The following is a 72,089-nucleotide window of genomic DNA, read 5'->3' as shown; positions in this document are numbered from 1 at the left end:
CTCAGTTAATTTTATTGAGCTGATTTCAGAGACTAGAGTTTTGGGCTATTTCTACAAATTAGATCTCAGAAAAGATAGTTTTCTTCCTATGCATTATATATAAAACAAGAGTTCAAGGGTTCTAATAGACATATTTTTCAGGTTGTTTTTCATATATTACATTGCAGATAGAAACTGGGATTTACAAATCAGGCTAGGACCAATTTGTATTTCTACTACCACCTAATCTTTTTATATTACATTTTAAATTATATTGTTTTTAATTAATTTAGATTACATAGCAGTTTGAACTCAATAAATTATATTTACCCACCTCAAGAAATAATATTTGTCCTGGTGTTTTCACTTTAGAATTTTATTTTTATTTATTGCTGAAAATACATTTTGAATTTATAACATTTAAATTAAAATGTTTCATTTTCACTTGTTAAATACGTAATTTACTGTCACAATTAAGTGTAACGTTTTATAATATAATTTCATAAACTGAAAACTATGCATATGTCAATATAGAAGATTTAGCATTCTATGTATTAACATATGCATAATAATATTCAACATACATTATCATGTGATAATACTTATTTTAAAAATACTTTTTTCCATGGCTCAGTTATTTTCAAAAAAATTAAATACCTACAGTTAGTCAATATGTTGCTTTATTTAAGTCTATTTGCTTTCATTATAAATGCATATGTTGATTAAAATCCAGTTATTTATGTACATTTAGAATCAAGAAGATAAAGATGAGTTACAATAACTAGGAAGCATAGATTTTTTTCCAATTTTAATTTATGAAAATATTCTGTTTTTAGATTTTAATTATATTTAGATTGTAACAATATTTTCCAAAATTGTTTTATTTTAAATTCATCGTTTTATTTTAAAATTAAATTGACTATCATAATGGGATATAATTGTTGAAGTAAATTTTAAATAAAAAACCACTCATTTGTCACTAAAAAGTTCAGTTTACTGAAAACTAAAAACTTGTTTGTTTTTATACATAATTTCAGAAGTTACTTAAAATAACCAACATTTACTGAGGAATATTTGACAGCCTATTAAATTAGAAGATAATTTATACTTATAGAGTGGGGAGAATAAAGTACTTCATTCTAAAATAATTGTGCACTTATTGAGTCTTTTTTTTATTAATGCAGATAGTCTTCTATACTTGAACATAAATTTTTTTTAATATTTTGTTAGAAAAATATATAATAAAATATTTACAGATTCAGGAACATAATTCTAAATTGTCATATTATATATATGAAGCCATATTTAATTGGGCTGCATTTATGTGTGTAAGTAAGTTAACATTTTTTTCAAACAAATTTATGTTTTTTTCAAACAAATGCATGTTACCAGAAAGAAAATGAATACATGAACAAAGTTGTCATATCAAACTTCTAAATATTAAGCTTAAAAATGACAGCTTTCCAAAGAAGAGACAATTTGCCTTTCCTTACTGGGCTTAAAGGAAGATATTTGACACATTTTCATGGCAAACTTAGTCAATGTTGGAAAATGCTTTGTAGTGGTCAAAAGATTTGCATTTCCTTCTGTTGACTTGCCTTTTTTTCTTCCAATAAAGTTAATTAATAAAAGATGCATCCCACAGGATTCTTGCAGATGTGCAGCATAACTGCAGTGCTAATTGCTCTTCTTTTTACAACCCTGTCCCTCACATGCTTTAATTTATATTTGCCTGAGTTAGCTTTTTCGTAAATTAGCGGCACTCTGCCACACACTGAATAGTAATACGCTTGCATCATTTGATTATCTCAGATGCATTATTGTCTAGAATCCATGCTCCTAATTTTCTTACCACCCACACCCATCTCTTCCCTTCATTTGGGAAGGCTGATTTGTGTTAAGAAGAGACCACCAAGCTATTAACTTGAGTACATAACTCGCATTGTTCATCGAGAGCCAGACTTATGATCATATCGCATTTTTAACTCTTCCACCAGCATTATCCTTGTTTCCCCCGATGCTTTCAAGAGGCAATAACTCCAAATGCCTCGCATGGAAATGATAAACTGCCTGTTGTGCCTTCGCTTTGAAGGAGTTCTCCTGCAGCGTATCAGATTTAAATAAATTGCCATTGAGTTTAGCAAGCAGCACAATCATGCCCATTGAGGTAGAATCTTTTGATCACATTTTGTAATGCAATCAAGGATCACATGAGGATTCTTGAGCAAAGCAGCCTTGCTGTGTGCTAAGAAGGCGACAGGAGAAAGAAAACATTAATGGCTCTGAATCCCACTGACATAACAAAGCACACCTGTGTCCCAAAAATGCAGGCCCCTAAGGCCCAGAGTTATTTAGACCTCCAGAGCAACTCAGTTGATTGATCAGTCATTGCAATCAAACTACTAGATGAAAAATAAATAGCGGCTATAGTCAAAATATAAAATGTCTGCTCATGTGTGCACTTCCGCACATTATTTATGTGCTTTGATAGAATGAAATGTGCTCGATGGCGAGCAACAGAGCTGGGTGCTAGGTCCACCATTTATGGACTCAAGTGAACATCTTTGCTGTTAAGCCTCACAACTTCTGAGAGGTCAATAAGACAAGGACAGTAGTGAGTACTTATTCAGACTGTATGTAGTATTCCATTCTTACTGACTTTGCAAGATTGTTTACAGTGCTAGTCTCTCCGACGAGAATAACTTGAGGTTCTTCCATCTACCCAAAATAGAGGGTTGGGTTAAAGGACTGCTAAATGACAGATTAATTGAGGAAACTTGGGTACACTGTTGAACTTCACTTGATTGATTTAAAAAGAGGCGGCAGATGTGGAAGTGGGGGTTTGTAAGGAATTTCCTGTTCTGCTGGTCCAGCATTCCAACTTTCTGTTAAATTTTGAGATATCAATGAAAAAGCATTAGCCAATACTATTTCAAATCAGGTCCTGCTGATGTTTATTTAAATACCAGTTAAATTGATATCCTTTTTGCCTGTTTGTTTAGATACAGGGGTGAGAAAAGCGAAATAAAAGAATTAATCAATGTGTACTTGGATTAAAAAAAATCCTCTCATAAAGAACTGTATTGTAGCTCAGGATTGCCGTTCCTTTCAAGAAGAAGATATATGTCACATTTTAATACACTCTCCCAAACAAAATAGAAATGTTTGTTCTTTAGAATGATTCACATGAAAATAGAGAATTAAATAGTAGTATGTTCTTTTTTCATAAAGAAAATATACAAAATCATGGGGCTGGAGAGATAGCATGGAGGTGGACCGTTTGCCTTGCATATGGAAGGACGGTGGTTTGTATCCCAGCATCCCATATGGTCCCCCAAATCTGCCAGGAGCAATTTCTGAGCATAGAGCCAGGAGTAACCCTTGAGTACTGCTGGGGCTGGGTGTGACCCAAAAACCAATATATATATATATATATATATTTTTTTTTCTTACTGTCAAAAAGGAAAAAAAATAATTGTTGGAAGTCTAGAGGGTGAAGGCAGAGACTTTTTGATAAATGATAAACAACAATTCTTATTCTATATCCTCATCATTAACAAAGAAATAACCTAAAAAAGGAATGTCTGTGAAGGTCAACAGATTAAACTTGAACCTTGGACCCTTTATTAGTTTGGTTGCCGTAATAACAGATCACAGACAGGACTTAATTTTTTTTTTCTTACCACTAGGCTGAAAATACAAGAACCAGGTCTAGCAAATTGGATTCTTCTATGATCTCTCTTTGTCTTGCATTTGGCAGTCTTATCGTATGTCTTCAAATGGTCTCTCCTCTGGGTTTCAGCATCTTCTTATACACAGCCACTTTGTACCAAGGGCCCATTTTGTGACCTATGCAACCTTAAAATTTAAATATTCCTAGTTCCAAATGTAAACATGTTCTGAGTTACTAGAAGAGTAGACTTCAAATTAGGAAATTTGAGGACATACAATTTAGTCTATTAAAAAATTCCCCATTTTATTTTAGGGGGATTCACACCTAATGGTGCATAGTTTACTTTTGTATTTTAGGCTCTGTGCTTAGGGATCACTCCTAAAGTGTTTAGAGGATTATATGCAGGTTGTCATGCCAGGGATTGAAACTGGGTCAGTCAACTGCAAGACAAATACCTTAACCCTTCTGGACAGTCCAGAGTAATAGTACAGTGGTAGAGCATTTGCCTTGCACACTGATGACCCTAAACGAACCAACCCAAGTTTGATCCCCATCTTCCCCTATGTTTTCCCCAGCCTTCCAGGAACTATTTCTGAGTAAAGAGCCAGGAGTGACCCCTGAGTGTTGCCGTGTGTGGCCCAATCCCTTCAGAAAAGCACCTGTATTATCTCTAATTTGAGCATCTCCTCTTTGTTTTTTAAGGAGAATTAAAAAATTCTATATTAAATACATTCAGGAAGATGTCTCATCCCCTTAATGCCTACTGACATTACACATATATGAATATATTTATTTTATGATCCTAATAATTCTAGACAAGATTCTTAGGGAATATTTGATTAATAAATTGGGATTTAAAAAAGTAGCTAGGGTTATCAAACAGAAAACTTAGTTAAAATTTGAAGAGACCATCTAGGATATAATAGTTCAAATAATCTAAAATTGCCTTTCCTTTGTATAGGAAAAGATCTACTTAAAACATCTGTTCTGTTTTAAACCCAGTTCACATAAATAATCCACAACCCCATCTCTAACTCTGACTAATATTTCCCCATAGCCGATGTTTCTTGCCTTTCTAACCTGTTGAAGCTGCCCTTCTTCCCCCATTGCCTGTTCTGCAAATGTAAATTTTCTAGCACAATATTTAGTCATAATTGTAATTCTAATGTTAACTGCTCAATGAAAGATAAGTAAAGTAACAAGGCTGTTAGACATAAGGGACTCCAAATTTGAAGTTCTAAGTCACTCTCTATTGCAATAATTTAAATATTGCAGAAATAACAAAAACACTGTGTCTCCACTGGGTCTAACTGTTTCATTGGAGCAGATCTTATAAAGACCAAAAAACTCTGATGTCAATCTCAGTTAAGTCAAGAAATATCTTTGAATAATAGGCATACCAGTAATCATCAGCTCAGAAAAACTTCTTTAAACAAATTAGCTTCTATATCAGACATTGCATTGTAGATCAGCAAGAATTTGATACAAATATTTCCCATTTTACGGTAAGATAATTAGCCAGACAAGTTGAATAACTTCTTCAGAACTTCCAACCTATGAACTGGCAGAGCCAGGATTTCAATTTACATTTGTCAGATATTAAGACCTTAATCCTACCCAACCTTGTTTCTAGCCAGTGGTATGGGGAATTCCATAGCTAATTGCAACCTAAAATTATTTTAAGTTTATTAAATTAGAATTTTTGGCCACACCCAGGTGTGCTCAGGTTTTCTCTTTGCCATGCATTGGGTAGAACTCTGGGTAGAACTATGTTGTGCTAGATTTCAATCTTGGTGAACTATATGCAAAATAAGTATTTGAACTGTTATTATACTGATGATAATTTAAACTATTATGATTTTGGAGGGGGTCACATCCGGCAGTACTCAGGGTTTACTCCTGGCTCTATGCTCAGAAATCACTCCTGGCAGGCTCAGGGGACCATATGGGATGCCGGGATTCGAACCACTGACCTTCTGCATGAAAGGCAAAGGCCTTACCTTCATGCTATCTCTCCAGCCCCAACTATTATGATTTTTAAGGGATAAAAAAAGGTTAACATTCTACTGTTCTCAGTGAATCAGAACATTGCCTTGTTGTTGCAAACTCAGCATACAAAATTGAATTTGGGTGGCATTTTCAGAAAAGAAAAAAATCATTCATTTTTCTCATGACTTGACTTCAACTAGCATTATTAATCAGAACAATGAAGAGAAAATTCACAAGGCCTCTGAGTCAGCCCATTTTAAATTTTCAGTGTCAGCCTCAGAGCCCAAGTACAGTATTTTCACACGATGGGCCTTTAGCTGTTTATTACATAGGAGGTGGGAGAAGAGAAAAGCAGTTTGTTTTGTTTCACGTCCAGGAACACACTTAAGTGTCTTTATCCCCAAAGGCAACTTGGCAGTTTTGGGCTTGATGCCTACATTGTTAAAGCTGAATTTGATTTTAGTCTTAGATGGATTTTTAATATTTTAAATATTCCTGTTTCTTCATATTCCCTTCTCATTCTCCAGAGGAATTTTTAAGATTGTATGATTGATCTAAGTGTAGGCAGCAACTCTGCTACGACACTTTAGGAAAGATCCTTGTTTTCTTTTAACCTTATGATACCATACATGAGAAACTTTAGCTATTTTAATAGAATTTCAATACATATAAAATTCTAACATCTCATGTTTTAAAAAATGCTTTGTAAGTCAGCAATGTAAACCACACACATAATAAATTAAAAAATAATTAAGGTTATTTTGGGGGAGTTGTTTTGGGGCCACACCTGGCAGTATTCAGAGCTCACTCCTGGTTATAAGCTCTTGGATCACTTCTGGAGAATTTCTTGGGGGTGCCTGGGATAAAACCTGGGTTGGCTGCATATAAGGCAAGTTCTGTAATAGCACTCAGGATCAATTAAGTAAATTTCTTTCCCCCTTCATATTTAATTCTAATGATTAGATCTAAATATGAGATTTTAGTAGATTCATTTTATATACAAGAATTTATAAAAATGTTAAATTGGATGATATAATGGTCAGATGTCTTGTTTAATTCCTCCAGCAGCCATTGAATACAATAAAGGATTTTAAAAGAAGTTCAATATTTATACACCCAGTTTCACATATTTTGTGGGTCCTTAATGTTATATGTCAAGAACACTCCTGACTACTCTTTTTCTGTTTGTTTTGGGGTTTTTTTGGAGACACACCTGGAGATGCTGAGAATTTACTACTGTTTATGCACTCAGGAATTACTCCTGGCAGTGCTAATGGAGCCATATTTGATTAAATTGAATTGATGTGGATTGGTTGTGTGCAAGTGAAATGTCCCACTGGGGTACCTTCTCTCCAGTTTCCTATTCCTGACTGCTCTTGTCCTCTTGATAATTAGCCATAGCAGAGGGAGACTGTGTTAAATAAAGTCAGCAGACACATTTACCATTATTACCCTCCTTGTCTCTCCAGACAATATCTTGGTGAAAGATCTCTTCACATCCCTCAACCTCCATTCCCAGCAACAAGAATAAGAACAAGCACCAAACATGTTCTTGGGCGCTATTTACTACTTTGCATATGACTAAAAATTCTAGGCATTTGAACTTGCTATCTTGCTCATCAGTGTCAAATGCAATCGCTTCATCATTCAAATCAGAGGAAATGACTTGTTCTGCATTTTTGCAAAATGTAGGACTCCTTTGCAATTCCTGAGATCTAAGTACCGAACTGGTAATGAACCTTTCCAGAACTAAGTTAAAACCAATGTTGTCAAGCATAACATCATGGTTCAGAGAGAAAAAAAGAAAAACCTCTAATCAAAATTCAGCAAAAAGATTTATCCGTGTCTTTAGTGATCAGACCTTCTTAGATACCACATTGATGAATTACACGTAAATGAACCTGCAACATCATGAGTACAAGACTTCAAAGGGCATGTTTGGCCATATGTTATTTTGAATGTTCTAAATATTTGTCAATTATACATCTACTTTTGACATGTACATTTTTTTTTTTTTTTTTTGGTTTTTGGGCCACACCCTGTGACGCTCAGAGGTTACTCCTGGCTATGCGCTCAGAAGTTGCTCCTGGCTTCTTGGGGGACCATATGGGACGCCGGGGGATCGAACCGCGGTCCGTCCTAGGCTAGCGCAGGCAAGGCAGGCACCTTACCTCCAGCGCCACCGCCCGGCCCCGACATGTACATTTTTTATAACTCTACTGAGCTATAGTTCATAGACAATAAAGTTTTCCTGTTAAAAGTGTACTGTTAGTAATTTAGATATAGTACAGTGGCTAGGGCACTTGCCTTGAACATGGTTGACCCAGATTTGATCCTTGGTACTCCATATCCAAAGAGTCCTCGAAGCCCTGACAGGAGGGATTTCTGGGTGGAGAGCCAGGAGTAACCACCTATCACTGCCAGGTGTGGCCCTAAGATCAAATGAATAAATGAGTAAGGTGTACATATTTAAGTATATTTTGTTTTTGTCTTTGGGTCACACCCAGCAGTGCTCAGGGGTTACTCCTGGCTCTACACTCTGAAATCGCTCCTGGCAGGCTCGAGGGACCATATAAGATGCCGGGATTTGAACCATCGTCCTTCTGCATGCAAGGCAAATGCACTACCTTTATGCTATCTCTCTGGCTTCTATTTAAGTATATTTTGAATATGTTTTTTTAATATATTCACAAATATGTGCAAAGATCTCCACAGTTCATTTCAGAGTATTTTTTATCACTTCAGAAAACAATAACTATTATCTCTCAGATGTGCCTCTGGTCTCTAGTTTTAGTAGGTGATTTTTTTTTTTTTTGGTCGGGGAGAGGGCACACTCAATGACGCTCAAGGGGTTACTCCTGCCTATGCTCTCAAAAATGGCTCCTGGCTTAGGGGTCCATATGGGACACTGGGGGATCAAACTGTGGTCCATTCTAGACCAGCCATGTGCAAGGTAAATGCCCTTCCACTTGTGCCACCACTCCAGTCCCAAGCAGGTGATATTTTATTTTCTGTACTTATTGTTTATCCTGGACAATTTTGTATAAAAGGAATCATGTCATATTGAATTGGTTTATTTTGTTTGGTGTAGCAATTTAAAGGTTTATCAATGTTGTAGAATATATCAGTCTTTCATTCACTTTTATGGTCAACTATTTTCACAGTAGGTTTAGGCCATATTGATCTTTGTTGTTGTTTTTGTTCTGTTTTATTTTTGTTAATTTTGGGGTCACACCGGTGACGCTCAGGGATTACTCCTGGCCATGTACTCAGAAATTGTTCCTGGCTTGGGATCCCATATGGGATCCCAAGGGATCGAACAACGGTCCATCCTAGGTCAGTGCATGCAAGGCAAACACCCTATCGCTTGTGCCACAGCTTCAGACCCAAGACCATATTGATTGTATCAATAATCAACTGATCAAAATTTGAGTTCATTTTACATTTTAGTTAAAAGTAACACTGCTATAAATTCATTTACAGGTCATAGTTTTCATAGTTTATAGATACATTTTTAAGTTTCTTGGCTGTGTAACTAGGAATGGGATCATTAAATCATATAATAACTATGCTTGAGTGTTTGATGAACTGCCAAGTGCTTTTCAAAATGCCTTCAGCATTTTACATTTCCATCTTCAATGAAAGAGGGATTCGAACCACCATCCATCTGAATGCAAGGCAAACACCCTACCTTCATTCTATCTATCTCTCTGGCCCTTTTCTGCCATTCTTTTTTTTTTTTTTTTTTTTTTTTGGGCCACACCTGTTTGACGCTCAGGGGTTACTTCTGACTATGCATTCAGAAATCGCCCCTGGCTTGGGGGGACCATATGGGACTCCAGGGAATCAAACTACGGTCCGCCCTACGCTAGCACTTGCAAGGCAGACACCTTACCTCTACTGCCACCTTCCTGGCCTCCTTTTCTGCCATTCTTGCCAACTCTGGTTATTATATGATTTTAGCCATTCTAAAATTCAGTATGAAGCAGTAGAAAATCACTGTGGTTTTCATTTGTATCTCTCTGATTGCTAGTGTTTTCAATCATCTTTTTTGTTTGTTGTTTTGTGGCCATACTCATCAGTGCTCAGAGGTTACTACTGGCTCTACACTCTGGAATCACTCCTGGTGGCACTCAGGGGACTATATGGGATTTCCTGGATCGAAACCTTAGTCTCTGTCATGTACTTTTTCATATGCTTAATGCCCAATCATGGGATAATTTCTCCAGAAAAAAATGTATATTCAGATCCTTTGCTTGCTTGAAAATTGTATTATTTTTGTATGCTTGAGAAATATGACTTCTTTGTTGTTGATGCTAGTTCTTTGGCACACATAAAACTTATAGATATCCCCCACCCTATAAATCATTTTTACTCTTGGTAGTCTCTCCCGAAGCAATTTTATTTCTGTGAAGTCTAATCTGTTCATTTGTTTTGTTGCTCACATTCAAGAAATTATTACCAAATCAACATTATGAAGATTTATCCCAATGTTTCTTCTAGGCGTTTTATAGTTTTTGCTCTTATATTTAGGATTTTGATCCTTTGCCAGTTAGTGTGTGTGCCATTAGAGCTTGAACCTAAGCTAAGTCTTTCACAGTTGTATTTAAGGTACATGGTGACAGTGAATTAGGGACATTCCCACCACCATTGTTGACCTCCCTCCACCGAAGTTCCCAGCATGCATCCATTCACCAATCCTTTTCCCCTTGGACAGCTAGTGTAACAAGTCCATTTTGTATATAGCTCGTTGTAGTTTTGGTCTCTTGATTCTACAGTTCTTGAATTTGGGTTGGGTATTTAAATTTAACCATTTTTTATTTCCACTCAATGCTCCTGAGCATTACCATTGCATTTTATCAAATTAAATCCACTTTTTATATATTTTGTGAAATAAGGGCTGATTTAATTCATTTACTTGTGACTATCAAGTTCCTAGTGCTATTTCTGAAAAATAACTATTAATTACTACCCACTGAATGATTTTTAAAGTTCTTGCTGAACATTTATTGACTATATGCACATGACTTTCCAAATGCACTCTCATTTATATTTGTTTAATTTATACCTTAATTCTTATATTAATTCTTTTATTTATTTATTTATTTTTGCCTTTTGGGTCACACCCTGCAGCGCTCAGGGGTTACTCCTGACTCTATGCTTAGAAGTTGCTCCTGGCAGGCTTGGGGGACCATATGGGATGCTGGGAATCGAACCACCAACCTTCTGCATGCAAGGCAAATGTCTTACCTCCATGCTATCTCTCCAGTCCCTAATTCTTATATTAATTCTTATAAGAATATCTTATATTATTATTCCAATATCAGATACAGCCTAGACTAATATTACTTTGTATTCTGCGTTAAAATTGAGAAACGTGAGTTCTAATAGCCGGATCTTGTTTTCCAGGTTCTTTTGTCTATTGTGAATTTCTTTATTTTTATACAGATTTTAGAATCAACTAGTCAATTTCTATTGAGACATTATTTAGGATTCTAATAGGAAGTGCATTGATTAAAACTATATATTATTTAGGGAGTTATTGTCACTTTAACAACATCGAATTTTAATCTATAAATATAGGATATTTTTATTTGTATAGATACTTCATTTGTTTAAAATAGTTTTGTAATTTTTAGAATAAGTTCCGTAAGTAGAATTAATTTCTAAATATTTTATTATTTTTTGATTCTGTGAGTTTAATTTTGTTTCTTTTTTTGGTTTGGGGTTTCATCCAGCAAGGCTCAGGACTCATTTCTGGACCTATTCTCAGATATCATGACTGCCAAGAGTTGGGGACTGTATGCAGTGCTGGAAAAGAACTAAATGGAACACATGCATGGCATGACTACTCCTTGCTATACCATCTCTGTGGCCTGCATTTAATATTTTTCTTAATTTTATTTTCAGGTTGTTAGTAATATATATGTAGTATAGTTTTTTAAAATGTTGATCCTTTTTTATACTTGATAAACTCTTATTTTATTAGCTGCCTTTTAAGTATATTTCTTATATTTTTCCACAGAGAAGAGCTGGATAGCTTTTATTTATTGTAAATTCTTACTCTCTGTAGTTTTGAGAAGAAGTGATAGAAGTAATGAGTTTAATGTCTCATTTTATTCCTCATCTTTTAGAGAAAAGTTATCTAGATTTTTACCATAGAATTTAGTTGGTGTGTATTTTTTTTTATAAATGATCTTTATCAGGTGAGAAGATTCCCTTTTTCTTTTATTTTATTGAGTGGTTTTTATTAAGAATTGATAATAGATTTTTGTCAATTGCTTTCTCTGAGTCAATATACATGTTAATATGTTTATTTTTCTCTTACTGGTGTAATGTTACAGGATTTATTTTTATAAATGGAACTTAATAATATTTTATTTTATTTATAAGATACACTCTAATAACTCAGTTTTCCAGTTTTGATATATAGATATATCTCCCTTTGTCTTAGTGTATAATTCTTAGTGTATAAATAGATGACTAGTATTTTTATTGAAGACTTTTTTTTTTTTTTAGTTTTTGGGTCACACCCGGCAGCACTCAGGGGTTACTACTTGTTCTACACTCAGAAATAGCTCCTGGCAGGCTCGGGGGACAATATGGGATGCCGGGATTAGAACTATCATCCTTCTGAATGTAAGGCAAGCACCCTACCTCCATGCTATCACTCCAGCCCTTTCATTGAAGACTTTTATGTTTAAATTCAAAATAGGTATTATCTAGATATTTCTTATGTTCTCATTTTGGTATCAGAATAGTTTTAGTCTCCTTGGAGTTGTTAACTGTTACCTCCCATTTTGGGGAAGCAGTTGTGAAATAAAAATCTTAATTTTTTTGAAATATTTAGAGAATTCAGCAGTGAAACAGCTGAACCCGGACTTTTTAAATTGTGCATACATTTTTTATACTACTTTTATCTATTGATTTACTAGAAGTAAATAGATTAGTTTCATTTAATTTCAGTTCAAGGAATTATATTTATTATTTCTTGCTATGGAGATAAGATAGGAGTAAATTTTATCAGTTTTGTTGGTCTAAAATGTATTTATTTCAAGATAATTTTTAGTCAATATACTTGCTGGATTTAATTTTTTGTTTTTGGTGGTGGTGAATTTTTTCCCTCTTCCTGCTTTCATGAGTACTTAGAATATTATCCCACTACTTTGTTGCCTCCACTGATATAATCAACAAGCCAGCTGTTGGTCCTGTTGGATTTTCCTTGTAAAGGATATATAAGTTTAATTTTCATATGTCTTTTAGCACATATCTTTAATTCCATGATTCCTTTTTTATTATAAAATGTGGTTGTTTTTGTTTTGGGAGCACAGCCTATGATGCTCAGGAATCACTCATGGTATGCACTCAGAAATGGCTCCTGGCTCGGGGGATCATATGGAATGCCAGGAGATCGAACCACAGTCCTTCCTAGTTCAGCTTTGTGCAAGGCAAAAGCCCTACCACTGTGCCATCACACAGGACCCTAAAATGTGTTTTTTTTTTAAAGTTATTTTTATGTTTTTCTTTTTAATCTCCAGAAAAAGGCATCTACCAATGTTATTGAATTGTGTCTAATGCATTAGAGTACCCATTTGGAGGAGGGTAAAATAGTTTGTATTTGTGAATATTCCCCACATTCTTAATATGGGCAGTGTAAGTTGCAGATGTCTTAAGCATTTTGTTCTTATAGAGGACATCTGAACAGAATGGAAAACTGTAAACTAATGCTATTCCCAAGTAGCATCATTGGAAAGCTCTCATGGGAAGAATTATCAAAATTAAGTGTGGAAATTATTATACCACTAATGAAATCACTAATAGAATGGCAAAATATTTGGTAAGCTCTTGTTGTAGTATGTATGGTTTGTTAAGTTGGGGTGTTCCTTTAGAGATAATAGAATTAAAAAAAATGAAGTTGCCCAGAAATTCAATGTTATGATATTAAGAAGTTTAGGGCTATATACTCAGCTCCATGGTTCTCCTGGAAGAAGGTCTGGTTTGAACATGGGTAACTGCACCTATGGCATGGTTACAGCTGCCAGCTTTTCCAGAAGTAGGAAGACATGGGGAGGGTGACCACATTCATTCCAAGAAAAGCCCTGGTGATATCAGCCTAACAACTAGTGTACCTTAAGTGTGATCGGATAAGCATCCCCACAGGAATGGGGATGTTCTCTATTCCCCACAGGAATAGAGAGTCAGTGAGGAGGCAGCCAATTAGGAAAAGGTGATTCTGGCTAGTGGAGGCAGCAAAAATGGGTTCAGCAAAGTGGGGCTTGGCCTACCTTCTCCTCCTGAGATGGGCAGCTTCATGCTGCATAGGAGTGAGACCATCATCTTTCACGGCTCTGTTTACATCTCATTCAAGAAAAGAATGAATGTATGGAGCTGGTACAGTTTGAACATGGTGACTGCATTTGTGGGCATGGTTACAGTCTATGTAGACTATGATGTGTTTACCTATATAAAAGCATTTGGGGGGGATTCACTAAATCTATCAGATTGTCAATTCAGGAAGTCTACTAATTCTCTACATTTGAATATGCGTTACTCATGATTCAACTTTTGAGATTAGAAACCAAATTAAAATGCTTTAAAGTAAAATTTATAATATCACATACTCAAATTATAGCTAATAGTTCTATATAAGAATATCAGGGGCTGTAGAGATAGCAGAGCAATAGGGCTTTTGCTTTGCATGCAGCTGACCCAGAACAGATGATGGTTTGAATCCTAGCATCCTATATGGTCTCCAGAGCCTGCAAGGAGCAATTTCTGAGCACAGAGCCAGGAGTAACCCCAGAGTGCAGCTGAGTGTGATGCCTCCAAAATATATGTTATATTATTTGTTATAATTTCTTATATAATACTATATGTAAAACAATACATAACAGAATACATAATATATTATAGTTTAATTGATATTGTACTTAAATACTATTTTATTTTAAGGGCAGACTTTTAGGCATTGCTCAGAGAGTCCAGCTTCAGTCAATATTAATTAGGCCCAGCTATGTGGATCAGAAATTTCAACATGGGCTGGAGAGATAGCACAGTAAATAAGGTACTTGCCATGCATGTGTCCTAAACAAATTCAATCTCTCACACTTCATATTGTCTCCTGATCCCTTTAGAAGCAAAAAGCCAGTAGCTTGCTCCAAGAATCATTGAATATCACCAAACAAACAATCAAACACAAACAAAAATTTTTCAATGCTTAGGTCCAGCCATGTAGTGCTATTCACACAGAATTCTGAGTCCCTAATACCATATTTAACAGTATTAAGGGTCACCAATATATACCTGATAATGTTCAGAGGCCATAATTTGCTGAGACTGACCTTGTCATCTCTTACAAGAATATACTCCAGTGCCTTAATCTATCTCCTCAGTCCCTTGCATACCATTTTCTTTAACAACACTACCAAGTTTCAATCTAAATATTATACTAATTAAAGATCCAAATAATTTTTCTAATTTTAATGTATATAATTTATTTAAAATGAAAATCCAAAAGATTTATTTTGTACATTCTTATACTGGTTTATATAGTCCTATACTGATAAGGACATAGGAAAAAATACTATTGTCCTTTTATAATGTATTCCTTTTCTTAAAAACTGGCAAAGTTACTTTTTTGTTAGTTTTTGGGCCATATGTGCAGGATTTATTCCTGGCTCTGTGCTCAGGGATCACTTTTCTAGACTTTCAAAGACTATAAAGGGTGCTGGACATCTAACCAGAATTAGGCATGTACAAGGAAAGCACTCTACCAGTTGTATTACCTTTCAGTCCCTTCAATTACTTAAATTTTTTAAATTGAGTCATGGTGAATTACAAATCTATAAAGTTAATTCTCATTGATTTTCAGATTCAGTGTTTGAGCACTAATCCCTTAACTAGTGTGTACTTCTTTCCACCAATGTCCTGGGTTTCCTTCCCACCAACAACCTTCCTTCTATGGCAGAGACTTTTTCTTTTATTCCTTCTCCCTTGCATTATAGGAACTGTGGTTTATAGTACTGTTAGAGATAGGGTATCATGTATATAAGTTTTTTCTCCTTTTAGCACATATTCCTGCTTCATTGTTGTTACTTCTATCTATCAATGTCCTAGTGCTCCCTTCCTTGCTCTATTACCTTCTCCCCCCACTCCACATTGGGAAGCTTACAACTAAGATAAGGACCAATTTCCCTGCACATTTTGGGGGGATCCACACCCATCGGCGCACAGGAGATACTCTTAGTTCTGCGCTCAGAAATCACTCCTGGCTGGTTCGGGGGACCATATGGAATGCTGGGATTCAAACCACCATCTGCCCTGGGTCGCTGCATACAAGGCAAATGCTTTGTGCCTTTGTGCTATCTCTCTGGCCCCTCTCCTGCACATTTTATTTAAGCATTTACTTCACAGCTTTTATTAATCCTACCCATGTCATTACTAAGTAATTACTGTGACCATAAAGGAGTCAAATGTGCCTCCTCTGAATTGGTTCTATTTGAATTTGGTGTTCATTCCTGATAAGAAGGGGTCAGAAAAATAGTAATAGCACATAGCACATAAGGTGTTTAATTTTTGTGCAGCAAGCCATGGTTTTGTCCACTGCTCTGCATCAGGTTCTCTGAGCACTGTCAGGATTGGTTCTTGAGTGCAGAGCCAGGAATAAGTCTTGAGCATAGCAGAATGTTACTCCCACTACCCCAACTAGTACCAACATGATCAGATATGCCTGCAGACATAGGCTTTACATTAGAAAAAAATAATATCACAGGTGAATTAGTAGAATAGTCAACCCGGGGTGTTCTGCAGTATTATAGTCAGGGTAGGGAGTGGGATAGAACGGTTAAAATCTGTAGTTGGGAAGAGTAATGTAGATAATGACGAGATACACAGAAATAGAAGAGTTCAAGACATACAGGACTGAGAGTAATGAGAGGTGGAAAGTCTGTGAAACAGGCTGAGCAAGTGCTTTAATATAAAGACCATGAAGAGATGAAATTATCAGATACAGGATTTGTTCAATATGTAGATTGTGTTTTGAAGACATCAATGGGATGGTGAGGACACAGTTTTCATCATAACTTAAAATTTTTTTTGCAGGCCCGGAGAGATAGCACAGCGGCGTTTGCCTTGCAAGCAGCTGATCCAGGATCAAAGGTGGTTGGTTCGAATCCTGGTGCCCCATATGGTCCCCCATGCCTGCCAGGAGCTATTTCTGAGCAGACAGCCAGGAGTAAACCCTGAGCACTGCCAGGTGTGACCCAAAAACCAAAAACAAAAAAAAATTTTTTTTTGCTTTAATATATCTTATATCTAATAAACTGATTTGTTTCATAGTCACTTTTCTGAAAGGACAAACAGGAAAAAAAATCAAAAGGTCTCAACATTTCTAAATGTGTATTTTAACATATCTATTACATTAACTTGCAGAACTACCTAGTGCTTGAAACATGATTATGTTCATTTTATAAACGAGGTAAAAAATTAAAGGAAGTGGTTACATAGTTATGCAGTAGTAGAGTTAGGATTCTCTCAGCTCTGTTATACTAGACACGGCAAAATATAAAATTCCAAGTCTTGTGCTTCTACAGTGAAAGAATAATTAGTTTCAGTTTTGCTTTACTGCTGTAAACAACTGAAATGCCAGACAATATGTATGAAGCCATCATCTTCTGATTCTAGCCAAAAGAATACAGGATTGGGATCTTTGAGAAAAGGGAAATAAAATGAAGTGTAGACCAACAAAGACATTTTCTGAACAATAGAACAGCAAGGAGGAACCAAAAAAGCAAGGTTGTCTTGCTGTGTAGGGAAAAAAAAGATACCAACATTCTGAGAAGCTGAAACTTGAAATGCCAGAAAGGAGGTAGCTAAATATAAAAGGAGCCAAAGAGGTTACATGAGGGTGTCTGTAGTCTGTGATTGATTACTAAGCCTGATGGATAGGATCTAAATTCATGATGTCATACACAGAGCTACTGAGGAGTTGAATGCTGAACAATTCATAGGACTCTCATGGGAGTGTGGAATATTTTCAGTCCTAACCAGCCAGAGAAGAAGATCTCTCTTATCACACAGGGGACATTCTATATTCAGAATAAAATGCACTGCTTTAATATTCAAACCTAACTAGAAGGAAAACGACACTCCAGAACTTCCCTAACACAATTTAAAAGTAAGTTTTGAAATAATCAAGCCAAGTAACTCAACTGCCAAGTAAAACAAAAGTTCAAGTGTCTTTAAAGGAAAACAACAAAATTCAATCAACAACATGTTTACAGTGAGTGAGTGAGGAAGATAGAAGTAAAGGATGTTAAAGCTTATACATTTTACATGACGTGTGTCTTATTTGAAGATATAATGCATTATGCTAAAGAAATATTGTAAACTCTTGAGCAATCATTTAAAGAAAAACACCAAAATCTTGGCAATAAGTTTATGCAACAAAACAAAAAAGATATGTAGTATTGAGCCAAATATACCAGAAGATAATTAAATGAGAAAAGAAAAAAAATTACAGATGCATACACACTGTATGAGTAATTTTAGTGATTTGAAATAGTTTCAACATATCATTAAAGGGCAGATTATAAGAAATAATTTAATAAATAAACAACTATAATGCAGTCTACGTGAGATACTATAAAACATGCTGATATCATAATGTATAATACATGTATTATTTCATATATATCATGATATATATGAACATTAAAAGATAAAAAACATGCAAACATTTTTGTTCTTTGTTTAATGATAGTAATATCTAAAATAAACTTAATGACAGGAAATAGTTGAAGGAAAAAGGGATTGTTTTATAATAAAAATGGATAATCAATCCAAAAGACAGAGAAAATTACATTGTGTTTACACCCAATAATGCAGCTTAAGCATTTGTTTCAATTGCTGACAAAATAAAAAAGAACAATACATAAATCCCTAATTATAGCTGAAAAAGTTAGCAACTTATAGAAAACCAGAAGTAATTAATAGTGATATAGATGACTTGTAAAACACTATGACTGCTTGACTTAATTACAATTATAATGCATAGCTATCAATAATATAAAAATATAATTTTTCAAGAGCAAAAATTTTCTGAATTGAACCTTTCTCTCAATTATAAATAAGTCTCAATGTCAGTAGATTATAATGTAAACATTATAGAAATAATACAGATTAAATACTCCTGAGAAAAAAATGGAATAAAATGGAAAAGAACAGAAAGTTTTATTAGTAATGTCTAAATTGTCAAATCTTATATACTATCCTATTTAATTCTAATTTATTTTATTAAAGCCCATGAGTTACAAAATTATTCAGAGGTGAGTTTTAAGCATGCAATATTCCTGTATTACCCACTACCAGTGTCAACTTCTCTTCACCAATACTTCCAAGTTTCCTTCCCTCCCACTTGCTTACCCCAGCCTATCACCCTGACAAGCACAGTTTCAATTTGCTTTTTGAAGTTTGGATCTCATGCTTTGAGTGTCCTTGGCTGTATTTTGCATGTTTAGTTCTACCATACCTTACTACCACTGATGTACTCAAATCCCTTGAACCTTTCTTCTTGGGGATGTCTCCTCCATTTTCATTTCTCTTCTCTGTATTTCTTCTCTTTATAGTCTGAGGGAAATGTGCAATCCACTCATCTCCCACTTTAAAACACTGCATTTCTTTGTTCGATTATTCTATATACTCCATATAAGTGAGCATCCTAATTTGTCCTTCTTTTGGTTTACTTCATTTAAAATATCTTCTAGTTCCACATTCGTGTTGCAGTGAATTGTATGATATCTTTAAATATTGTTTTAAAACACTCATGATGGGGGAGGGAGGGAAAGAAGGAAGAAAGGAGGAAGAAAAGGAGGAAGGGAGGGAGGAAGAGAGGGAGGAAGAACTTAACCACAGAATATCTCAGGCCATGTTTTTTTAATTTATTTTTATTTGTTTTTGTTATTGGGCCACACCCAGCGATGCTCAGGGATTACTCTTGGATCAGTACTTAGAAATTACTCCTGGTGGTATACCGGGGACCATACAGTATGCCAGGAATTGAACCTGGGTCAGCTATGTGCAAGGCAAATGCCCTACATGCTATACTATCATTTTGCCCCCCTAGCCATGTTTTTTTGTTTTTGTTTTTGTTTTTGGGCCATACCCAACGGTGCTCAGGGGTTACTCCTGGCTGTCTGCTCAGAAATAGCTCCTGGCAGGCCTGGGGGACCATATGGGACACTGGGATTCAAACCAACCACCTTTGGTCCTGGATCAGCTGCTTGCAAGGCAAACACCGCTGTGCTATCTCTCCGGGCCCCAAGCCATGTTTTTTAATCCTCAAAATGGACATCATCTACTTATAAGAAATAAGTAACTCAGTTGGAAAGAATTGATCCACCAATCTTTCTAAGATTGTTCTGGTATTATTCACTCCTCTCCTATAATGAATCCAAATATAAGGTATCTTTGCCAGTAAGTTATAAGATTCCAGGATACTGACAAATAGCATAAAATTATTCTAATACATAGTAATTTTTCTTTATGGTGATGGTGGCTATGCCAAAGATGTAAAGATGAAAGCTTCTTCTCCTCAGTGGTGTCACCTGATGGTACCATCTATGTGGCAGACCTGGGAAATGTTTGAATCCGTACCATTAGCAGGAACCAAGCCCACCTAAATGACATGAACCTTTATGAAATTGCCTCACTTGCTGATCAGGAGTTGTACCACTTCACCATCAATTGGATTCATGTGCATACCTTGAACTCGATAACAAGGTATAACTTCACCTGTTGTGTATGTAAACATTTTATGGGATTATTATGTTACTGACCCTACCCTGATTGGTGATTTTACCCTACCCTAGGGTGTGACCTGGCATTCTGCCCCCACCCTAGGGTGGTACCTGATTCTGCTTCCACCATTGGGTGGTATCTGATCCCACCATTGGGTGGTACCTGATTCTGGGGGATAAAAACAACGGTCTGTGGAAGGCGAGGGGCTTTTTGGACTGGAACTGAGGCTGAGTCTTTGGACTTCAGTCTTGTCCACCGAATAAAGCTAATATTTCCACAAGCCTGACTGTCTGCGAGCTGTTTACCCATCGTTTCACCTCAGAACCATCGGCTGGACAGGGTGGCAGATGCGTGTTCCGAGCTGGAGGGGAAAGACCTCATCCTCCATCCCTCCATCAGTCAACCTCTTCAGGGGCTGACTTGCAACATTCACCTACAATACTGAAGGAGATTGTCCTTGGGCGCAATTACCAGTAACAATGGCAATTCTGTGCACTTCTGCCAGATGTAGGCGGGATGCCCCTTTAGCTCGTGGTACCTGGAGGGCAGGTGTACTGACTGACCATAAGCAGTAATGGAATTCTGAAGCGAGTGTCAGTCCGAGGCTATAATCTGGCCTTGATGACCTATCCAGGAAACATGGGACTTCTTGCTACCAAAAGTAATGAAAATGGATGGACAACTGTTTATGAGTATTACCCCGAGGGCATCTGACCAATGCAATATTTCCCACTGGATAAGTTAGTAGCTTCCACAGTGACCTAGAAAAGCTGACAAAATAGAGCTTGATATCTCCAACAGTGAAAATGTCCTTATGTCAACCAACTTGACTGCAACGAGTACCATATATATTTTAAAACAAGAAAATACCCAAAGTACCTATTGGATGAGTCAGATGGCTCGCTTCGTGTCACTTTTGCCAGTGGGATGGAGATCAACCTCAGCTCAGAGCCCCACATTTTGGCTGAGGCAGTTAACCCCACCCTGGGCAAATGCAACATCTCCCTGCCTGGAGAGCACAACACCAATCTAATAGATTGGAAGCAGTGAAAAGAACAAAACAAAGGCAACATTTCGACTGTTGAAAGGAGCTTGAGGGTAAGACTTGAGCTTTGCTTTGCATGTTTGAAAACTGTGGTGCCTCCCAAATCCAAAGTCCTCCTTTTACAAAGCCTTTTTACAGTGACTGACTAGCTAACTCATATGATAAACTAATTCAAGAGAGGGTGCTAATGGCTGATAATGGTTCTGTATCCTTAAATGGACATTCTAATAAGAGCTTTTCTTTGTCATTAGTCAGCTAAAGTGCTCTAATAGTAACAATTTCAGGCACCAAGAATGTCTGGATGAAGACAAGTGTTTAGTCAGGAGGCCTTCCACCATCCATGAGAGCTTGGCCCGGAGTTGGTAAAAAACAGGTCAGCCAGGTTGAACCTGGCTTCCTGCTTTGGGGTAATTAATTCTTTGTTTGGAAGGATATTAAGCATCATATTTTTAAAAAGATAAAGATAAAGATCATTGAATAGACAAATATCTGAATATAATATAAGCTAGTGGCTGGTACTAAATTTCGACTAGATTTTCTCAGACACACCAGTCTGGAGGAAAGTTTCAAGTTTTCAAGTTCTTTTTTTTTTTTTTTTTTTTTTTTTTTTGGTTTTTGGGCCACACCTGGCGCTGCTCAGGGGTTACTCCTAGCTGTCTGCTCAGAAATAGCTCCTGACAGGCACGGGGTCCTGGATCGGCTGCTTGCAAGGCAAACACTGCTGTGCTATCTTTCTGGGCCCAAGTTTTCAAGTTCTTATCAAATATAGTTCACCACAGTTTCCCAGAAAAATCTCCATTAAAATAGCTTTTCATCTCCCACAAAGCCTATAAACCCCACAACATACTGTTTCCCTGTCCTTTCTTTTTTATAGTAATATCTTTATTTATACACCTTGATTACAAATATGATTGTAGTTGGGTTTCAGTCATGTAAAGAACACCCCCTTCACCAGTACAACATTCCCACCACCAATGTCTAAATCTCCCTCCTCCCCACCCCACCCCTCCTGTACTCTAGGCAGGCTTTCTACTTTCCTCATTCATTCACACAGTTATGATAGTTCTCAGAGTAGTTGTTTCTCTAACAGTACTCACAACTCTTTGTGGTGAGTTTCATGTTGTGAGCTGGACCTTCCAGCCCTCCTCTCTTTGTCTCTGAGGATTATTGCAAAAATGTCATTTATATATTTTTTAAAAACCATAGATGAGTGAGACTATTCTGCATCTGTCTCTCTTCCTCTGACTCTGAGTTCCAGCATAATAGGTTGTCCAACCCCTGAGTCATTCTTTTTGGTCCTGGTTAAAATTTTTTGAATATTAGCTGCTGTTGGTGTCAAGTTTCTGTAGTTAAAAATTCTGGTTTCTGTGCATTTTTTCATTGAAGTCAGGATGATGTGGAGCATCCTCTAGTTTCACCTCACCATTAGATGCGTAGTGTCCTGCCCTGCAAGCAGATTGTTGTTGTTGCTGAGTCATATGGATGTTAAGAGAACACTTGTTGGAATAAGTCAATGCCAGGGTAGTGGTAGGGTCTTCTCTGGTAGAGGTTTGTTCCTGGTGGTGTTATAGACAATTGTGGTTGTTTCTATAGATGGTCAGTGATTCAGGGGTGTATGGACAATGCCTATTCTTCTGAAGTCTGAGTCAAGTCATTATGCCAATGTTCAGGGTATAAGGCCAAACTACATTACAAAACATGTGATCCTATCTCTATTAGATAAGAACTTGTTTGCATTTGTAATATTTTCCCATTTTAATGTGCCTATGCAAAAGAGGAACAATGCCACAAGGTATTATTGGTGCCTCTAGGCACCAAGGGAACAAGTTCAACAAACTCCTTAACTTGGTTCTAACAGGAATTTCAAAGTGAAAGACTCTTCTATCAGAATTCCTTATTGAACAGATCACAAAGAAAAAAAAAATACAGTGGGCAAAATTGTCACTGTATAAGAGGATGTTCAATAAGAGTTATAGCAGTTAGGGGAATATATCTAAGATATTCAAAGAAAAATATACAAGTCCCTTTTATGTCATTAGAAATAGTTGGGGGAGGGTGTTGAATTCAGGACACCACTTTGGTCTGTGATTTGGCTTTCTGGAGTCTGCAAAATGACTGCCAGCAATCCCATATCAGGAAATGTCTTTGAGTGGGGACTTCTTATAAACTTGTTATGGTAGCAATCAGTTACACAGTGAAAGAAGGTGGAAGGTAGGAGGCCACTGAGAGTAGATAAATAGGAACAAAGTATTGGTTTCTTCTCAGGCTGAGAGTCTATTCTTTTACTTTGGGAGCTGGTTGGCAGCTGCTTTAGTGGACATAATGATGTGCTTTGTGAGGAGCCAAGAACTGAGGGTAAAAATGATAAAATGTGGGGTAATAGGCAGTGGGGTGAGGAAGTAAAGTACTAAAAATAAGCTTTTTGGGTGGTGAGCCAAGAGGGGAAGGAAAGTATACAGCATAGACATTATGTACATGACAAACAAATTAAACCAAATGATATCCTAATTATTTATATTTTAGGCTTGAGGGCACTAGCCCCCACGTGGTTTCAGAATAGACACTGGTGGGAAGGAAAGTTGCCTGCAACTTCTCGAAATCAGCCCCTCTTGTGCAGTGTGGAGGTTGGGGAAAGCCTGGTGTCCCTTTTTTTTTTTTTTTTTTTTTTTTTTTTTTGGTTTTTGGGCCACACCCATTTGACGCTCAGGGGTTACTCCTGGCTATGCGCTCAGAAGTCGCTCCTGGCTTGGGGGACCATATGGGACGCCGGGGGATCGAACCGCGGTCCATCCTAGGCTAGCGCAGGCAAGGCAGGCACCTTACCTCCAGCGCCACCGCCCGGCCCCGCCTGGTGTCCCTTTTAAACTCCTCTCCAGCACCCACCTCGATGGCCCCCTATGAGTGCACCCAGGGATAGCCCTGTAGACTGGGAGGAAGGAGACGGAAGGCTGCTGGGGTTGCCTAAGCCACGCAGCCCACCTAAGTTTCGTAAAAAGGCCTCTGGCATGGAGGCCTGCCATTCTTCATTCTGGGCTCCCAGAAGGAGAAAGAGTACCTTAATGAGCTGGAAGCCCAGAAGCTCACCAGCCCCCACCCAAACCCTCTCTTTTGAGCAGGGTCAAGTGACCCATTTATGAGGCCAGTGGCTTCAGTTTCAGAAAAGGGGTTCAGCTGTGATTTGGGGGGTTCACTTATCTCCCTAGGGTGAGCGTAGTAGGTTGTCCTTAGGCATCCAGTTTTTGATAGGTTTAAGAAAAGTCATTAATTTTCAGTAGTTTTCTTGTTTTAAGAATGTTGGATGGGGGGGCCGGGCGGTGGCGCTGGAGGTAAGGTGCCTGCCTTACCTGCGCTAGCCTAGGAGACGGACCGCGGTTCGATCCCCCGGCGTCCCATATGGTCCCCCAAGCCAGGAGCGACTTCTGAGCGCATATAGCCAGGAGTAACCCCTGAGCGTCACCAGGTGTGGCCCAAAACCCCCCCAAAAAAAAAAAAAAAAAAAAAAAAAAGAATGTTGGATGGGGCAGGAGAGATAGCATGGAGGTAGGGTGTTTGCCTTGTATGCAGAAGGATAGTGGTTCGAATCCCGGCATCCCATATGGTCCCCCAAGCCTGCCAGGAGTGATTTCTGAGCGAACAGCCAGGAGTAAACCCAGAGCAATGTCGGGTGTGATCCAAAAACAACAAAAACAAAACGAAACAAACAAAGAAACAAAAAAGTATGTTGGCTGTGATTTTCAATCTTTTTACCTATAGCCAGGAGTAACCCCTGAGCAATGCCGGGTGTGACCCCCCAAAAAACAAAACAAAACAAAACAAACAAAGAAACAAAAAAGTATGTTGGCTGTGATTTTCAATCTTTTTACCTACTGATGATAAAAAACAAATGGTATTCGTTGATTGACTTTTTTTTTATTTAAAATTTTAGCTCTTAAAAATGTTTAGGTTCCTTTTAAATCTTCTATTTCATTGTAGAAACTGTCTGTGTTTCATTGGTAAATGTGCATGAGTAATTAATTCCCTTTAAAGCATTTGTAATAATGAATGCTTGAAAGTTTTTGTGAGATCAGATCACTGATATGTAATTTTAGTCACAGCCTTTTTGAATGTCTTTTTCCATTCGTTTTGAAGTGTTTCTTGTTCTTTGCATGACTTATAAATTTTAATTAAAATATGGACATTTTGATTTTTGGCCACACCTAGCTCTGCTCTGGGCTTATTTCCATTTCTGTGCTCAAAGAAAACTCCTGAGATCAGGGGGCCAGATGGGGTGCCAGAGATGAAACTTAGTCACATGTAAGTCAAGTGCTCTGCTCACTGTATTATCCCTCTTGTTCCTAAAATGTGAATATTTTTAATATTATGTTATAAAATGAAGCTTATTTAAACTCTGTATTAGGAAGCCTCTTTTGATATTCTTCTGCTGTCAATGTATTGCCACATTATTACCATCAAACTGACCATGAAATTTTATATTCTTTACTTGACATCCAGAAGGTCTCTACTTCTATCTCCCTTTTGAACATAGATTCAAAATTCTTTTAAAATATTAGTTAATTGGTGGTTGGAGACATAGCACAGGGGTAGAACATTGGCCTTGCACATGACCAATCTGGGACGGACCTGGGTTCAATAGCTAGTTTCCCATATGGTCCCCAAGCCTGCCAGGAGCGATATCTAAACCTTATGTACTTCCGGGTATCCTCCCCCCCCCAAACACAAAATAAAGAAATAGAACATTAGGAATTTGATTACAGACATTTATAAAATAATAACAACGTAATTAAAAATACAATGTTGGGTTGCCATTTGAAGATTTAATCAATAGATTTAAAAGAAAGAAAACCACATTATCAATCTCAAAATTATGCAATCCCCCCAAATTATTCAAAAATTTTCAGCAACCTTTAAGTTGTATACATTAGAAATGATCAGTAATATTTTGTCTAATAAAGGGAAGATATTAAAAAGTCATAGATTATATTAGAGTTGATGTCTAAAGGCTGAATACTGTTCTATTTAAGACTGGGAACTAGGGACCCGAGAGGTAGCACAGCTGTGGGGCATTTGCCTGCAAGCGGCCAATCTATGATGGACCTTGCTTCGATCTCCCAAAGTCCCATATGGTCCCCCAAGCCAGGAGCAATTTTTTTTTAATATAATTTTTATTTTGATCATAGTGTCTTACATATTGTTGACAATAACATTTTAGGTACATATTTACATAAAATCAGGGGGGATTCCCATCCCCAAATTGCCCTCCCTACCCCTCCATTTTTGTCCTACCTCCCATTTCCTCTTTCCTCACCCCCAGGGCGGCTAGAATATGTGGTCCCCTCTGTATCCAACCCACTACTTAGTAATTTTTAAGCGCTTAGCCAGGAGTCACCCCTGAGCATCATAGGGTGGACCCAAAAAGCCAAAAACTAAAACTAAAACAAAAAACAAACAAAAAGACTGGGAACTAGGCAAGAAAGTGTTCTAATCCCCACATTTATGTAATATTGTGCAGGACATTTCCAAACTTGCCACAATGAAAGAAAAAAACAGAGGTTCCCAAACTTATTTGAACTACCATCCCCTTAAAAAAATCAATCAACATCTCTACCATTTTTACTATCAGGAAACTTACATTATTAAGAAAATATAGCAAAGCAGCCTACCAATTGCACTTGTCTACTGCTCCCCTCTGAATGATTCTGGTGCCTTCTAGGGGGTAATATCGCTCACTTTGAGAAACATTAAATTAGATAGAAACAATGCTAATAAAATTAGAAAGCAAGTTAGAAACTGAGACAAAATAGTCACAATACATATTTAATACAAAATGCTTGTTTTTAGCATAACTAAGGATATTTTACAAACTCATTAAAATGGGCAAAGAGTTAATAAAATAATTCAAGATTGACTTACAAATATCAAGTATGAATGAAAAAATATATTGAATTTTATTAGCTTTCAAGGAAATGCAAATTAGACCCACAAAATGGCACCCTACTTTTTTCTTTGGTTTTGGGGCCACACTAAGCAGTGTTTAGGCCCACTTTTAGATCCCTGTACTCAGGGATCACTCCTACAAGAACTCAGGAGATGGTATGTAGTATAAGAGATTCAATCTGGATTGACTGTATGCAAAGCATGTGTCTAACACTCTATACTATCAGTCTGGTTCATTCTACTTTCTTAAGAGAGTAGCTTTTTTCCCCCATAATTTTTATTTAAACTTCGTGGTAACAGAAATGTTCATAATTGGATTTCAGTTATAAAATGCATACCACCCTTCACCAATGCTATTTTCTCATCACCAATGCTCCCCATTTCCCTCCTCAAACCCAACTTCCTGCCTATCTCTTAGACAAGCATTCTGCCTCTCTAAGAGAATAGCTTAGTCTCATGAAGTGTTGGTCTAAATGTGGAGCAACAATAACTCATATTGTCTTTGAGAATATAACTAACATGATGATTTAACTTAAGTTTAAGTTAGTTAGAAAACTAGTTTGGCAGTTTCTTTGAGATGTGTGTATGACACATTGTGTTTATATGATCTATTAACTCTCTCCCTTGTTTATTTTCTGAGTGAAAACACCATATTTTCATCCAAAGTTTTACACATAAATTAGGGGAATAGAGTGGATAGCTAATTCCAATGTTGATCAGGGCTTACTCCCGACTCTATGCTCAGGAACTTCTTCTAGCAGGGATCTGGGGACCATAATTGGTGCCTGAGATTAAGCCTAGATTTGACACATTCAAGATGAGCAACCTTCCCAATTTTTGGCCCTGGAGCATCAAGTTTTATTGTTAAGCTTATTTAGAATATTGTTACATTGGAAAAAGCCAATAGAATAGCTGCTATTAGCAACTATATGATTCATAAAAAATATTCGTTTGGCTACTGCGAATGTTAATAGCACCACACAGAAGAAAGAAAGAAAGAAAGAAAGAAAGAAAGAAAGAAAGAAAGAAAGAAAGAAAGAAAGAAAGAAAGAAAGAAAGAAAGAAAGAAAGAAAGAAAGAAAGAAAGAAAGAAAGAAAGAAAGAAAGAAAGAAAGAAAGAAAGAAAGAAAGAAAGAAAGAAAGAAAGAAAGAAAGAAAAAAGAAAGAAAGAAAGAAAGAAAGAAAGAAAGAAAGAAAGAAAGAAAGAAAGGAGGGAGGGAGGGAGGGAGGGAGGGAGGGAGGGAGGGAGGGAGGGAGGGAGGAAGGAAGTTGGAAGGAAAGAAGGATGAAGGAAAGAAGAAAGAGAAAGAAGTAAGAATAAAGATGGAAGGAGGAAGGCAAGAAAGGAAGAAAGAAAGAAAGAAAGAAAGAAAGAAAGAAAGAAAGAAAGAAAGAAAGAAAGAAAGAAAGAAAGAAAGAAAGAAAGAAAGAAAGAAAGAAAGAAAGAAAGAAAGAAAGAAAGAAAGAAAGAAAGAAAGAAAGAAAAAGAAAGAAAGAAAGAAAGAAAGAAAGGGGGAGGGAAAGAAAAAGAGAGAAAGGAAGAAAGAAAGAAAGAAAGAAAGAAAGGGGGAGGGAAAGAAAAAGAGAGAAAGGAAGAAAAAGGGAGAGAGAATGAACGAAAAGGGGAGAGAAAGAAAAACAAAGAAAGAAACAAAGAGAAAAAAGAAAAAAGAAAGAAGGAAAAAGGAAAAGGAAGGAAGGATGAAATACGGAAGGAAGAATGAATTAAGGAAGGAAGAAAAGAGGGAAGGAAGAAAGGATGAAGTAAGGAATGATAGAAAGTTGGAAGGATGGAATGAAGGAACAAAAGAAAGAAAATGAAAGGAAGGGAGAAATCTCAAATCAAAGCAATATAATGTACAGCTTGAGAAAAAAGAAAAAAAAAGACACCAAAGTAGAAGAAAGAAAATAATTCAGCATAAATCAGTGACATAAAATTGAAAAAAAATACAAAGGGTAAATGAAACCAGTTGCTATTTTTAAAAATCTAAATTAATATGATAGAAAAATCAGTCAATAGCTTATTGAGGGGGGAAAAAAGATAAATCCAAAATAACCAGAATTAGAGATGAAAGGGAGAAAATTATATCAAAACTCAGAAGAATAAATGATCCTATGAGAAATTTATGCTACTAAATGAGAGAAACTGAAAGAAATATGTGAATTAGAAGAATCAGAAAAATCTCCCAAGAATAAATTCAGGAGCCAGAAAACTAGAACAAAACGAACAAGAGTGAGAAAACTAAAACATTAATGAAAAATATACCCAACAAAAAAGCCAACATATACATGGGTTCATTAGTGAGTTTTGCCAAATATTCTTAAAAGATTCACTATTTATACTACTCAAGTTCTTTCAAAATGCAGGAGACAGAATTTTTCTGAACAATTTATATGAAGACAATATTGCCTTAAATAAATAAAGAGGTAATAGAAAAAAAGGAAATTTTATTACAATGCTGCCATTTATTATTTATGCAAAGTTTTAATAACATTTTAGCAAAACAAATCCAACAATGTATTACAAAGGTCATTTACAAGGAAGGTCTAAAGTCAAGAAAGATTCATCCCAAGAATACATGGTTGAATATTTATGAATTAATAATGCACCATATCAAAAAAATGAAAGATAAAAATCATAGACTCATGTCATGACACACAGAGGAGTTTCATCAGGAATGGCCCAAATCCTTCCTAAACTAAAACAAACTTAGTTAACCTGCAGAGCAGTGAAGGAAAATTAAAATTGGACTAGAGGAGATATATGGACAGTGGTAAAAGGTCTTGGACTTTTTGATCATGATGCATGCAGTAACTTTTTACCTCAAGGTCATAAACTCTAACATTATTAGAACTACATTACCTGAACCATAACAATAATTGAAATAACTGAGGAGCAGGAACACTAGTACAGTGAGTAGAAAATAGGTTTTTCCTTACTTACATTAGACCAGCCTGGATTGGATCATCCAAATCCCATGTGACCCTGTGAGTATCACCATTAGTAATTCCTGAGTGCAGAGCCAGGAATAACTCCTCAGCATTTCTGGTGTGGCCTCCAAACAGAAACCTTAAAATACTGAAAACAAGTAATATAATGAAATAAAATTGATAAATGAGATAAAAGGAAATTAAAAGAGTAAAATAATAAACTTTTATGGTAGAATTAATATTCTCTGGGGGATTAAGAAAGGCAAGGGAGAAAAAATGATAAAGGGAATGTAAGAATGACTAGGAGATTTTCATTTTCAACATATTACTCAATATATTATTCAAAAATGTAAAATATTAGTAAAATAAGTTCAGAGTCCAAAAATAATTAAATGTTAAAATGAATAAAAGAAATAGGAATATACAATTTTACTTTGTTAGCCTAATGACTGAAAGTAATAGAAAAAACATAAGTACATTATAAACTCTGTATCTGAAATTAGAAATTATAATTGAAACTATTGGATAAAAAATGGAGAAACACTGCAACAAATATGTCTTAGGCATTAATGTCTCAACATGTATATTTTTTGAAGTAATTTTTCATCCTTTCTTGAGTTGTGTAAATTTTTAGACACTCTTTTTTAACAATTAGATAGAATAAACATAATAACCAATTAACAATAATATTTATCCATAGAAGTAGTTTTGGTGTAAGTGCAGAAGATATAAACATTCTTGACTTGGAGAGCAGAATCCAGTAGAAAATAATACAAGTAAATATTTGTAAATTTTTACTCTATGACTAAATGATTTATTAATTTATATGAATTATCAAAGAGAATTAAGGTCATAAGGCTGTTGAATGACAAATACTGCTAACATTTAAAAATTGAACCTTAAAGAAAAAAAATTTGTACTTAAAAAAATAAATAAAAATTGAACCTTATAGTTTAAGGAATACAAATTTTAAGAAACCCCCACCTTTGTGTCTAAAGTGAGCAAAACACCTAGGACTGTTTGCTACAACGTGTTAAAGGTTGTGTCAAATTGTTCACAGATCTCCTTTAGGGTCAAGTATGATAGTTACTTGAGTTTTTTCTTTGGGAGTCATAAAAACACTTGGCTAATAAAGATATTTGGGATATAACTGATAATATCAAAAGAGTAAAACCTTAAATAATTCATCTTAGAAAATAATCATTCCAATTCCATCCTATATTGGAATGCTACGTTACAATTAGCTTACTTTTTTGAGATTTTTCTTTTTTGTTTCTTTTGGGGGGCTATACCCAGTACTGGCCATTGGTCCTGATTCAGAGCTCATGGTTTGTTCCTGTTGATTCTTGGGAAATGGAACTCAGGTTTCCTGAATATAAAGCATAAGTTCCAGTTCATTGAATTTTCTCTCCCATTCCTTTGAGAGTCTTTTTAAAATAAAAAATGCCAATCCCATCTGATAAGTTGTTAAAATCTCAGATATAGAAGACTCTGGTAGAACTTAAGAAGGAAAATAAAATACATTTAATCTCATCCAAAAAATGGGAGGAAGCAATTAACAGGGACTTCCTTAAGATGAAATACAGATGGTTAAAAGGCACATGAAAAAAATATGCTCCACATTCTTAATTACCAGAGAGATGCAAAAACAACAATGAGATATAATTTCACAACACAGAGACTGGTATGCATCACAAAGATCAAGGATAACTGGTGCTGATGCTGGTAAGGATCTGGGAAGAAAGGGACTCTCATTCATTGCTGGTAGGAATGTCAACTGGTCCAGCCTTTTTGTAAAACAATACGAATATTCCTCAGAAAAGTAGAAATTGAGCTACTATATGTTCACTCCTAGGAATATACCCTGGAGGTCCCAAATCACAATGTATAAAAAAACACTCTCACTCATATTTTCATTGCAGTACTATTCACATTATCCAGAATTCTGAAACAACCCAAGTGTCAAAGATAAGTGGATAAATAAATACTGGTATGTCAACACAATGGAAAAATGTTATGAAAAATGAAGTCATTAAATCATACATGGATGGTGTGGGCATCATTGTTCAGAGGGACAGAAATAGACATCAAATGACTACATTCACTTGTAGAATATAAAACATAATATGGTAATAAGAGTCAGAGACAATAGAAGGTGAGGGCCAAGAGAACCAATCCACAATAAGAAAATTGTTACAAGTAGGGGGGTGCAGTTAGTGCAGAGAAGGCACCATGATGACAATGATAATTGGAAATGTTCACTCTGAACAAGAACTGGGTGCTGCAAAGAGATAAAGTGATATGCATAATATGCCTTCATATGCCTTAATATGCCTTTTAGAGTAGAGTCTAAAAGGGAAAAAGGAAGAGGCACACATGGAGAGTGCAGTGATGGGGGAAACTGGGGACATTTGGTGCTGGGAAATGAGCACATCTTAAGGGTGTTGTATATTGTATGACTGAAACTCCACTATGAAAAAGATTGTAATTATGAATCTCTTAGTGGTTTAATCAAAGAATTTAAAAACTTCTCTTGAGTAGTTATAATATAATGCATAAAAGAAGCAAACTAAAAAATTTGTGATCTATGAAAAGAACTGCAATATAAATGAGTATAGTTTATGAATTGTATGTTGTTTCAGTTGTATTACTTTGCATTCAAAATAACTTATTTTTAGCACGGAGAACATGCTTTATATAATTTTTGCTATCATCAACAAATACTGAGTTGGAATATTAGAAGCATATTTTAGATAACTCTTGCAAATTTTTTTGTTCTGAGGATGTTTTGGTGAAAGGGTGGAATTTTATGAATAAACTTAACTACTCAATAGGATGAAGAATTCCAATATTTTTTCAAACTATTTTTTAAACTTCTTTGGTATTTGGTTTTTAGTTTTGGGGCCACACCTGGCAGTGCTCAGGGGTTACTTCTGGCTTTGTGTTCAGATATTGATCCTGGCAGGCTCAGGGGATCATATAGGATGCTGGGGATTGAAACGGGGTTCGTTCTGGGTCGGTAGCGTGCAAGGCAAACACCCTACCACTCTGCTATCACTTCAGCCCCAATTCTTTGGTATTTTGATTGGCTTACCACTAACAACAAAATTCCATTGACTGTTCTTTTTTACTGAATAACACAAATCTTACAATGTGGAGCTCAAGATGATAGATAAATGTAGGAATGAAAAAATGACCTAAAGAATAAGCATATATTTTGCATGTAATAGCCTGGTTTTGATTCTCAGCACCACATGACTTCTAACACTGATTTTAGTGACATCCCCCCTTAAGGAACTGGGAATAGCCCAAATCCACACCACTGGGTGTGGACATGCACAAAAAATATTAATTTAAAATAGGTTACAAAAAATAAACATTTCATTTGGGTGGATACTGTTTAATTGCTATCACCATTCCTACCATGGACTTTTGACATTGCTATTATCTTTGTCCCTATCTGTTTATTTTATCATTATGTAGCCAGCTTGGACCGCAAATTCTTAGATTTGATGTCAGATCATGGATTTTTAATCTATTGGGAGTGTTCTTGTAAGTATCATCAGCATGAAATGAAATTTGTATTTGAATTTTTGTTATTTCGGCCCCACCCAGAGGATGTGCAGGGCTTAATCCTGGATCTATATTCAGGAATCACTCCTGGTGATGTTTGAGCTGCCAGACATATTAAACCAGGCTAGGCCCATGCAATGTAAGCATCTCAACCTCTGTTTACAATCATTCTAGCATAAGAGATTTTAAATAATATTAAATTTTCTGATGGAAACATTCAGGAAATTCTTAGAAAGGAATTAAGCATGAAGGTCTTATCTAAACCTCTGTATATGATCGTTCTATCACAAGATATTTTAAATATTAAATTTTCTGATGAAAATATTCAGGAAAATGTTTAGAAAGAAGTTAAGCATGAAGATCTTATCATCTTTAGATATAATTATAAAGTAAAGACCAAGAAGTGGGGGGAGTTGCAAGATGTTGTAGAATTTTAGATAGCAGATACTTTTTTTATTTGAGTCAGTCCAGCCAGATGTTCATAATGCCTTCCTTAAACTATAAAACATCTATAATTAATTATAAATTCACAGAGATAATACATGTCAAATATATCCATGCTACCTGGATAGTTATATAACACTCCTCAATATTTTTCTTTAAGTTTCTCCCCTATTTTATTATTATTTGTACTGCACCCTATGGCCCATGATGTTTAGTGAAGAGAAAATGCCCCTTGATGAAAAATAGTTCCAGTTAAAGTATCAAAATAGCAAAGACAGAAATGAAAAGAAAGAAATCTAGACCAGTAAAAACTAGTAATTATTAAGTATTTGCCATTTGCCTTTTCTTCATAGTCACTAGCTTATTCACATTAATTATAAAAACTTTAACTCAATTCTATGAAATAGAAAATTGAAGTAACTGATAACTGCAGCCTTTTGAAACCACTTCAGTGGTCATATGCTCATGACAAGAATATAGAATATCTGACTGTCTGACTTCAGGCATTATATTAATTACTATGTCATAATGCAACTATCTACAAATAATTCAAAGATTTGTTCATCTTTTGTCACTATCAATCTCTCACCAAAGACTTATTTGTAATTGAATAAGTGATTGTGTACATATCCCAATGGTGTCTAATAGTCAGGACTTAGAACTTAAAAGGATTCCCATAATAAATCATAGTATTCATCAGCTTGGGAAAAAAATTGAAAGTAATACTCTATTTTACTATTTAATAGTGGAAACAAGTACAAGCTCATCACAAATAACAGGAGCAGCAGCATCACAATAAGAACCACAGGACCTGGAGGCAGGAGGAATAGGACAGGGGTTGAGGCCTTGGCTGCAGCTGCCCTGGGTTTAATTCTCAGTTTTTCAGAGCTATAGGTTATCCAAGTCTGTCTTGAAGCAATCCTTGAGCTCCAAGCTAGATATCAGACCTGAGTACAGCTAAGTGTCACACCCAAACCCTGTCTTTTCCTCCAGTATAGCAAGCCAAAAAGAAAAAAAGAAAAAAAAACAAACAGAATATGGATATGCACAATTTGTATTAATCAAAGTGCTTGGTATGGAGTGAGACAGTAATACTGTTTATATATCCTCTAATTTAAGTGATTTAACTTAGTGTATGTTTCTATTTTGCATGCATAAAGTCCAATATAAGGACTTTATGCTCTTTGCCTAACTATGTTATCTTTAACTACATGTTTCCATTAATGGCAAGAGTATGGAAGATTTAAAACTGCTGTCCTGGAGGTGGTGGACCTCATTTGCAACAACATTCCTTTGATGAGAACTTGCTAAAAATAGTGTAGTTTTGATCATTAATTTATTTTAAATTGTAGTTCATAGGCCCTGAGTGGTGGCTCAGTGGTAAGGTATTAGTTAACCTTGCACGTGGGTGACCTCGGACGAACTTCGATTCGATCCCCAGCATCCCATATGGTCCCCCAAGCCAGGAGCAATTTCTGAGTGCATAGCCAGGAGTAATCCCTGAGAGTCACCGATTATGGCCCAAAACCCAAAAACAAACAAACAAACAATAAATAAATAAATAGAAATAGAAATAAATTGTAATTCACGATAACTTCTCAGTATTTTGACTAAGATCAAGTTAGCAGAATTTTAGTTCATGTACTGGCTGTTTTCCTATTTATTACTTATCTTTAATATGGTAAGGGACTTATTCTGGATACAAATTAAAGATCCTGTTGAGCACAGTTATAACTATTTGATGAAAGAAGTAGTTTACTAATTAACATTCTGGTGCAAGTTTCTACTAGTGAACTGGTGTCACTATTATATCCAACTCCATAATGAGGATTCCAAGTTCAGCATGGAATTCCAGGTTCTATTGTAGTTAATAATCATATTGGTTGGGTGACCACATAGGTGGTAGGGTGAAGCAATGACTTTTGGTTCCAAAGGTGCTTGGGGGGGGGGGTCCTGCAAAACCATTACAATGGTGATCAGGGGTCATCAAAGTCATATCCAGTAGTACTTAGGTTCTCCAGGGATATACCTGGCACGGTTTTCAGGAATAATGTGTTATAATTATTGGACATTATTGGACATATTAGCAAACATATAACTGAACATTGGAACATTGTACACGTAAAACATGCACTGTAACATTTTGGCCTTTCTTCCTTGTTTTTAGACACCATAGTGTCTAAAAATACTTGGAGGCATGCATACATTAAAAATTATGTAATATATATGTACTTGTCATGTAAATATATGCAATCTGTGAATATTTAGAATAAAATATTACTGTAATAACATAATATTTAACACATAATAGTTCATTCTACATAAATCATAATAAATGAGTTTATTCAGTTAATTTATATTAAATCTAAATCTATTTTAGGTAAAATCAAAAGAAGAAAGATTTTAACAATAAAAGATGCTACAGGAACATAACATAATATGAGTATTTTTTCACTTTTTGTGGTAGGGAGGGATTGGGTCATACCAGGATAACCTTTTGGCTTAGTTCTCAGGGATATCTCCTAGCAAGCTTCCAGAAGACTCTTTGCAGGGTTGAAAGCACGCAAATCAAGTGTCATAATCTATTTACAAACTATTTGTTTTGCCCCAACTCCTGCATTCTTAACTTAATGGCCTAGTTCATTAATAGTGTGTTATTAAACTAGAAGTGAGTGTTATTGAGAAAATGTGATTATGTTAAAAGTAAAATGTAAGTTTTTGATTTGTGTGTCAAACAGTTGTCTGGGTGTGCTGTGTTAGAAAGATTTAATCCCATTGGTCAAGAGTAGCATAATCAATTACAGAGACATCTACTATGGGTGAACAATAGGAAAAAAGTGTGAACATTTACTTAAATCTATACCTTATCAAGTTCTATACATTTCTAAGATTAAAAAACTTTGGCATAATATACATATGTCTATATATGAAATATGCTATGCTATGTACTTTAAATGTATCAAGAAATACATTTATCAATAAAAGGATATGTGATAGAGTATAATGAAGTAAACAGAAAAAAAGAAAAGACAACAAGGAAGCTGCACAGAATGACTCATTTGTTTTAATTTGGTGCTCAAAACATAATTATCTCCACGTTTAATGTTAGCCCAAAGAATATTACTAATGTAAATGTCTTTTGGATTAGTCACCATTTTGAATTCTCTACTCCCTGTTTCTTTCTTTCCATTTGGAGAATCAAGTATTTTCTTGATTGCATATTGTGGCATCATTGTGACCCATAACCTGGAGCATGAAAATGAACTATCATATTAATTCTTGAGAGATAGTCCTGCCACATCATAAACGAGGGTGCATTCGACACATTCAAGGGGGAGGGGGAGTGACGTACACTGTATAGGAAGAAACAAAAGTGATTACAGATGGAATAATGAAATAGGAGTGAGTCCGCACATGCGGACAATGTTTGGCATTCCTCTTTATAGAATGTCATCTGGAAAATCCAGTCTTTACCTCTGACTTACACTTTGAAGTTCCTTGTGAATTCAATTCTAAGTTACAGAACACTTACACTGGTCAAAGATATTCTGGTGATTTAAGACAGAATAAATCATTTGGTCTCTCTGAAATAAAAAGTTCAAAGTGTATATGTGTTTGTTCTTCATTTTTATTAGAAATACAGATTCAGGAATTAGGAAACACAAATTCTAAGTCTAGCTCTGCCACAAATGGGGCTAAATCATTTTTACACTCAAGATTTTAGATAGTTTTTTTATCTATAAAATAAACTCAATTGGAAGTTTAATTATGTTCATGATATCCTACATATAAATTAACTTTCTTTCTTTCTTTCTTTCTTTCTTTCTTTCTTTCTTTCTTTCTTTCTTTCTTTCTTTCTTTCTTTCTTTCTTTCTTTCTTTCTTTCTTTCTTTCTTTCTTTCTTTCTTTCTTTCTTTCTTTTTCTTTTCTTTCTTTCTTTCTACCACATGCACCATCTTCCTGGCCTGGTGCTATTTTTAACTCTAAAATCTTTCCATCTGGAAACAATGAGACATTTTTTAAGATCAGACAGTTCTAGTTCCTTAAAGTTTAAAAAAGTTGGTAAACAAAAATAATTAAAAGTCCATCATTTTTTTGTGTACAGTTCAGTGGCATTGCTTTCACTCTACTGTTGTGTAATCTTCACCCCCGTCCATCTCTAAGTATCCTCTCATAATGCACAACTGAAGTTCTACCTATTTCACAATGATTCTTCATTTTCCTCTCCCCTTGACCCTGTACACTGCCATTCTGATTTCTATAATGTTGATTGTTCTGAATATCACATGTAAATGGAAACAAACAGAATTTGTCTTTCTGTGATTGCCTGATGTAATCATAGTGCCTTCGAGGTCATCCATATTTTAGCATATGTCAAATTTCTTTTCGTTCAAAGTTAAATGATATTCTATTATATTCATTAAATCCATTAGATTATATTTTATTAAAATTGCTTTAAGACTCCATCTTAACTCTTTAAGGTATGTTTACTCAGAAATGGAAATACAAGGCCAGAGGATAACTTTGTCTTAACTCTGTCTTTTAAATTAACTTCTTTATAATTTGGGGACTTTATACATTAATGCTTGAAGATTACTCATGATTCTATGGTTTGAGGAGAATCTTTCACCTCAAGGAGCACAGGAAATCTTAGTCAGTGTTTGAGAACATGCTTGCATAACTGCCTGCATAACTTGCAAAGCAAGCACCTTAACTACTATCTACTTTTTTGACCTTTATCTTATGCCTATCACAGAACACCAAGGACGTATTAACATCTTGTTTATAGGTAGAAAACTTGAGCATGCTATTAAAATAGAAAATTAGGGCCCGGAGAGATAGCACAGCAGCATTTGTCTTGCAAGCAACCAATCCAGGACCAAAGGTGGTTGGTTTGAATCCTGGTGTCCCATAGGGTCCCCCGTGCCTGCCAGGAGCTATTTATGAGCAGACATCCAGGAGTAACCCCTGAGCACTGCCAGGTGTGACCCAAAAACAAAAAACAAAACAAAACAAAAAAAGAAAGAATAGAAAATTAATCTAAATGGCGATAATATATTTTAAGGAGTGTCAATAATCTTGTATACTATTCTCAAATAATATTTAAACAATAACCTCATTTATATACCTTTAAATTGAATGTTTTTTCTTTCTTAATATATCTTTTGAATTTATCCACCTTAGCATGAGTGCTATTGCTAGTGCTTACTGTATGTTCATTTTGGGTAAATATAATCTCAAACCTTTCCTCTAGAAACTGCTCCTCTATTCCTTTCTTCATGGCTAGTTTTTTCTCTTATGCTAGTTTATCTCAGATCTTTGTTTTGAATGACTCTTCTACTTTAAAAAACATAACTCTGGGGGCAGAAAGATAGCACAGTGGCGTTTGCCATGCAAGCAGCAGACCCAGGACCTAAAGTGGTTGGTTAAAATCTCGGTGTCCCATATGGTTCCCCGTGCCTGCCAGGAGCTATATTTCTAAGCAGATAGCCAGAGTTACTCCTGAGCACTGCTGGGTGTGGCCCAAAAACAAAAACAAAAACATAAGGCTAAATATTTATTTCCAGCCGTCCCTGTGTCTTTAAACACTGGGATTTGAGAATAACTATGACAACATATATATGTGTGAGGATTATATTTGAGGTATCTTTATAACTTAAGCAAGTAAATTTTATCACAGTAAAAATATTTTTTTCTGAGCAACTACCCTTTCAAATGAATGTAGACTAAAAGTATAACACATATATGTGTACAAAATATAGAGTCTATATTCATCTACATAAATTCAAATAAGGAGTAGGTGAGCTTCTAGATGGAATACTTTCATTAAAAACTTCAATTTGGGGGCCGGTGAGGTGGTGCTAGAGGTAAGGTGTCTGTTTTGCAAGCACTAGCCAAGGAAGGACCTTGGTTTGATCCCCCGGCATCCCATATGGTCCCCCACCAAGCCCGGGGCAATTTCTGACTGCTTAGCCAGGAGTAACCCCTGAGCATCAAATGGATGTGGCCCAAAAACCTCCCCCCAAAAAATTCAATTTGACATCTCAATAATATGATAGTGCTATCCAGGATTTATTCACAGACATATTGAACATGTAATCATGGCCTATTTCTGTAAAGATAATGGGTATAAAAAGGAACAAGAACTTTGATTTAGGATGTTGATTTAGGAGTGAAGGGTTAAAATGTAAAGCATACATGTTCCATAGCAGAAAGGATGCTTTGCATGTGTGAGGAGGTAGGCTTGATCCTTGACATTGCATAACAAACAAAAAATTTTAAATCCACAAAGCATATTAAATTGAACTTCTACCTTGCCCAGTCCCTGTAGAAAGAAAGAAAAGAAATAGGACAGGTAAGTTGGAATCGGATTTTATTTGAAAATATGCCATTTGACAACAAGTTGGTGCTTAAGACCTATGCTTGTAAACAACTGAATGTGTTTTTTGCTAATAATCAAATACATCTTTCAAAATAAAAGTGTTTCATTTTGAAAAATTTGTATCAGCCATCATGAACTTGACAGCTTCTCAACAATTAAACCTATTTTGATGAAATGTTTAATAATTTTAATAGCAGAAACAGATATTGGTCATCAAGCACGTTGCCATATAAAAAGTCGACCTAACTTGTGAACTCATATTATTGAAATGACTGAGCTATATTGTTGCACGTAATTTGTGAATTTTTTACATTGACAAGAATTAATTAAAAGTACAAGATAGATTTAGACTTAAATGTAATGGAGGGATAGTCCATAAATATGGTTTCAAATTCCACATAAAATTAATTTTTAAAATGCATGAGCCTTGGGTTTGGAACCATAGCACAGTGATAGGGTATTTGCCTTGCACGCAGTCAAACCAGACAGACCTTGGGTCAATTCTCGGCATCCCATATGGTCCCCGAAGCCTTCCAGGAATGATTTCTGGGCACAGAGCCAAGAGCACAGTGCCACTAGGTGTGACCCAAACGCCTCAAAAAACCCTCCCCCCAAAAATGTATGAGCCTTTAGAAAGTATAGTGAATAAAGTTGCCTGTTTTGCATGTTAAATCCCTGTACTCAAGTCTCAATTTCAAACCAATAATTAAATAAATGTAAAAAAATGTTGATTTAGGTTTAAAACTGGAAATTATTCCATATGTTATTTTTATTATATTATTGAACCAATTTTGATCCACAGAGTCCCTCATAGTTGAATTGCAGATACACAATGAGCCAGGGCCCTTTCTACTACCAGTGTCAACCTTACTCCACCACTGGACCCAAGGTGCATCCAATCACACCACCTTCTGGGGTTTCTGGGACTCTATTGATTTTTATGTTGTTTCTGTTGAATTTATCGAACATTTCTATTTTCATCTGTTCAAAATCTTTGAGTATTTTTTTCCATTGTCTGATCATTTGCTTTGAGGTTCTTTTCCCATCTCTTCTGCTGTATGGAGTTATTATGCATCTCATCTTCCAGCTCACTAATTCTGTCTTCTGCAGCTGTTACTCTATTGGAGAGGCTTTCCATAGAGTTTTTCATTTCCTCTACTGCGTTTTTCAGCCCTGTTATTTCAGTTTGGAGTTTTCTAATTTCTATAGTTGTGGTCTGTTCAGATGGATCTATGCTTTAGTTCTACAAACATCTTCCATATTTCTATTCTAAACTCCTTATCTGAGAGGTTAATTAGGTGGTTGGCATTTTTATGGGTCATCAGAATCGCCATCTTCATTTTCTATGCATGCTTGTTCTGCATTGTTTTCCCATTGCCACACTTGAAGTGTGATTCTTACTCCTTGTTGCTCACTCCACAGTGTGCTTTTTGTTTTCTACGTTTTATGGTTACTAGAGATGTGGTCCTCTAGGCCCAACCTGCTCCGGTGCTATTTTTGAACCCTCAGCGCTCAGGAACCCTTAGTAGTGGCATCTGTGGTGGCAACCTAGACTCACCTCTATTCAGGCATGTCCAGGGCCCCTCAATCTCAGCTTTCTTCAGGGATCCTGTGCAGGAGTTGATCTCAAACCTGCAGTGCTCAGGCACTATCAGTAAAGATGAAGGCAACCTGGACTCACCGTTAGGGCTTCAGGCATGTCCCAGGCATCTCAGTCCGAGCTTTCTTCAGGGATCCTATGCAGGGGCTGATCTCAGAGCCACAGTACTCAGGAGCCCTCAGAATTCCCACCACCTTCTGGCCATCAGCCTTTCTTTATATCTTTTCTCTTAATTTTATATAAAAACGCAGTAATATGTGGCAAAATAGAGTAGTTCATGTTAAAGCTTCCATGAAAAGGTGGTAGCCCCAACTTAAAAGACAAAAGTTAGGGGCTGGAGCTATAGCACAGCTGTTGAAAGTTTACCTTGCACGCAGCTGGGCTGACCCAGGATAGACCTCGGTTAGATCCCTGGAGTCCCATATGGTCCCCCAAGCCCAGAGCGATTTCTGAGTGTATAGCCAGGACTAACCCTTGAGCATCACCGGGTGTGGCCCAAAAAACAAACAATCATTAAAAAAAAGACAAAATATAAAAACTACAACAAAGGTGTGTATACGGCAGTTGTTGTGTTTGCATAGGCACAGCAAAATATGGGGAAAATAGAAAGGAAAAACCTTTGTCTAAAAACACGGAGAACTTACCAATGAAGCATCCTAGCATAAGACCAACTACAGGTTCCAGGCATACTAAGTTGTCTAACCCCAAAATCGTTCTCTGGGGTCCCAATAAAAGCTATTCACAATAACGATTGTTGCGGTCAGGTTTCTGTAGTTAAAGGTCCTGATTTCTGTACAGATCCTGTCGAAATCAAGGTTACATGGAACTTCTTTTGGTTTCATCTCACCATTAAGTGACAATGCCTAGAACCTTTCCCTAAAAGTAGGTTGTTGCTTTTACCAAGTATTCAGAGTGTCATATGAACCCATTCTGGAGCAAGTTGATGCCAAGGCAGCATTAGGGCATTCCCTGGTAGAAGTCTGATTTCTGGTGCTGGTTTAGAAAGCTGTACTGTTTCCATAGATGGAATCTAAAGTTCAGGAGTGAATGTCTGATCATCTGAAGCCTAAGCCAAATCACTATGACAAGTGTTCACTGTATAAATAATACTGCGATATAAAATTTGTGTATTTATGAAAGTAGACTTCAAGGGTGGAGAAACCTGTATCTCTTAGGCCAAGGAAATTTCCTTTTATATTCTCCCCAATATTTAATGTGCCTATGAAAAAAGTAGCACAAATTAATTTTATTTTTTTTTAATTGTTGTCGTTGTTTTTTTTGTGCTTTGCTTTATTTTTATTTCGGGACCATGATTATTGTGTGGTTGTTGTCTTTATAACTGTGGTGCTTTTCGGGATTTTTTGTTTGATTTTTTTTGTATTGTTCTTATGTTTTTCATCTTTTTCCCTTTATTTTTTTAAATTGAAATTTATAGCCTCTAGAAGGACTCCTCCCGATTTTTGCTTGTTTGATTTTTGCCCTTCCCCCTTTTTTTCTTTTCTTCAAACAAAACCACATAATTTGAATCATTTTGTTCTGCATCACAAATTGAGGGGGAAATAATGGAGGGTACCAAGACCAAACAGTCGTATGAACGTTGAGTAAAAAGAATAAGATCAGACTTAAACACCAAATCCAAAGCCAAAGCAATAGAATTGATATCCAATCTACAACAAGCTAGACACAGAGGGGACCACATATACTAGCAGCCTTGGGGGCAAAGGATGGGGATATGGGAAGCATTCTTGGAACATGGGTGGAGGGAGGACAACATTGGTGGTGGGAATGCCCCTGATTCAATGTCACTATGTACCTAAAATATTACTTTGAAATATTTAAAAAAAGAAAAAACATTTGTGTTCCTATCTCTATTAGCTAAGAACTTATTTGTACAAGTAAGATTTCCTCATTTTAATGTGCCTATTCAAAAAGGAACAATGCCACATGGTACTACTGGTGCATATGGGAGTAAAAATAAAAAAAAAACACTAAATTATCCCTATAACCTGGTCCTAACATTAACTCATAACACTAGAAAAACTCATTTGCTGCAGTTTCCTACTAAATAGATCCAAAAAAAAAATGATGGGGAAACTGATGCTACATAAAAAAAATAGACAATAAGTGTTAGACTTATTAAGGAAATACATCTAAAATATTAAAAGAGATATACATATTCCCTTTAAATCTTTTGAAATAGTCTGGGAGGGAGGTCTGATCTTGTGGAGTTTAAAAAATGTCGGGGGTTGGAGAGATAGCATAGAGGTTAGGCATTTGCTTTTCATGCAGAAGGATGGTGGTTCGAATCCTGGCATCACATAGGTTCCTCGAGCCTGTCAGGAGCGATTTCTGAGCATAGAGCCAGGAGTAATCCCTGAGCGCTGTCGGGTGTGACCCAAAACCAAAACAGAACAACAACAACAACAACAAAATGGCTCCTGTAGTCATATATCAGGAAAAGTCCTCGAGTTGGGGTCTTTTCAGAAATCAAAACTGCTAGCAAGCAACAGTCCATCTTGAAGGGAGGTAGAAGAAATGGGACTGCCAAATGCAAATTAGCAGCAGCGACAGTGTAAGCTTCTTTTCAGGCTGAGAATCCATCTTTTCACTTTGGGAGCTGGTTGGCAGCTGGCTGGGGTGAGGGTCATGTTCCACTTTCCGAGGAGTTAAGAACTGAAAGTAAAAAAGATTAAATGGGGGAAATATCAGATCAGAGCTGAGAGAGTAAAAGGCTAGAAAAGAACTTGTAAGGTAGTAAGCGAAGGAGGGATGAAGTGTTATATATAACAGGAGGAAGGACAATATACAACAAAGACAGACATTATGTATGTAATAGACAGATATTAGACAGACATTGAGGTAGCCAAAACATACATTCATGTGCACACTTAGACACTGAGGATGGATCCTTGGTTAGTTGAAAAGCTGACCCAGGTGAAATCGTACAGAATGCTTAAAAAGTATAAAACTGGTAAGTCAGATGGAAAGGTTTTTCATTTTCTAGGCCAATCATGACTGGTGAGGGTAAATTTCACTGAAGAAAGGCTACATGGATTATATTGTGTATAGAGCATTCTTTTTTTTTTATCCAACTTTAGTGGTTTATTGTTAGTTTTTACAGTTTCAGGGAAATGCATAATGTTGTTAAATTTTTTAAATATATTTTTTCATTTAAGTAACATGATCATATTTTGGTTACAGTCATAACCAGAATACTCCCCTTCACCCGTGTAATATTACCCCCATCCCCCTTCCCATCCCCTGCCTGTATTCGAGACAGGCATTCTACTACAGTTATTTGTTTTTAAGTTCAGTAAGTGGTATTTTTTTCTTAAAGGATAAGAGTAAAAATATATAGTAAAGGTGTGATAGAGGCAATCGCCATTTTTTGCATAGGTCCAGAAAAATGGGGAAAATGGAAAAAAAATCCTTGACCTGATTACTAAAAGGCCTCACCCCAGAAGTTTATTGGCATAAGACAGACTCTGGGTTCCAGACATACCAGTCTGTCCAACTCCAGTCATTCTCAAGGTCCCGGTGAAACTTTTTCACACTTTAGCTATTGTTGGTATCAGATTCTTATATTTAAAGACTCTGGATTCTGTGCATTTCTTTCATTGATGTCAGGCTGATATGGAGCATCCTCTAGTTTTAGCATACCATTAAATGTGGAGCGATCTGTCCTGCATGCAGACTGTGTATAGAGCATTCTTAAAAACAATAATAATTTTCAAGTCTAGAAAACTAAGTGAGATGGTAATGAACAATGTAAGAGAAGTCTACACCATGAAGTATTCTCTACAGGGTCTTGCGCATCCAGGTCTCTTTTCTAAAAGCAATCTAAAATTATGAGATAATTATATAATGGCTTATTACCTGCAGTTAAAAACAAATTACAATAATATACTCAATAAATGAGCTCTGTAGCCAGAGTTTTTGGCATGCAGTCGCATATTCCATTCATATGTATGGACATAAACATTAGATATATTGGCAGGCATAATTAAGTAGTAAATGCATAGATTAGGATTTTATCAGGACATTATTTGGAGAGCACTGTCTTCTGAGTCTAATATAGTATAGCATTGCAATATGGAAATGGTAGGACCAACCTATATCTCCAAGTACTCCTGTGGACAAAAAGGACAAGGAGTTATTATAGACATAGTAAAATTAAGACATTAAAAATTCTTTTTTTATTTTAATTTCTTTTTTTTTTTATTTAAACACCTTGATTACATACATGATTGTGTTTGGGTTTCAGTCATGTAAAGAACACCACCCATCACCAGTGCAACATTCCCATCACCAATGTCCCAAGTCTCCCTCCTCCCCACCCAACCCCCACCTGTACTCTAAACAGGCTCTCCATTTCCCTCATACATTCTCAAAAATTCTTATAGTGAGCACTTTAGTGGGAGTCCATGGTTTCCAAATGCATTCTGCACCTGTATTTTTTGACTGACTTTTATAATTTTATTTTATCATGGACTATCACCTACCTATTTTATCTGTAGATAAAAGCTAGAAGTATATTTTCTTAGAGGTTATTTTTCAAAACTAGCAAGATTGTCTATGTATCATAAGTATAGTGAATACTAGTTTATTGATTTGTTCAGCTGGTATCTGAGCTGTTTTTACAAATTACAAGGACTTTTATTTTGTTATAAAATTTCAGGAAAGTTTCTCAGACTCATTGAGCTTCAGCCTCTTTATTTGATAAATAGATGATAATACAATAATACTCTGAATATAAAATGATATATATATAGATTATAGATATATATATATAGATAATATAATATAGCACTTGTAAAGCAAAGATGTTTGCTAATTTCTTTTTCATTTATATTTTTCAAGACACTCTTCCAAGAAAAATATGTCTTACTTAAATCAATCAGTTCTAATTGACTACAATTTTAGGATAACAAAGAGGCTAAAATAATTGGGAGTGCCAGCAATGCCAAAAAATGTTAAGAATTCAGAAAAGTAAAAATTTAATGTCTGAACCTATGGGAAATTACCTTTTTAATTGAAAAGCAACACTTTTACTGGTTTGGTTACTTTCTAATGTCACAGAATTACTCTCCAATTTAAGAGGCAGTTACTGTTATTATATGTCATTACGTTTAAATGGAGTTTCTGGAAGATGTCTCAGTTAGAAAGTTCTCCCATTAAGTGTGTCCTATAGGTTAATAAAAATCGCTTCCTCTCTCCTGAATCGTGCTATTTGGGAAAAATATCGAAGGCTCAATCATTAAAAGGTCAAAGTTATGATTTTCAGTTAGCACTTTATTAAACAGTGCTAGAAAACTTGCCATTCCTTTAGTGTTTTGTCAGTATAATTACACATTAATCAAGCTAAATGCATTTTGAATTGTAGTATTATGAATATCGTGAGGCAAAAGCATGCACAGTGAGATCAATAAACTCATTTAAAGAGTAAAAAATCTCACAGTACAGTTATGATTTTACATAGTTATATAAGATTGGTCTAGATCAGTGTTTTTCAACTTTTTTGTTCAAAGGCACACTTTTTTTATGAAGAAAAAAATGAGACGCACCACCATTAGAAAATGTAAAATAATTGATCTCTGTGACCATATTGACTATCTATAAAGTAATTCTCTTGAATAGGAATCAAATAAACACAAAGAAATTATTTTATAATTACTTTAATATGAAATAACCAAGTATTTTATAATGATTGGTCTTTTTGTGAGCTGGAGTCACATGTTATGGTTGAAATAGGAATTTTTCCCACAGCACACCAGACAATATCTCATGGCACACTAGTGTCCCATGGCACAGCGGTTGAAAAACGCAGATCTAGATCATGTAATAATTTATGATTTTAAGAATCAGAAAAATGGAGGAAAAAGAAAATATTAAAATGATTAGTTCTAGAAGCTAGAAAGAATATTAGAAAAGAATAATGTTTGTAGCTACATAGCTTCTTGACAAATAATATTTATATAATTTTTGTTTGTTTATTTGTTATGGGGCAATGTAGCATTGCTCAGAGGTCAAACTCAGTGGTGATTTGGGGAGAAAAACATGACACTAATCGACCAGGGTTTTTATATTTCCTACAAAGTATTTGTTCCAGCCCATTGAGCTATCTTTATAGCCCCAAAATATTTGTATTATTTTAATTAAAATTTCCTTCATTTAAGCACCATGTTTCCAAACATGCTTGTAGTTGGGATTCAGCCATAAAATCCACACCCCCTTCACCAGTGCAACTTTCCTACCACCAATGTCCCGCATTTCCCTTCTCCCCCATCCCCTTCCTTTCCTCCAGACAAGAATTATTTATAAGAATAATTATAAGAATTATTTATAAGAATAATTATAAGAATTATTTATTGAATCCATCTGGGCCTGGGCTTTTGTTTTTGTAAGACTTTTTATGGTGCCAGGAAATGTTCTGCTCAGCTAGGGCTGACAAAATCAATCCTCTGTTATTAGAGATCTTGGTATTTGCACAGGTCACAGGACAAAGTCTAGGATAGTCTTTCTTTATAATTCTAGAAGTTCTGCTCCATCACGAGTGTTGTAGTCAGTTTTCAGTAATTAGTGATCTTGCACAGATTTTAGTATGAAACCTAGGAAATAGCCTTTCCTTATGGTTCCAGAATTTATGCTCAGTGGTAGTTGCCAAAGTCAGACCTCTGGAATTACAGATATTGGTTCTTGTTCAAATCCTAAGCTGAAGTCTAGGCTAGGTCTTATTGAACCCTGGAAAAGTTCTGCCCAGTTGTAGTTGTCAAAATTAGTCTTCTGTAATTAGTGACCTTGATTTTTGTGCATATCAAGGACTTAATGTCTTCTGATTTCATCTTACTAATAGGTGATGAAGTAGGGCAATCTTTCGAGGAACTTTTTGATTTCATCTTTGATTTCATCTCTGACCCACTGGTTGTTTTGTGGTGAGCTGTTTAATTACTAGGTGTAAAATTTTTCCTATGTGTCTGCTTGTTATTCATTTCTAATTCAAGTGCATTATAAACTGAGAATGTGGTATGTACAATTTCTACCATCGATTTTATGGAGGTATGTTTTATGAAGAATGAGCAATATGCACTGAAGAAAAATGTGTATCTAGTTTTCTGGGGGTGGAGTGCCCTATATATATATATATATATATATATATATATATATATATATATATATATATATATATATATATATATATATATATATCTACTAGGCCACTTTCTTCCATTTATCCTTGCAGAGATAATATATTCCTGCTGGCTTTTCAGCCTGGTTGACCTATTGAGTTGACAGGGTGGTGCTAAGTTCTCCCACTATTATAGTGTTGTTATTGATCTTTTTTAAGATTTGTCAACAATTATATTAAATATTTTCCTGGTACCTCATTGCTGTGTATAAGTTTAGGAATATGATTTCTTCTTGTTGTACATATCCCTTGCTTATTAAAAAATATCCACCTTTGTTCCATATAACTTTTTTAAGTCTAAAGTTTGTGTCATCTGATATTATTATGGCCATGCCAGTTTTCTTTTTTATGGAAGTTGTTTGCTTGTATGATTGTCTTCCAACGTTTTATTTTGAGCTTATGTTTATTCTGACTATTCACTTGTGTTTCTTGTAAGCAGCAGAATATTAAAATCAACTTTTGGATTCATTTTGCCACTCTGCTAGTGTTTTTCTTCTGTGTCCCTTTGTAGTTCACTTTTAATTTCAGTGCATTATATGAAGGTATCTGAGAAGGTAGTATGAGCAATTCCATATACTTTATTTTTTGTAGGTATGTTTTATGGGGCAGCATGTGTTCTATTTTGGATAATGACCCATGTGCATTGGAGAGTATTGTGTATCCAGTTTTGTTTGGATGGAAAGCCCTATAAATATATCTACTAGACAAATTTCTTCTATTACTCCTTTCAGTGCTAGAGTATTCTTTTTTGGGGAAATGGGGGCACACCCCGTGATGCTCAGGGGTTACTCCTGGCTATGCACTCCTGGCTTGGGGGACCATATGGAATGCCAGGGATCAAACCGAGGTCCGTCCTGGGTAAGCTGCTTGCAAGGCAAATGTCCTACTTCTGTGCCATTGCTCCAGTCCCAGTGCTAGTGTATTCTTGTTATATTTTGGTTGACCTATGAAGTGGTGACAAGGCCATGTTGAAGTCTTCCACTATAGTGTTGTTATTGATATCTTCATTCAAGTGGTCAGCAGTAGTTTATATATTTTGCTGGTCCATCAGTGAGTGCATATATGTTTCAGAGTGTGATTTATTTCCATAGTACATATCCCTTCATTCTTTAAAAATGTCCATTTCTGACCTTTATAACTTAAGTCTAAAGAATGTATCTGTCATCTGAAACTAGTATGGACACTCCAAAAATTTTAGGTGACTATTTTGAGTTTGAGTCTGTGTTTATTCTGTCTATTCAGATGTATTATTCCCTTAGGCAGCAAAACGATGGATTGAGGGTTTTCTTTTTTTTTAATCTATTTTGCCACTTTGTGTCTCTTAACTGGTGCATTTAGTTCACTGACATTGAGAGCGATGAATGTCATGGGATTTAGTGTAATTTTTTATTATGAGATGGATGTGTCTTGTGGTCATTCTTATCTTAAAGTGGATCTTTCAGCTAATCCTTTAAGAGTGGTTTTTAGTCTGTAAAGTTTTTAAGCCGTTGTTAATAAGTAAAGCTGTGTATCCTTCCTTTAAACTTGAATTTACGTCTGGCTGGGTGAACTATTCTTGGTGATGCATTAGTTCATTGAGTTTTGTCACTATATCCCACATCTGCCTTCAGGCTTTGAGGCTTTCTTATGATAAATCTATGTTAAATCTTAAAGATGCTCCTTGGAATGTAATTTTCATTTTTGATTTTGATGTTTTCTGTATTCCATTTCTCTCTATGGGGTTAAGTCATTGTGAGTAGGATGTGTCTTGGGAATCTCTTTTGGCTACGACTCTTTGGACATGTAGAATTTGGTTGCCTGGACACTTTAGTTCTGGGGGTTTCTCTGCAATAATGTCCGTGATTGTTGATACTCATGGGGGTTTTCTTTCTGTGTCTCTGGGACTCCAATGATTGATACGTTGTTTCTGTTGAGTCTATCAAAAATTTATTCATCTGATCACATTCTTTTTTTTAATGATTTTTTTTGTGACCAAAGTGAATTACAAATCTTTCACAGAAATATTTTAGGTACATAGTGACAATGAATCAGGGCCAGTCCCACCACCAGTGTTGTCCTCACTCCACCCCTGTTCCCAGCATGCATCCTATATCTCCCTTATTTGTCACCCGAACTGCTAGTTTAACTTCTCCCCTCTATGCATAGCTTGCTGTAGATTGGGTATTGATTCTATTGTCATTAATTTTGAGTTTGGTGTTGTCAGGTTGATTCCTAAGTATCTTAATATTTTTGTATACTATTTTAAGTGGGATCGATTCAGGACTTTTCCCATTTGTCTGATTCTTTGTTTTGAGGCTCATTTTCAAACACTTCTACTGTATGGAGCTATTATGCATTCATGTTTCAGCTCACTGATTCTGTCTTCAGCCACTATTACTCTGTTGGAGAGGTTTTCCGTGATGTTTTCATTTCACCTACAAATTTTTTTTGTCTGTTATTTTAGTTTGAAGTTTTTTTCATTCCTACTTTCATATCCTCTTGATTCTATTTTTTGTTGTTTTGGATTTTTTGTTGTTTGTTTTGGGGCCGCACCTGGTGATGCTTAGCGGTTACTCCTGGCTCTGTACTTAGAAATCGCTCCTGGCTTGGGGGACCATAAGGGATGCTGGGGGATCAAACATCGGTCTGTCCTAGTTCAGCTGCTTGCAAGGCAAGCACCCTACCACTGTGTCACTGCTCTGATCCCATCTCTTGATTATTTTTTATGGCACATTTAGTTTATTCCATGCTTTTTTTGAGTTCTATTAACACCCTCCAAATTTCTTCTAAAAAGTTCTTATATGAGGGGCTAAACAGGTGATTGGTACATTTTGAGTTATCTAAGCTACCATCTTTATTCTCTAAGCCAGGTGGGGGCCTGCATTTTTTCCCCATTGTCACATTCATACTGTGATGCTTTCTATGTCCCATGCTTGCATTCCTTGAGTAGAAGGAGCACAAATCAGTGGAGTGGAGTAGTTGTACTTAACTGGCATTTTGTCTTAGATTCTGTCCCTCACCTGGTGCAGTCAATGTCTTGACACAAAATTTTGTTCGGTTACTTTAATTATTGAGATATTGGAAAATCCTTTTCTTATTAAACAGAAGTAATAAAATAAATTGATTACTACTATTGTCATCAATATCTGTAAAACTTGGTTCTTATGTCACTGGGTGCCTAAGATTTGCTGTAAGAAATTTATAGAAGACAAATAACTTGAGGCACAAAATGTTGACTATGAAATGGAGAGAGAGAGATAAATAGAGTAGGTAAGGCACTATATTGTAACCAACCAGGGTTTTATTCTGGCAACACTTATCATTTCCTGAGCACCATCAAGAATAATATTCAGGGCTGGAGAGATAACACAGTGGTAGGGCGTTTTCCTTGCAGACAGCTGATTCAGGATTTTGGTGGTTCAAATCCTGTTGTCCCATATGGTTCCCATGCCTGCCAGAGTCAATTTCCAAGCACAGAGTCAAGAGTATCCTGCGAGCACTGCCAGGCGTGCCCCCCCCCCCAAATATATCCAAACACAAAGCCAGGAGCAATATCTAAGCTCTGCCAGTGTGGCTGAGAGACCAAACGAAAAAGAAAATAATATAATGGATCTAAGAGTTAGTGTTTCATTTAAATTAATTATATTTGCTCTAATTTAGAGAAAAGTCACAGAAAGCAAACACAACTTGATTTTTCTGAGCTTTGCTGCATACAACTTTTTATTTCTTTGACCAAAAGAATAAGAATTCTCAAAGATCTAAAAGGGTGTTAGAAGTTATATTTTTTATCTCCTTGAAAATGTTTGGGTTTCTTTGGGGCACACATGCTTGAAAATAGAAGAACTTTGCCCAAGAATAGGATTATGTACTCCTGCTGATTATTCTAAAAACATTACTATATTTGTATCTTTTAAATATCATCTCATGGTCTAGGTCAAGATGAATTTTGGCAAAATAAAATCATATTAATGGATGGTTTAACAGACAGCTTTACAGAAAGCTTCTGAAATGTTAAATCCAAACCCATATTTTTTTCTCCTAACATAGAATGCCATAATTTGCACTGATGGTGGTTGAAGGGGATGGGAGTCACACCCTGCTGTGCTCAGCACATACTCAGGACTCTACTAAGGTATTACTCCTGGTTATGTTGAACTTAGTTTGACTATGTGCAATGTAAATCATACTCCTATTATTTTTATCTCTCCAGCTGCTAGAATTGCATTATTTTAAGGCTACCCATGGGCTAGGTTGATTGCATAGCAAGGAAGGTGCTTGCCTACCTAGAGGCTATGGCTTCAATCTCTGTTGCAAAGGGCAATTTGGCCTTAGTTTTCTTTCTGTCTTTTTTATTGTTTATTTTTTGGGTCTCACCCGGAGGCACTCATGGTTTACTCCTGGCTCTGCATTCAGAAATCACTCCTGGCAGGGTCGGAGGACCATATGGGATTCAGGATTCAAACTAGGGTTTGTCTGAGGTTAGCTGCATACAATACAAACACACCAGCACCTCAGTCTTAGCTTTCTTAAGGTAGCACACATCCAATGTGAGCTACAATCAATCCTATGGTCAACATAGAATTATAAAAGTGTGGCCATTTCTTCTTATACACCATTAATGATAGAAAAGAAATGGATATCAAAAAACATTCCCATTTATATTAGTGCCACACAAATTCAAATATCTTGGAGTCAACTAAAGACATGAAGGACTTATAAAAAAAAAACCCTACAAAACAGTGCTTCAAGAAATAAAAGAGGATATGTGAAAATGGAAGCATATACCTTGCTCATGGATTGGGAGGATTAACATAATTAAAATGGCAATACTCTCCAAGGCATTGTACAGATTTAATGCAATCCCTTTAAGGATATACACAACATTCTTCAAAGAAGAGTATCAAACACTCCTGAAATTAATCTGGAACAATAAACACCCAAGAATAGCTAGAACAAACCTGGGGGAAAGGAATATAAGAGGCATCACTTTTCCCAACTTTAAATTATATTACAAAGCAACAGTCATTAAAGCAGCATGGTACTGGAATAGCGACAGATCCTCAGATTAGTGGAATAGACTAGAGTATTCAGAGAATGCTCCCCAGATATACAATCAATTAATCTTTGATAAAGGGGCAAGAAATGCAAAATGAAGCAAGGAAAGCCACTTCAACAAGTGGTGTTGGCACAACTGGTCAGCCACTTGCAAAAAGATGAACTCAGACTCCAGCTAACACCAGGCACCAAGGTCAAATGCAAATGGATTAAAGACCTTGATATCAGATCTGAAACTATAAGGTATATAGAACAACACATAGGTAAAACACTCCAGGAAATTGAAATTACTAAAGGCATCTTCAAGGAAGAAACAGCACTCTCCAAGCAAGTCAAAGCAGAGATACACAAATGAGACTATATTAAGCTGAGAAGCTTCTGTACCTGAAAGGAAATAATGCCTAGGATACAAAAGCCACCCACAGAATCCCATCAGATAAGGGGCTAATATCTAAGATATACAAGGTACTGACAAAATTTAACAAGAAAAAACATCTAACCCCATCAAAAATGGGGAAAAGAAATAAACAATTTCTCAAAGAAGAATTACAAAAGGCCAAAAGACACATGAAAAAAATGCTCCACATTACTAATCATCACACATCACAATGAACAAGATGAGTGCCAGCAGAGATGTGGGGAGAAAAGAATTCTCATTCACTGATGGGAATGCTGGCAATCTAGTCTAGCCCTTGTGAAAAACAATATGAAGATACCTTAAAAACCTCGAAATAGAGCTCCCATTTCATCCTACTATACTACTCCTAGGGATATACCATAGGAACACAAAAATCCAATATAAAATTCCCTTCCTCACACCTATATTCATCATAGCACTTTTTAAAATAGCCAGACTCTGGAAACAACCAAAATGTCCTTCAACAGAAAAATGGCTAAAAAAACTGTGGTATATATACACAAAGGAATATTATGCAGCTGTCAGGAGAGATAAAGTCATGAAATTGTCCTATACATGGATGTATATGGAATCTATTATGCTGAGTGAAATAGACAGAAGGAGAGATATAGACACAGAATAATCTCACTCATATATGGTTTTTAAGAAAAATTAAAGACATTGCAATAATTCCCAGAGATGAGGGTCAGAAGGACTGGCTCAAGATATGAAGCTCAACACAAAGAGTGGTGAGTGCAGCTAGAGAAATAACTACACTGAGAACTATCATAACAATGTCAGTGAGTGAGGGATGTAGAAAGCCTGTCTCGAATAAAGGTGGTGGGTGGGGAAGGGAAGAGATGGGGGCATTGGTGATGGGAAGTTTGCATGGGGAAGAGGGGTGTTCTTGTTATGACTGAAACTCAACTATAATTATGTTTGTAATCACGGTATTTAAATAAAAATTATTTAATAAAAATAGTGTAGTCATTTTAGCTGAGTGGTAAATATCTATGAAGGCTACTCAAAATTCTGTTCTTATGGCATAGTCAATTTTTAAATTGAAATATATTTTCAAAATATTTTTATTTATTTATTATTTATTCAATTTATTTTGTATGGCACCAAAGCATTAAATTAATATTTACTTAATTAATTTTATGACTACTACAAATAATAAAATAAATTCATTAAGTTCAAGTACTTTCCTTGCACTGACACAGTGACATATTTTAAGATCTGAAAAATATTTTGGAAATATTAGTACTTTTATCTGTACTTCTTTTTTTGCTTATTTTTTTGGGAGGGCCACACCCATTGATGCTCAGGGGTTACTCCTGGCTATGCGCTTAGAAATTGCTCCTGACTTGGGGACCATATGGGACTCTGGTTGATCGAACTGCGGTCTGTGCAAGGCTAGCACTTGCGCGGTCCGTCCAAGGCTAGCTCTTGCAAGGCAGACGCCTTACCTCTAAGCGCCACAACTTCGGCCCCTTTATCTTTACCTTTTATATTGAGAACTGATAATCTGAAATTGAATTTTTTACACATAAGGGTCATATAAGTGAAGAGACTTCAACTCTCTTTAAAATTTAAATATATAATATGATCTTTAGAAATCATATATATGTATTTCTCAATAATTGTAATATTTTTAATTGTTCCAAATAGAGAGAAATTCTCTGTTTTCTTTTTTGGGGGCTGAGTATATTGTCTGTTTAGAAATATATTACATTGGGGCCGGTGAGGTGGCGCTAGAGGTAAGGTGTCTGCCTTGCAAGTGCTAGCCAAGGAAGGACTGTGGTTCAATCCCCCGGCATCCCATATGGTCCCCCCGAGCCAGGGGCAATTTCTGAGTGCTTAGCCAGGAGTAACCCCTGAGCATCAAATCGGTGTGGCGTGAAAAACCAAAAAAAAAAAAATGAAATATATTAGATTAATAAATGAAAACCTGGAGTAAAAGGAAATCTTTTCTGAAAACAAGATTGCATATTAGAAAGAAAATTGTAACTGTTTTGTCATGAACATATTAAATCTATGACCTTTCACATAAATCTAACATTACCATTTTATAATCAGTCAGGGATTTCTCTTATAAAAGTCACATGCTGTGGAATTCTACCATTCCAAGTTCTTTTACAGATTGCTCAATTGTTTCTGCCAACATTGTCATGGAATCTTTTCAAAACTCCAAATATTTGTTGTTCTAAAGTGCATCATTAAATTTTAAACTAATCTGCTATCTTGGAGTCTATGATACATCCTGATTTACACAAATGCCCTAGAGTTTTTGAAAATTATAGTTATTTCCCCTCTTCCTGAAAAATCAAACGCAGTAAGTCTTATTCAGAACTCAAGCATGATGACAAAGATTCTACTGGTATCCTCTGTTGGGATCAGCAACTTTTTGGTGGCTTGTAAATTTTATTTTAATTTTTTCTCTCACTGAGAACCCCAGACTAGGGGATAGTCACAATCTTCTTGGAGTTTGTGCATGGATTAATTTATACTTGACTTAGGCATTTTTTAAACACCTGAATCAGTTTCCAAAACTAGTTTGTAACTTTTAGCTTGGTAAAACATATCAACAAAATACATCTAATGGTTACATGCCATATATAATAATTTGGGGATTTTAGTCAAATATATTTTATTGTAGCTAAAGTAGACTTTGGTGCTTAGATTTAAGGGTTTCCCCCTCATAAAATGAATGTCAATGGTAGGCTGCCAACTGATGTACCAATTCCTACAATATAAACAGCATCAGGGACACAGGGATGTATTAAATCCTTTGTGAGCCGCGATTTTTATATTTCATTTTTCTCATTTCACAGTTACAATATGGACAATAGATCAGCAAGCATCATGTTCATATTTCAGGCAAAAAGAAAGCAAAATAAACAAAGATCTATGCCAGGCTTCTTTGTCTCTTTCGATTAACACTCCTTCTATAATCCCAGTCTAGAAGTCATCCTCATGTAAATTTTATTGGCTAAAAGAAAGTTCCATGTCTACTTCCACACCAAAGATAATTAGAGACTCAATGTTTTAGAATATATCATGGGCATTTGCAGCCTGGGTTAGGACAACACAGAGACTTCACCTGAACAATCTCTGGCATTAGAGAACAGTTATTTGATGCTATGCAAACATTAACAAGTGCTTTATATCTACAGTCCTGCCCCATTCTTCTTCAAATTCAAGAAAATTAGAAAAATAATGTATAAACTTAAAGCATAAAGTATAGAAATGGTTGGTTGAGAACATGCTTTGGCTTCCAGTTTCATTTACTAAGACTTTTACGTATGTACTAAGTTATTTTATGTACTAAGTTTTATGTATTCTAAAGGCATCTTCCTGACATTAATAAGTGGTATGTATCACTTCATTACAAGGAAAATATAATAGTAAAGATCTTGCCTTGGATTTTCATGTCTGGCATTTAACAATTGAAGGACTCTGAATTATTTAAACTCCTTCTTATTTGTAAAGCAAGAATATTATCATTCATATTGAGAGCTATGAAGATTAAATTATTAATTGATTAGCATTAAACTTGGCATTTTTAAGTGTTCAATAAATGTTTTCAGTAGGTACTGTTCAGTTATTAAACCTAAGTCCAGAAATTATTTGTGATTCAAAAGGCTTCAACTACCTATTTATGGTGTATCAAAATGAGGTTGCATATTAGTGAGGTATTGTGGTTAGTATGTACAGTTATACAATTCTAACCTCAAGTTAGTAATTTTTTACTAAATATTCAGACTATTTTCACCAAACATGTAATTATTAACTCAGAGGTTAAGTTGGGCCTTAGTGACAGCACAATGGTAGGTCATTTGCCTTGCACACAGCCAACCTGGGATGGTCCTGGCTTTCATCCCTGGGATCCCTTATGGTCCTTCAAGCCTGCAAAGAGCAATTTCTAAGCGCAGAGCCAGGAGTAACCAGTAACCCCTGAGCGTCACTGGATGTGGTCCAAAAACTAAAAAGAAAAAAAAAAAGAGTACTGAATAAAAATTTGGGTTATTTGAAGATTTTGAATGAGTTATAAAGAAGTAAAGTTTTTCATTAAATACTGAATCAAGGCATGCGCATTGTAAGTAAAAAATTTAAAGTGAGAGAATGGAGAAATAGTAAGGGGTTAATTTATATGATTTAAAGTGGGCTGATCTGTTCTGATTCCCAATACACATGGCCCCTGTGAATGCAGCCCTGGAGGCTCCTTGAATACTTTGGCATTCTGGGATTCATCCCCAGAACTGCAGGGTCGGAGCAGCACCATATCATCAGCACTACATTGCCAAATTGGCTGAGAATCTCTGGAATGGTCTTACTGGTTTCCTGAGGCCCCCGGAAGAAGCATAAAATGTGTAGCCAAACTTCTAACATATAAGTTCTACACATAAATAAAATGATGATAAATTAAATGATGCTACAAAGGCAGACTTTATTTTTAAAGATAGTTTAAGACAGTTATACTGAATCTAAGCAGATCCTATTCTCACCTCACTGAAACAGGTCACCGAATAGCTTTATTTTTATGGCACCCTCGCAAAAGTGATGAATTTTCATTTATCATCAAATTCATATAAACGGAATAGATCTACAATAAAAAGAGAAAGAAAATTCTCCAAACAGAAAAAAGAATCTGAGTCTTGTATACTCAGAGAAATTTGTAGAAAATTAAATTAGATCAATAACAATTGTCCATGCTATCTGTTTCTCTTTGCCTGTTTTTAGACTATACTAAAAGAATCCTATATTATTGTGAATAATAAATCCCCATGTCATGGGCCTTTCACACAATATAATTAAAATATCATTATGAAGAGGTCTACAAACAACAGATAGACCATTTATTTGACAAAATTTTTTGACCTCTGTTTTATATAAGTTACTATAAAGATTTTAGGGGATGCTTTATTTTTAGTTCAATTTTTAAAAAACTAGTGCTGGGGACTGTTAAGTAATTGCCTTCTCTCTGGTATTAAAATATAAAATCTGTTACCAGTTTAGTACAAATTTTCTAAGGGAATAAAGAAGAAAAACATTTGAAGTCACAGAAAATGCTAAGGAGTGGAAGGCAGTTTGCTGGAATGTTCTTTAGAACTTAAAAAATCTGTAACATGTGGGAAAAGACATGTGGAAAGAGTATAACAGGGCTTCCCTAGGCTCATTAACTAGATAATTTCTGCATAAAATATGAAGCTTCATATAAAATATGTTCCTCTCATTGTTCTTCCCAATTTACATCTAATTTATATGTCCCAAGCTTAAAAATCTTAAAACATGCTTCCGTCATTCTGGATGAGTTTTTGCTTTAGAATCTAATGTTCATTTTGTTAGTTCAGCAAGTGTTCATTGTGCCAAGAGAAGTTATCATAATTTTTGTATGGCATCATCCTTCTTCCATTTTGTTTTCATTTTGTTCTTTCTAAATCTAGTTTGCAAACTCTTTAGAAATTAAACCTTGTTCCATTTATAACTTAGACTTACTCTAGATCAACATGGTCCTCTAACACGTCCATATCTGGTAGTTTGTTGCCTTTCTACACACCATTCTAAGTAATCAATACATTTTGGCCACTCATATCTATCTACTGACATCATTCCTTATGTCTTTCCACCATCACTTTATTCAACACAATAATCTTTTGTTTATGATCCATATTTGTCACTAATACTTCAGATATCTATTTTTATGTTAACTCAGTAAATCTGAGAATCTGGAGTTGTAATGGGAGTAGGTTGGAGAAGGCTGTCCAGAGTCAAATAGTTCTGTTCTTCATAGGTAACACCTGGTATTTACAGTGTGTTTAAAGATATAATGTTTCTGTCCTTGTCATGCAAGCCGAGCAACTAGCTATTAAGACATATTTAAAACAAATCCCTAGTACTACTTAAATATTGAATTCTTCTTACTGATCCATTCATAAACTCTAATTTATTTTTAATATTTTCTTTTACTTTTATTGCTATAACTTACTCATGATATCCATGTACTAGATTTTTGATGAGACCATTAGTAAGATATGCTATCCCTGGCTAAAAGTTGCATTATGTATTCTCCAAATACAAAATAGAAAGTTAATTTTCAAGAAGGATAGAAAATACTTAGCTCTTTCTTTTTTCTCTTTGTCTCAATATTTCTCTGTTCCAATTTGCTCACTGGAGGATATTGTGAAAGTCTACTTAGGAAGTTATAAATGCATAAAGGACTCCATAACAAAGCAATTGCTAACCTTGAGTATCTGGCTTTTAAAGCACATTGTCACATCATCTAACTATTCTCACATATAAGCATTTAATTAATACATATGAATCAAGGTGTTACTTTTTATTAATAAAATCAGAATCTCTCAATCAGGGCTAGAAGACATTGTGAATATTCTAGATTGATATTTTTTAATTTTAAGGTAACATATTAGTATTAGTCTTTGTGGTATACATTATTATACTACCATTACTACCAAAGGGTCAAAGATCTTCCAACCTTGTAATCAGGTCACTTTAATTGGCCTCTCCTCTGCTTTGCTTCCAAGGGTTTGTTCCAATTGGATATTCTTTTTTTTTTTTTAATTTTTTTTATTGAGACCAATGTGAACTACACGTTTTTTACTGTTGTATTTCAGGCACATAGTGACAGTGAATTAGAGAGAGACATTCCTAGTGTTGACCTCCTTTCATTCTAGTTGCCAGCATGCATCTAATACATCTACCTATAGTCCCCTGGACTGCTAATGTAACAGTTCCATTTTGTGTTTAGCCTGTTATTAGTTTGAGTCTCTTGATACTATTTTATTTGATTTTGGCTTGGGTATTTAGATCTTACCATTTTTTTTTTATGTCCACTCAATGCTGCCGAGACCACTTGGCACCTAGGTCTCATCCAATTTTTTTTGTTTGTTTGTTTTCTTTTCTCAATTTTAAGTAAGACATAGAAGTATGAGGCAGAACAAGATGATTCATGTTCTATGGTTCTGTGAAAACAGTGGGAGCCCCTACCTAGAAGCTAGAAATAAAATTAAATAAGAAACAAAGGGGGCATATGTGGCAAGTTGATTTCTTTATTTCTTTTATTTTTATTTATTTAGTTATTTATTTTTACTCTCTCCCCCCATGACATATGCTAATCTCACCTGAATGGTGAGACCCACTCACAGCTGGGAGGGATGTGTGGTTGCATGGGGGAGGGGAGAGAGAATAGGCAGCCAGGATGGATGTAGAGGAGCAGGAAAGAAGCTTTTTAGCTTAAAAGCCATGTGAAATACAGGCATGGCACTTAAGGCCTTGTAATAAAGCTGGATTTCTCCTGAAACTTCATCTGACTGCCTGTGGGTCATTCCTTCACCATCACCCTGCTCCTATAGACCCACAAGCTGAAGGGGCTGCAGGGGCCTGGCCAAGCAGAAAAAGGCCTCACCACCATCCACACTAGGACTCTATAATTAATAATTAATACAATAATTTAATTTTTGGATAGGTGCACTTAACATTGGGGAAATTAGAAGGGAAATTCCTTGGCTTATGAGATGCAGGGTGTCTCTAGCCATGAAGCATACTGTCATAAAATCAGGCCATGTTAGTTGTCAAATCCTCAGTTCTTTTTTATGGTTCCAAGAAAAGTTCTGCTCAGTTGTGGTTGTCAAAATCAGTCTTCTGTAGTTAGATATCTTGTTTTTTTTTTGTTTTTTTTTTGTTTTTTTTTTTTTTTTTTTTTTTTTTTTTTTTTTTTTTGCACAAATCCTAGGATAGAGCATCTTTTGATTTCATCTCACCATTTGGTGAGGCAAGGAAACCTGCCCTTAGATCAAGTTGTTGTGGTTTCCTTGTTTTTAGGGTGGCATGTGAACCTACCTTGGAACAAATTGATGCCAGAGTGGTACTAGGGCCTTCCCTGGTGGAGTTTAATTCCATCTGTCCACTTAAAATGTTTGTTTGAATTGGATACATAAACACATTATTTGGGGGAATATGTTAAACTAAAAATATCATATTTACTGTTTTAAGTTTTTAATTTAGTATCCTCATTTACTTCATATTTGAATGAACTTTTTTAAATTTTCTTGAGGAGTCTTTGAGGTAACCAAATTAATACGAATATATTTCATGTTCATAACCAGGATTCTATGCCTGAATCTGTCAAATTATTATTTGTTGTTATTGTTGGGCTTTTTTGTTTGTTTGTTTGTTTATTTTTTTGGTGATGCTCAGAGGCTACTCCTGGCTATATGCTCAGAAATCTCTCCTGGCTTGCGGGACTCTATGGGATGCCAGGGGTCAAACTCAGGTCTGTCCTGGGGTCAACCACTTGCCAAGCAAATGCAATACCTCTGCACTTTCACTCTGGCCCCAAAATGTCAAATAATTTATGTTTTTTGTATCACAAAATTTCCATTATTTATTGTTCTTTATCATTAATTACTCTCATTGAAGATATTGGCCATGTTTTAATTTTATGCTTATCAACAGCCTCATTTCAAGTTCTGATATGTGTAGGATATTTCCAATTTTTCATCTTTTTTAATGCTTTTCTGAACAAAATGCCTTTTATGGAAACAGATTGAAAGGCATTATTTTTTAATTTTTTTCACTTAAACCATTATGACTTACAAAGTTATTTATAGTTGAATTTTAGACATACAATATTTTAGGGCCAATCCCACAATCAGTGTCAATTCCTTCACCAATATTTCCAGAGTCCATTCCATGCCACTAAACCTGCTCTCAGCCTGCCATCATACCAGGCATGTTTTTTTTTTTTTAATTTTGGTAAAGTTAGGGTCTCATGGTTTAAGTGTTATTGACTCTGGCTTGGATATTTTTTTCATATTTTCTGACTTGAATATTTATTTCTGTCCTTTCTTAACACCACCAATGCACCTGAGACCTCTTGGACCCTGTCCCCCATCCTTTCATATTTGTCTTTCTTTTTCTCCACTCAATTCTTTTTTTATCCTCACTATTTTCTGGGGTCTAGGGTGTTCTTGATAACCCCCATTTAAACCATTGCATTTCTTCATGCAGTTTTTCTAAATTCCAGGTGTGATTTAAGCCTGTATTTATCCTTTTTTTTTGGCTTAAATCATTTACCATGATTTCTACTAGCTCCATCCATGTTTTTTTTTCCCATTCATGTTTTATTTTTTTTATTTATTTATTTTTTTGTTTTTTTGAGGGGAAGATTTTTTTGGCCACACCCAGTGACGCTCAAAGGTTACTCCTGTCTCTGCGCTCAGAAATCACTCCTGGTTTGGGGGACCATATGGGACGATGGGGATGGAACTGCTTCGTCCTGGGTCAGCCACATGCAAGATAAATGCCCTACCTCTATGCTATCACTCTGGCCCCTTCATCCATGTTTTTTAATTTAAAAAGGTCACCTATTTTTGATCATCTTCGCCAAGACTGTTTCACTGTTTTATTCAGTTAAACAATAAATCTGTTGGTCCTAGGTAGGAAGATGTAGAGGACACATAATCTCGGGAAAAATCTTGTCAATGGAGACTAAGTTGTGTGGATGAAAAGTATGTATTTCTACTTAGAGAAGCTACCTGTTTTAGGGAAATTGGGGCCAACCACGATTTTGCCTGTTATGTAAGAAGTACCATGTGGATATTGTGTCAATTGGCATCAAAACACTATTTTTTCCAGTGATATTTTAGTTCCTTTTTTACTTGGCCTACAAGGCACCCGCCCAGTTAGACTATTTCTTATTATGACTTGGCTCAAAACAATCATAGTTATTAAGTTAACATTCTGGACTGTGCTTCCTGATAATGGCAGAAATACTCCACAGTGGAAACCGCCAAGGCTAGGCACTCTATGTAGAAAATCTTTAGCTAGTGGGTTGTGATCTTAGTGGTTTGTAAATCTGCACAAACTTCACAACCTTTTAGAACCATACTTAGCAAGACATTCTCTTTTGAATTGATTTCAGTGCAGATTAAGAAGGGCCAAATATGTTTCCATTTTTACCAAAAGACAAATTATTAATCACAGAAAATTATAATATAAAACTGCTTTGAATATTTCTGTTGGTCTAAAGTATTGCTATGAAGCAAACGCTTGTTCTTAAATTTTTATAGCTTACTTTTCTAAAGCAATTTTGTTCTCTTGGCGTTTTCAAGTAGTCATAAATATTTCTATTTTTTCTTTTCTGCTTTCACATACTACCCTATGGATTGATGGGTTTCAACTGAATGGATTTCCCTAAGTCATTTTGTATTTTTCTCTATGGAGTTAATAATGGTCTCTGGGGGCCTGAGCAACAACACAGCAATAGGGTGTTTGCCTTAATGTGGCCCAACCAGGACAGACCCAGGTTTGATTTCCGGCATCCCATCTGGTCCCCCATCCTGACAGGAGCAATTTCTGAGCTCAGAGTTAAGAGTAACTCTAAGTACTGTCGGATGTGGCCCAAAAATAAACTAAAAAAAATTTTTTTTTATAAAAGGTCTTCTTGTAAAATACATGATTCCTGTATCATTGGTACAATGATAATTTAGGGCAGAAGGCTGCAGAAATTTAATAACTAAATTTAGAAATTGCTTTGGCACAGCATTTTATATGTGTTTGTTAGACTTGCCTAGTAGAGTCTCACAATAACAGTCAATTTAGAAAATGGGTCAGAAAATATTGAAGCAAAGCAAGATTATTTAAAATTTATTTTATACTAGTAAACAATTCCTTTTAGTCCTTACAGATATGCCAAACATCCGGTAAGCTTCCAATTATTGATTGTTTTGTGGGGTCTGCTGTTATATGGGCCCAAGGAATTTAGAGAATTTAGAGTGAGAGTTTACTTCTTCTGGGTTAATGTAAAGTATAAGGGCAGGAAATAAATTAATGAAAGGAAGATATAGGAATCATTTATTCGGGCTACCAGAGCTTCCTGATTGTAATATTCCTTTTTTTAGGGGAGGCCACATCCAGTGATGCTCAGGGGTTACTCCTGGACATGCTTTCAAAAATCACTCCTGGCTTGGGGGACCATATGGAACTCTGGGGAGATCAAACCGCAATCTGTCCCAGGCTAACATGGGCAAGGTACGCCTTATGCTTGCGCCACACTCAGGCCCCCTGATTGCAATATTCTAAGTGGGTGGGATCAACCACTTTTTTACTTGCATTCTCTATTTTTAGTTGTTCAAAATGAATGTCTTTTGAAAACATTATTTTAAAAATCAAGTTTATTGTCATTTAGACTTCAATGAAAAATATTTGTCTTTCATCTTTAGAATTCAAACATATTTAAGTCATTTTAATATGACTGTATTAAAATGCTTATTTTTGATAACTTATACATTTTGATAACTTATGAATCTGTTATAGTTCATTCTGGTGACTGCCAGATATCTTGAAACATAAATAATAGTCAATTTTTATGCCTAAGAATATATACTCTTCATATATACAGAGACATTCCTGAGTGGTTACAAAATATGGTTTTGTAATAAGAACTATGTTTTTTTATGTATATAACAAATGCATTATTTCCTTGTGCCCAAAATGCAAATTTGCAAATTGCATCCAGGAACTCATCAAATCTGCTAGATGAATTATGTAATTCAATTTGGCAAAATTTTTGCTCACAGCACAAATAGTTTTCTTTGGTTTTCTTGGAGACTGTTCTAAGAAGGAGGTAGCTGGAAAAAAAAAGTGAAAAATTACAGGATATGATTCATAAAAATCCCACATCTTTTTTGTGTGCTTGTACATTCTTTTTTGAGGGAAAATGTTTTGGTTCCACAGCAATGATTCTTCTTCCTTCTCAGTAAGTAGCTTTAAGTTGGAAAGATAACCATGTACAACATATTCAAGGTAGTTTTTAAAACATTACCAAATGAGAAGATGCGTGTCGTTTAGCATCTAGAACTTGCAGCATATTCATTAAAGCCCTTTCTTCACCAGAATGGAATGTGAAGCCTCTAACATGGCCACAATATGTACTAGAGAAAAAAGAAATGAAACCTCAGCTATGTATGTTCATGCCAAACATTAGCCCAAATCTTTTGCTCTCTGACATGTGATGGGTATCTGTTTCCCTATCATGTTTTGAGAATAAAGCAAATGATGCCCGTGGAACTCTATGCTTCTTTCTAAGGCTCAAACCACTATCACTTATTACCATTCCTTCCTTTTTTATTTGCTTATATATTATGCACAATCCAAAGAAAAGACTATTAGTCTGGCACTCAGGAGGCAATTTTTATTTTAATTAAGTAATTAATTATTTGTTGTTTTTTTGGCACACACAGCAGCACTCAGGGGTTACTCTTGGTTCTGCATTCAAAAATCGTCCTGGCAGGTTTAGACAATCATGTGGGAATGCCAAGAATTAAACTCTGGTAGACTGCATTCAAGGAAAAACACCTAATCATTGTGCTTATTGCTCTGGCATCTGGAGGTAATTTTTAAAGGTCACATATATACCAGCTAATAAGGAGTTGTCATATCTTTGTAGATGACTTATTTGTTTATTTATAAAATAGCCTGAAAACTTTCTCCTAATTTTTGTTTAAGAAAAGCATAAGGTATTTAGTAGTCACCACTTAGACTGAGGAGGTGCATTAAAGACCAGAATGATAAAGAGTTTCAGAAACTCAAGAATCAACTTCATATAAACAAAAATTCACAGACTTTCATATATAAAAAAAGACCTTGAAGATTAGATAGCCAATGCTCTCATTTCATCTAAAGAATCTGAGACTACTTTCAATAGTATCAATGTGAAGAAATAAACTGAACTGCAATAGTTTTACCATAAAGATCAATCAAGGCTAAATTAAGTGTTTTCTAAGAAAACCAGGGAAACTTACAATACTTGGAAGATTAGGGATTAAGAAATGGGAGTTAGCAAAAGAGATGATGCTACTATAGGCTTGCTTTCTTCTTTCTCTTTTTTCTTTTTCATTCATTAATTCTTCTCCCTCCTTCCTTCCTTTTTCCTTCCTTCCTTTTTCTTCCTTCCTTCCTTCCTTCCTTTTTCTTCCTTCCTTCCTTTTTCTTCCTTCCTTCCTTTCTTCCTTTCTTTCTTTTTCTTCCTTCCTTCCTTCCTTCCTTTTCCTCCCTCCCTCCCTCCCTCTTTCCCTCCCTCGTTCCCTCCCTCCTTCCTTCCTTCCTTCCTTCCTTCCTTCCTTCCTTCCTTCCTTCCTTCCTTCCTTCCTTCCTTCCTTCCTTCCTTCCTTCCTTCCTTCCTTCCTTCCTTCCTTCCTTCCCTCCCTCCCTCCCTCCCTCCCTCCCTCCCTCCTTCTCTCCCTACAGCCAGTGGCCCTAAGGGGTTACTTCTGGCTCAGAGCTCAGAAATTAATCCTGGTAGGCTCAAGGGACCATCTTGGATGCCAGAGATTGAACCCAGGTCGGTTCCCTGCAAGGCAAACACACTACCCACTGTGTTATCGTTCTGGCTCTACAATTGGCTTTCACTGTCCGGAGAGTTGCCAATGTAATTAATATATGATTTAAATTTTAATATCTATAAAGTGACAGAGATAACAATTGGGGCTTGTTGAAGTACAGAACTGAATAGAGGAAATTTGTTACAAGCAGGTTCCCAATTAATTTTGTGTTTTTGAAGGCTGACCTTAATTGCTAGGGTAGACTAAAACACCACAAAGCAAAACAGCAAAAATAACAAAACATCTGCCAATTGACAACAGCATGACAATAAGGAAGTTAGTTGTTTCTTTGTGGAAACCAGATAGGAAAAACGTTGTTTCTCTCAAGAGCTTCTAAGTCTGCACATAGATTTGCAATTTAAATTCATAGTAGTCATATGGTCGAAGCAGCAGACACATGTTCATTAAAATGACCACAAGTGCTTAAGTCCTTGGGATTTCTGGCAGAAGTAAGTACTGCTTTGATCAAGAGGGATATGTCTTCGATTCAGACAACATGGAATCTTTACAGGTAAAAGTCTACTGAAAACATTTTTCAATAATTATTTTTTATTCCGTTTATTTAAATACTGTGGTTAAAAAATTGTTCATGATTGAGTTTCAGTCTTACAACACACACCACCCTTTACCAGTGCATATTTTCCACCATTAATGTCCCCAATTTCCCTCCCACCCAATGTCCTCCATGCCTGCCTCTGGAACAGGCATTTATTTTTTCTCTCTTTCATTTTTTTCCTATTAGACACCATAGTCTGTACTATTTTAATGAAGTGGTACCACTTATTATCACTTTAATCTTCGTTCACAACTCAGTTATTATCCAGAGTGATCAGTTCCAACTGTCATTGCATTGTCATATTGGCCCCTTCTCTGCCCTAATTTTACTCTCCCACTATTTGTGGCAAGTATCTTACCATAGACTGGTCTTCCTGACCCTCATCTCTATTGTTTCTGGATATTATTACTATGCTATCTATTTTTTCTTATATCCCACAATGAGTAAGATCATTCTATGTCTATCCCTTTGACTCATTTCACTCAGCATAATACTCTCCATATCCCATGTATAAGCAAATTTTATGACTTCACTTTTTCCTAAATGCTAAATTCCACTGTGTACTGTAGTCAATAATTATTTTTAAAAGAAAATATAAGTATTTGAGATCTTAGAGCAGTCTCTTGACATTATGAACTATATGTATATGTAAAATTTAAACAAGTCACTCCAACAAGCAATTAAGAACAATGTAATTGAATATTGAAAACATGAATATATGTATATATTCATATATTTATCATCGTATAAATATAATTTTTTCCTATAGGACCTTTTTAGTATGGCTATTCTGTGCATTGGGCCATGTCTATGCTTGGGTCACTAAGTCCATGCATACACATTTTGTGGGGTGATTGGGGTGAAGTGCCAAGCCCAAACTCAAGGCCTTCAGTATAAATAGGGAGCGAGAAGTTGCTTCTGAACACTGATGTATGCATGTGTGAAATCAAAACAAAAAAGACCAAAAGAAGTGCAAATAAGTTCAATTTTGGTTACAGTTTCTCAGAGGACTTTTAGAAAGTATACAAGTGTATACATAGATAGATAGGAGTCTATCTTTCCAAACTTTAACATTTTTTTGGTTTCAAATGGAAGTTAATTTGGCAGCTGCTAAAGACAAAGAGGACATTAATTAACACCTCAAATGATACCTTTCTTTTGCCAAATGTTCTTGTGAAGATATTTTATATATAATTAAGAAAACAAATAATGGGGACCAGAGCGAAGGCTCTAGAAGTAAGGTGTCTGCCTCTTCAGCACTATCCCCCGGTGTCCCATATGGTCCCCCAAGCCAGGAGCGACTTCTGAGCTCATAGCCAGGAGCAACCCCTGAGCATTACTGGGTGTGGCCCAAAAACCAAAAAAAAAAAAAGAAAAAAAAAGAAAAATATTTCTTGAGTATATTCTTTTTTTGTTTTGTTTTGTTTTGTTTTTGCTTGAGTGTATTCTTTTTTGTTTTGTTTTGTTTTGTTTTTGAGCCACACCCGGCGGTGCTCAGGGGTTACTCCTGGCTGTCTGCTCAGAAACAGCTCCTGGCAGGCACGGGGGACCACATGGGACACCGGGACTCGAACCAACCACCTTCGGTCCTGGATCAGCTGCTTGCAAGGCAAACGCTGCTGTGCTATCTCTCCGGGCCCTTCTTGAGTGTATTCTATGTCTGCTACAAACTGCTACAAACTCTGAGAAAAATTATCATATACTTTTAGAAAAGTCTTTTAGTAGTATACTTTGTGCATGTGGGGTGTAGTCTGAGGATTATTTGGATTGCTCTTGGCTGTGCTTATGGATCACTCTGGCATTGCAGGTGGCCATATCTGGGACAAGAAATTGAACTAGGGATGTCTACATGTAAGACAAATACCTTAATCTTTATTTGATCACTTTGACCTTCAATAGCACACAATTATACATTTCAATCCATTTTGTAATAATACATTTTTGTCAGCAATTAAGCAGAGTAATAATAAAAATTAATTTCTTTTATGTAGCCATATACTATTTTCCTGATAACTATTTGTATTATAATGAGAAAAAGTACTGAATATAATAGCATTTAGTAGGAATCAATGGATGTTAGTGAAACTGAGCAAAATATTTTGGGTAACAGTACAAATTGTCGACACTTTTTACTGGCATTTGAGCCTTATTTAGTCCATCTAAAAATTACTTCCTGGGTTGGAACAATAGTATATCAAATACAATGGCTTTTCTTGCCCTCAGCCAATCAGGGTTTGATAGTCCCCCACTGAGCATTCAGGAGTATGCCCTGAAAACTGTTGGTTGTCTCCAAACAGAAACAAAACAAAAAAAATTACTTCCTTCACAGGAAAATTTTAAGACTTACATTACAGCATAAGATAATGCTAAATATTTTTTAAATAAGCCAACTGAAGTGAAATAAAAATTTGCAAAGAAGAAAAGGTTAAAAACACTGCACTTAAACACACTTTAATTTCTTAAAACAACTTTTTTTTTGGGGGGGGGAGGGTCACACCCGGCAATGCTCAGGGGTTACTCCTGGCTCTATGCTCAGAAAACGCCCCTGGCAGGCACAGGGGACCATATGGGATGCTGGGATTTGAACCACCGTCCTTCTGCATGAAAGGCAAACACCTTACCTCCATGCTATCTCTTCAGCTCAATTGATTTATTTTTAAAGGGGAGACACACCTGGCTGTGTTGGAGTCTAAATTCTAGCCCAGGCCAGGGACTGAACATAGATCAGCCCTGTTCAAGGCAATGTGCAAGCCTTGAGCTGTCCTTCCTCTTTGGCCCCACAAATGATCTTATTTTGCATGGGTTTAATGTCTTCACAATTAATTAAAAATAGTCTTAATAGAATTAGTTATTGAGACATTTAATTACAATTAAATTGATTTAATTGATCACATCTTAAGGTTTTGAAATTTATTCCTTAGGAAAAATTATTTTTGAGGAAAAGATAAAACATATGTGTGACAATGTCAGATTTTAAATATACTGAATAAACTTTCAAGAGATTTTTTTTTAAACTACCAGAGATCTCCAATAAAGCACTCGTAGCTCCTTGGCTTATTCTGTGTGCACTTCCAAAGACTAATCATGCATTTGTATTTATGAAGCTCTATTCATGATAACCCAAGGTATGGAAACAACTTAAGTACCCATTGGTTAGTGACTGGATA

This window comes from Suncus etruscus, chromosome 13 (assembly GCF_024139225.1).
Source record: "Suncus etruscus isolate mSunEtr1 chromosome 13, mSunEtr1.pri.cur, whole genome shotgun sequence".
In the NCBI taxonomy this organism is placed as follows: domain Eukaryota; kingdom Metazoa; phylum Chordata; class Mammalia; order Eulipotyphla; family Soricidae; genus Suncus; species Suncus etruscus.
The sequence above is the reverse complement of the archived record's forward strand: the minus strand, read 5'-3'. Positions refer to the sequence as shown.